The sequence below is a fragment of the Henckelia pumila genome, chromosome 2, assembly GCF_033568475.1.
Source record: "Henckelia pumila isolate YLH828 chromosome 2, ASM3356847v2, whole genome shotgun sequence".
Lineage (NCBI taxonomy): Eukaryota > Viridiplantae > Streptophyta > Magnoliopsida > Lamiales > Gesneriaceae > Henckelia > Henckelia pumila.
In genome coordinates, this window is record NC_133121.1 from 68,700,072 (window position 1) to 68,772,160 (window position 72,089).

General features: G+C 36.8%; 1 protein-coding gene and 1 non-coding gene across 2 annotated transcripts; both read left to right on the top strand.

The window, feature by feature from the left end:
- Positions 1 to 14,279: 14,279 nt before the first annotated feature.
- LOC140885440 (cytochrome P450 76T24-like) lies at positions 14,280 to 55,115 on the top strand. Its single transcript, XM_073292398.1, has 2 exons — positions 14,280 to 15,156; positions 54,460 to 55,115. The coding sequence occupies exons 1-2, from the start codon at positions 14,353 to 14,355 to the stop codon at positions 55,066 to 55,068; spliced, it is 1,413 nt and encodes a 470-aa protein (XP_073148499.1). The 5' UTR covers positions 14,280 to 14,352; the 3' UTR covers positions 55,069 to 55,115.
- Positions 55,116 to 55,129: 14 nt separating this feature from the next.
- Positions 55,130 to 55,280, top strand: LOC140885649 (U4 spliceosomal RNA). The gene has a single exon (XR_012151069.1). It is a non-coding gene; the product is annotated as a U4 spliceosomal RNA (small nuclear RNA).
- Positions 55,281 to 72,089: the final 16,809 nt, after the last annotated feature.

A 72,089-nucleotide genomic window follows, 5' to 3' on the forward strand; every position in this document is an offset into this window, starting at 1 on the left:
TTGTCAAGAAGGCATTGGAATGCTTGAAGATCACTTTGAAGGATGTTAAAATATTATTGAAGTCCAAAGAAGACAAGAAAGTGGAGAAAATGTCAAATAGAGCACAAAAATAGGTGACACAGCCTGAGACTCATGCGCGCCCGCACCTTGTTTTACGAGCGCCCGGGCGTCCTTGCAGTTTTGAAGTTTGGCGGACAGAACCTTATGCGCGCCCGCGCCTGCCTGACACGCGCCTGCACCTGATTCGAGTGCTTTCAAGATTTCTGGACAGAGTCTTATGCGTGCCCGCACCTGGCCACGCGCGCCCGCGCCTGCACTCTCTCTCACACAGTTCGGCATTTTATGTGTGTGCGAGACTTTTTGATATTTTTGGCATGATTTTCTTATTTTGAGTCTTTTATTCCTACTAGGAAACTTTTAGGAAGATATTATTATATCTTTAGATATATTTTGAATTATTTCGCGATATCTTTTATTATTTGTAGTTGTATTATAAATACAACAAAAATATTCATTATTTTGAATAATATATAGAATTCAGTTTTTATACACAAAAATTCTCTCTAGAATTTTTATTGAAGCTTTGTGCTTTGTTCAAAAATCAAACTTATCAAAGTTATTCAACATTATGGAGTTTGTCGATTGATTATCCTCGTGGGTTGTCAGAAACAGGTTTTTTGAAGGTCCTGTTGTGATCAATTGTTTTTTTTCTCGTGATTTTTTGTTGCTAGTTTCAAGTAAACTAGGGGTGAATAATCCAAAATTTTACTTGTTTTCAAGATTGAGAAAATTTTTTGATTTCTTTTGTTATTGGATTGAGGGTACGATTTTAATATAATCGTGTTTTCCTTCCATACATTAAGAATTCATATCATTTGGAATCAAAGCCATGGTTTTGAATCAAGTAAGTATCTATCTTCATCTATATCTGTTCTTCGTATTTTTGTTCTTCATCTTTCGTTCTTCATCTGAGTCTATTCTTTTCCGAATTTCTAATTCGTTTCTGTGTCAATCTTGTCGCCCAAGTTTTTGTGTCTTGTGCTACAAGTTATCTCAAAAAAAAGGAGAAAATAAAAAAAAAGTCAAAAAAAAATAGTGAAAAAATTGGTCAAAAAAATATATATATATATTGAAGGACCGAAAAAGCTTAAAAAAAAATATATTGAACAAGCAAGATAACTTGTGGTCAATTACTTTTCTCTTGTTCATCCTTGGCTGCAAGTCAAAAATTCAATTCCATAACTTTCTTCTTCTTGTTTTTGTCAATCTTCGAGAGTCAATCTTCAAGTGTCTACAAGTTGTGAACTTCAAACTTTGGTTCATTCCCACACAAAGCAAAAATCCTACACAAATTTTGAGTGAAAAAAAAGAGTGGTTGAGTGAATTCTTTGGAGTGATTTGTGAGAATTGCGTGAGGTAAATTTTTATTACTAACCGTTTCTTGCAAGTACAATGACTTCAAATAAAGAAGGAGAGGATAGTTCTAGCCAAGGGTTTTCCAAGACCCAAATAGATGATTTGTCTAAGATGTTGAGGAAAGAAATGAGGGCTGAATTGGAGATGGTGCATGAGAGGATAAGTAAACTTGAAGTTGGTGGTAGTGAGGATGATGAGAGTTTTGGTGAGAATTGGGGTAGAAATAGGCGAGATCAAGAGGGTGGAAGAAATAGAAGGGAAGCGAGGCATGGAAGATACATTGAAGGGGGAAGGGAAGATGGAAATATTAGTGGGATTAAGATGAAAATTCCTTCGTTTCATGGGAAGTCTGATCCGGAGGGTTATTTAGAGTGGGAGATGAGAGTGGAGTCCATATTTGACTGTCACAACTACAATGATGCGAAAAAAATAAAATTGGCGGTTGTTGAGTTTGTGAATTATGCTCTTATTTGGTGGGATCAGTTTGTTATTTCTAGGAGGAGAAATCGAGAGCATCCTATTGAGACATGGGAGGAGATGAAGCAAATTTTGAGAAAGAGATTTGTGTCGAATTACTACTATCGCGACATGTTTAGGCGGCTACAAAACATGAAGCAAGGTCCAAAGAGTGTTGAAGATTATTTCAAAGAGTTGGAAGTTACTATGATCCGGGCTAATATTGAAGAGGATCGTGAAGCAACTATGGCTCGTTTCTTATGTGGTTTGAATAGGGATATTCAAGACCAAGTGGAGCTTAGATATTGCATGGATCTTGAGGAGATGGTGTAAATTGCCATGAAGGTGGAACAACAACTCAAAAGAAGGGGCATGGGTCAAAATTCTACTGTTGGAGGTTATTCTACTCCTTGGCGTCCAAACGTTGGCAAACGAGAGGATGTCAAGCCAGTGTCCAAGCCAAAAATTGACACCAAGCAAGAAACACCAAAGCAAGGAGTGCAAGGTAAATCTGATACTCCTATTAATCGTTCTAGAGATATCAAATGTTTTAGATGTCAAGGTGTTGGTCATATTGCTAGTCAGTGTCCAAATAAAATAATTATGATTGTGAATGCTTGTGGTGAGTTTGAGTTGGAGAGTGAGGAGGAGAATTATGATGATATGCCTGCGTTGGAGGATCCCGATGATGAGGGATATGATGCGGTGGTTGGAGAGTTGTTAGTGACTAGGAAGGTGTTGAATGTGAAACAAAAGGAGGAGGAAGAAAATCAAAGAGAAAATTTATTTCATACTAGATGCTTTGTGAAAAATAAAGTGTGTAGTGTCATTATTGATGGGGGGGAGTTGTACTAATGTGGCAAGTAGTGAGCTTGTTGAAAAATTGAGTTTGCCTACATTAAAGCATCCTCAACCATATAGATTGCAGTGGTTTAATGATAGTTCGGAGGTGAGTGTGACTACGCAAGTTGTGGTACCTTTTTCCATTGGTAAGTACGAGGATGAAGTGTTGTGTGATGTGGTGCCTATGCAAGCTTGTCATATTTTTTTGGGTAGGCCGTGGCAATTTGATAGGAAGGTGATACATGACGGTTTTAAAAATCGTTACTCTTTTACCTTGAAAAAGGAGCCTATTGTATTGTTACCTATGAATCCAAAGCAAGTGTTGGAGGACCATTTGAAAAAAAAAAAAAGAAGAGGCCGAAAAAAAGAGTGAACAAAAAAGTGAGATGGCCTTAGAAAAAAAGATTGAGAGAAAAAAATATGAAAAAAAATTGAGAGGAAAGAGACCGATAAAAAAATATGTATGACCCAAAAAAGTGAGTTGCGAGAGATTTTACATGTGCATACTCCACCTGTGTTGATTTTCTATAAGGAAATTCTCCTTAACACAAGTGATATAGCCGGAAATATTTCGAGCAATGTTGTTTCTCTCTTGCAGGAATTTGAAGAATTATTTCCGGAGGATCTAACTCAAGGATTACCACCTTTGAGGAGAATTGAACATCAAATTGATCTTGTGCCCGGAAGTGCATTGCCAAATCGTCCAACTTATAGGAGTAATTCGGAGGAAACAAAAGAGCTACAAAGACAGGTAAGTGAACTTCTCGATAAGGGGTTTGTGCATGAATCAATGTCTCCTTGTGTTGTACCTGTTTTATTGGTTCCTAAGAAAGACAGTTCATGGAGAATGTGTGTTGATTGTAGAGCCATTAACAATATTACCATCAATTATAGGCATCCTATTCCTAGACTAGATGATATGTTGGATGAATTGCATGATTCTAGCATATTTAGTAAAATTGATCTTAAAAGTGGTTACCATCAAATTCGGATGAGAGAAGGTGATGAATGGAAAACTGCTTTTAAAACTAAGTATGGATTGTATGAGTAGTTGGTTATGCCATTTGGATTAACTAATGCACCTAGTACTTTTATGAGGTTGATGAATCATGTTTTGCGTGCTTATATTGGAAAATTTGTTGTGATATAATTTGATGATATCTTTGTGTATAGCAAAAATTTGGAGTTCTTATGTGATGAGCTTCCGAAAAAAAGATGCACCTTCTTGATATGAGTAGTACATATGAAATCTTTTAAGCCCTCCTCAACTATGTAGTCTCATACCTACACAATCTCAGAATCCCCTCTTATTCCGGCACGGGATTGGTTCATTCATGTCTCCCTCCGGCTAGAAGCCTACCAGGAGCCGCTTATTGTCCGTGCAACCTCTTGGCACCGGCGATCACTCCCTGCCTCCTCAGCCCCGGGTGTCACATGCCCACCAGCTTCCGCTTGGTTCGTCCCCGAACCATACCGTAGTAAGAGAGGTCGGCTCTGATACCAAAAATGTAGTGATCCTGCATGGAATCACCTACTAACTGGAAACTGATAGCATGCATTAAACTTAATACAGCAAAATAACTTAACAGAGTAAAACGTGCGGAAACATAACCATAAATTACACATCAGCTTAGTAAAGTGGAACTTGGCTACTACCTTTAGATGTAGCGATCCATCTGGTAATTCTAAAGTCCAATTAAGCCTCAGAATTGGTTAATTACTAACCCTTAATCATGTTTAACATATTATTATATTAAAATAGAATCTGGGTTACTACACTTATCGTGATTTTTTGTTGCTAGTTTCAAGTAAACTAGAGGTGAATAATCCAAAATTTTACTTGTTTTCAAGATTGGGCAAATTTCTTGATTTCTTTTGTTATTGGATTAAGGGTACGATTTAATATAATCGTGTTTTCCTTCCATACATTAAGAATTCATATCACAACACCAAAGTAATACCGATGATGTTTGAATCTTTAGATCCAAACAGTCAAAATCTTCTACAAAGGCTTTCTGTCTCTAAAGCGGTCGAGAGATCAGCTTTAGAAACCTCGAGTGATACTTGAAACATCTGACATTATTTTTGTAAGAGAGGGTTACGTTGATTGAGCATTCAATAAATTAGCTTTATTAAGTGCTCAAAATTACTGAGAATACAAGCTTGTAAGCGAGAGTTCTTGGATAAAATAGATAAATCAATTATCGTGTTATCTTGTTAGGTGCATTCTATATTTATAGTGTCTCTTGCATAAGTCCGTTCAACGTTCGACTGTAGGCCTCATAAATGCAAGAGTTTTTTTGTTGTCGTCTTCTTTGATAAATAAGAAACATTATTTAATGCGCAATTTGTAATGATTCCAAATAAGAAATACAACGGTCATATAAAGCTTTGCACCTACCCTTAGCAGTGTACATTTCAGGTAACTATCTGATTTTTTAATTCTTGATGGTTTCGCATTGCCTGTCAACCTATTTCTTTGATAAAAAATCTAAATTATTTTGAAGCGCTACTGTGCTTTGTCAATCGCTACTGCACTAAAATCTCTCACCTAGCGCTACTGCGCTCAAAATAGCACTATAGCGCTTCATCTTCTTTTTCTCTTCCTATGTGTTTTTGCTTTTGCTGTTATTTTTTCTCACATTCAATCTTATTTTTCTCTTTTTTCTCACCAACTTAATAATAGCCCTACATGCACAGAAAAAACAAAACAACGCATAAATCTTCTTGAAAGAAATCAATTTGAAACTAAAATCATAAACAAATTAAGTGCATAAAATGCACTTATCAATAATGTTCAAATCTCTTGGTTTTCCCCCAGTATCACTTGCAAAAACTATCCGTCCAGAATGTACACTTGTCAAGGAATTCTTCCCAAGATTATTCTAACAACAGAAACTAAAAGCTGTATCTCTGACGAAGTCAGACGATAACTCATCGCATCTCTTGGTACAAACCCAGCACCAAGAATAATCTAAAGAAAACTCAAATAAAATCTGAATATCCTCTTGGTAGTTATAATCATTGCTATGATTGTGCATATATCGAGACTGAGATAAGTCTTCCCTATAATGCCAAATTGGAACATAACAATCATTCCAGAGTACACCGGCATAAGGTCGCACTTACTATACCATCTCGGAACACGAAAGTCATCAGCACCTTGGCATAACTCATTCTTGAGTCTTTGATGAATTCTATCATTAGTGAGCAACATTCCTATCCGGATCAAAATCATTGGTCAAGAAATTAGACTATAACAAATTATCTTGGATATCGGATCTCTAAATCTTCATGAGATACTTCCAATATCATTATACCTTTATTATGACTGTTGCAAAATACTAGACTAAGGTAGTCTCCCCCTGAATAATCATCTGAAGAAAGGAAAGCTTCCAGACCTCCTCTGAAGCACGAAAAGGATTCCAGAGTAATACAAACATAGAGTCGCGCTCCCTTGCTGTTTAGTCATCTATCCACACAGTCCACAACACTTAGTATAATTCCTAATTATGCCCCTGATGATACACATCATCCCTGGCAAACACTTAGCTTACTAGAATATTTTATGAAAACATCTAGACTATTCATTTGAAACATGCATAATTCAAACTCAGTTACACACATGCCAAACAATATACTGTAATCGAATAACTGATCAACCAATCAAGATATTCCCAAAGATTTCAATTACTTGAACCACTAATCTGTGTTCTAATACAATCTTTATTACAATCCAATGTAATACTTAACTTAATCAAAATATTACACTGAAAGATGTACAATAAACCCTAAAATCTTTTAATATATCTGATTCAACTAATTAAAACTAAAATACTGTTTACAATGAAACTCAATACAGTATTTAAAACCCAATACAACTGAAATCTTACAATCTGACTATATGCGGAAATTTTTCATTCCGTCTACTGATCTTGAACGTGAAGTTTCCCGAAAGCATAAGCATGTCAGCAGACCTCTTCCTCGGAAGATCTAAAAGATCTCACGAATCTGCCTGGTCCTTACAATATTGTTGGGTTCCTTATCTGGTAGATGAGACAAGGTCCTTCTTACAATCTCTCCAACTACTAGTGGAGAATATTCCGGGGTGGCTTCCTTAATCAAAGCTGAATCGATGACTACATGTCACACATTCCATTCAACCCTGAGAAGAGCCTGACGTTGAAAGCTGGATCTTCTCTTCCAGCTCCATCCTGCTGGGATCCACATAATATGAACCTCTGCTGCCAACTTTGGAAATGATGATCTTGGAAAAGCCTAAATACCTTGCTATTCCAATTCCTGATACTGCTATCGTCATTGAATTCATCTTGTAATCCTACAAAGGATAACCTAAAATCAATACTACGTCCCAAAGAATTTTTTGCATGCTCTGATACCATAAATATAGTGACCCGCATAATGATCACCTACTAATCAGAAGCTTAAGCATGAAATTAATCAAATAATAATCTTAATCAGAGTAAATTGCGGAACTTAAATAAACCAATACAAGAAAAGTAAAATCTAGTGGTTAACCCTGCAATCCTGCCTTGGTCACCACCTAATATCCTCATCCTCAAGAGAACTACCTGCAAATTGCCCCTTTGAATGGGGTATCCAGACAACAAAAAATAACCTGAAGTGATCATAAGATGCTCAGTACGAGAGTATGAGTATACGATATTATACGTGCATGTATGCAAGTGAACTGGGTACCAAGACACTCAGGTCAAAAAACAAGCTCATAGACCGGGCCCAGGGTATATAGCACGCTGCGCCGTCACCTCAGGAGGTGGCTCATATACCCAGTGGATAATGGTGACCTTATACTAGTACAAGTGTCCAACCATAATTGTGACCTGACACAAGACTTACGTATCCAACTATCCATAAACTTGTAGGGTGAGTGCCCTACTACAGGATATCTCTAGGATAAAGGATCAATATGCTCATGTATGCAACATACAATCATGACATGCTGTATCATATAAATCATGCAATAACATAATACATGAAAACACATAATACATGCATACTCAATCTGGATATCTCGAATTATACTTTCTTACCTTACTAAGGCAGACCCTAGAAGCTCCCCTCTAGGTCCAAGCCTACCATGCAGTACTACAATACATAATATCTATGTATTATCTAGCATTCCAAACATCACCTATAATGCTCTAAAAGCCTTAATAAAACTATAACATACTCCCTAATTTCTATAAGGAGCCAGAACCATACCTTCGTCCGTCGTCAGCCCGTTAATGTCGCATGCCCCAGAGCCTGGGCACAACCTTGCTACGACCCCTGGACACCTCTCTAGGGATTCGCTGCTACTACGGACACTGTTCGTAATATAAAAACTACTACCTACTCCAACTCTTAAAATAAGAGTACCCAAAAGCTCTTAAAATCGAGCTAACATGGGCCAAGGAGAGGTTTTTAACGATTTCAAATGTGGCAATCTTGACCCCTATTTATAGGCCTCGACCGGACGGTCCGATCTCCGTTTCGGATGTTCCGATCTTTGCATGGTTTCCACGTTGCATGCAGGTCAAGTTCGGACGATCTGATCCCTCGTGGGATCGTCCGATCTCTTACGTCCGATACACCTGTAGAATTCTTTTTGACATCTGTCCTGGGAGAGTTCGGACCGTCCGATCCCTTGATCGGATCATCCGATCTCACCCTCCTCCGAACTCCAAACGTGCCTCCAAACTGTCCTGGTTAGGAACCTCCGAACCCAGTTCGGATTCTCCGATCTACCCGAGCCCAATAAGCCCATTAACCATTTTTCGGGCATTCTGGACCCAAATCCTTGGTCCGTTTGATCATATTAAATTTTCTTAATCATGTTTTATTAATTTAAAACATGATTAGCAAATTAATATTGTAAACTAGAACTAGTCTACTACATACGTACTCTCGCAATCCTTTTATTTTAACAGATCAAATGGTCATCCTCAAGAAGAACAACCCAGATCGATCTAGTTCTCATGCCTTCTGCCAGATCAAGTTCAAATCATACTTGGCTAAAATATATTCGGCCAAGATCGAATATTTTCTCTTTACCCAGATCATGCTCGAACGTCTTCAGCCATATCAGATCAAAGAACCGGATGAAACCATTCATGATCAGTTGTCGGTATTTTTCAAAAGGTTGTTGAGCTAGAAGACAACGTCATTTAATGATTATTTGAACGTTGTAAAGATTTGTGAGCTAATTTATGAGATATGTTGGCGGCTCATTCTCTGAAGATGTTGGCGGCTCACTTGCTACTTTTGAACAATATATATATGTGATGATTCAAGATTCAAGTAATAAGAGTAAACAACATACAAAACCACGAACTCAAGATTGCATATCAACTCATCCGAAAATCCAAAAATCCTTCACTCTATACTCTAACTCAGATTACCAGATCAAAGTTTCAAAGCTCTGAGTTAGATAGTATATCAAAATCGATTGAGTTCAAAGCAATTCATATCACATCAGATCGATCTATTTCAAAGCTATTTGTAGCTTCCTAGATCCAGTTTTCGAAGCACATTATTGTGACTTTCTTCCGTAACTCGAACAGAGTTTGATCTATTTCGAGAAAGTGTAGCTAGGAGTTCCTTTCAAGGGTTGACTGGATAGGATTTGTACAAAGCGTTGTATAAATCAAATTTTTTTAGTGGAATCCTTTTGAAAACAAAACAAATGGTGACGTAGAAAATTGAACTCCGTACATCCATAAAAATTCTCTGTCCCTTTACGTACTGCATTGATTTTATTTGATCTGCAACTAAGCTTTTTAATTTGTGATTTGGTTAAATTAAAATTAATGATATTGGTACATTGCTACACACACACACACACATATATATATATATATGTATATATTATTAAGATTTTCAAATATATATTGACCTTAAAAACTAATTATAATTAAACAAAGTGCAAATTTTTAACTAAAAATCGATATATTATTATATATGTAATATTAATTATATATATATTTTATTAATATAAATTTAATCAAATAACTGATTGAAAAAAAATTGACTTGAAAATTGTAGTTTTTTCAAACTAAGCAAATCGATCACTTACATAAATTAGGATTGACATAAATATTTTTGAAAATAAATTTGAATTTGCGAATTTTTTTTTCAAATGAAGCAAATTGTATATTGCAATATTATTATTATTTTTGAATTTATAAAATTTTCAAAGGAAAACAACATAAATTGATCCATTGTCATTATATATAGGGTAAGTTATTACTTTTTTTTTACTTTATTAACACAAATATTTTTAGAAAAATTTGAATTGTGCTTTAGGTAAACAAATCAAATCCGTATATTGTAATGTTGTTATATCTATATATATATATATATATATATATATATATATATAGTTCTTTTATGGTGCCTTAAAACTATGTTCAACTCCGTGCCCACCATGTATAAGTCAACTCACCAATTGTGCTGGTCAACTCAAGTATGTACATGGTTGACACGGAGTTGGGCATAGTTGTTGGGCACCAAAAAAGAACTCATATATATATATATGAGAGAGATGATATTGTGAGCAACCACCGTGAGCATCCATGTGAGCGTCTGCTGACGTGGCATCATGCACATCCAATAAGTGAGTGCCACGTCAGCAGGTGCTCACATAAGTGCTCACGGTGGTTGCTCATCATAACATTTTTCATATATATATATTACATATATGTGTGTATAATTTATTATATCTTTTGGATATATAAGGTAAGTTTACCAAATTTTTACAGGAGCGCATTTCAGGAAATTGATCAATTATTACGTGCACTGTCTTAAGAAAATAAAATAAAATGTATTGTCATAAAAAATAATATTAGATAAATATATTTATTATCAAATTTGAATTTGTGATATGAATTAATTTATATATATATATATATATATATATATATATATATATATTGTACGAAGAGATTTATATAATATTTTTAAATGTATATGGACTTTAAAAATTAATTGTAATTAAATAAAGTGATGACAAAGAATCAAATTTTGAACTACAAATTGATATATTATTACATATATGTGAAATTATTTATTATATATTTTTATTAGCATACATTTAATCAAATTATGAAAATCTTATTCAATTACGTTTCAAAATTTGAAATTTTTTTTAGCATGTGTTTTGTATATATAGTAAATTAAAAATTACATATGTTTAGTATACATTTAATCAATTATTACGTCCACTTTATATATAATATATCGATATATATTTTAAACTAATAATAAAAAAAACACCACACAACACTTGTATTTATATTTATTTTAAAATGATTATTACACAGTATTATATTTATTTATTTATTTAACAATAAAGAGTGTGAACCCATATTTCTTTTATTAACACAAACTAGCCTCATAAGAAACATTTATAAAAGTTTTATCTGCAAATTTTTTGTAAAATTTTTTTAAAGTTGTTTTAAGAATAAACATGTATTGTTTGGACAAACTTTACTATGAGAAAGTTATTTTTATTTAGAGAAAACTTGTAATTTTTATTCATTATAATCATCAACTACAAGTCTAACCAACCACGAGAAAAACTCGTCGTTCATCCAAAGAAAAGATAATTGGGCTTGAGAAGCAAAATAAGCAATATGATGCGCTGAAAAATTAAGCGGTTGATGTTTGGAAATGAAAATATGTTTGGAAAACTATTTCAAAAATCATAATAACTTTATAGCTAATAATAATTAAGAATGTCAACAGGCGGCTTTCGGAAAAAAAATTAAAAATGTGTTTGGACCGTGTTTAACCAACGGCTTTTTATTATAAAAAAACATCAACTCAATTTTTCTATAAAAACTATATTTAGAGACCAATTTTTTTCAAAAAAAATTCAAAACATTTTACAAAAATCTTATACAATTACGTGATTTAAATTTTTTCTACTTATAAAAAACAAAAAATATTTTTAAAGTATTTATCTAGTATTTTTAAAGTAGTTATCAAAACGAAGGCGTTTCAAACGCACAAAATTTTGTTTGTGGAGAGAAGCAAATTTTGAAATAATTTTTGGAGTTAAACACGTTGTTAATTATTGTTTGGGTCCCAATCTCTCGAGTTATTGGTTTGATCGACATATTTGGTTCTTGTATCGAAGGATTTGTGATCGTTTTACAAATAATATGGCTTTACCCTAAAAAAAAAAAAAACATAACGATGACCAAATTATTTGGTTTTGAATCCAAATAATAGAGACAAAAATTGCATGTGTTGTATCAATACTACTAGTATTCCGCTGCACACGTTGCATACTTGTCAGTCCATTTTTTAACGAAAACAAAAAAAATAAAAATAAATTTTAAAATTTTAAAAATACAAAAAAATATATATTGTTTTCGTAAATAAATAGTTACAAAAACAAAATAGATATATTAATTTTATAGAGTGAGTGACATTTTCGTAGATAAAAAAACATCAAAAAGACATAAAGTGAGTGTCATTTCGGTAAATCATAAAACATCTAATTGCTAAAAAAACGGAGGCTATATATATAAAATTATTATTTGTCTTATAATTTTTGTTTTATTGGAAATTAAGTTAGGATATAATGATAATTTCCTCTCATATTTAACCAATTAGCTAATTGAAAGTTAGTTAATTAAAGGGTCTCCACAATAATAATATAGTAAGATGACCCAATATATTTTATTTTATTTTTAAAACAATTGAGGATATAAGAAATTTATTTTATTCGGACAAACTACAAGAAAATTTAAATAAAACATGAGCATAGTATTACATGACATTCATAGATACCACTCCATCAATTGGGGATTATTTTCTTTGAAGTAAAACAATTTTTATACCTCGTATAAATAGTATTTCAGCAGAATGGAACCGTGTCATTCCGAGCATAGTATTAAGCTTTTATCATTTTATATAAAGTTATAGTGAATGATAACGATGCAATTTCATTATTTTAAATCATACAATAATCCAAACCATATAATTAATTATTACATCCTATTATCTAAAGTTACATATAACAGATGATAACGATACAATTTTAATTTTTTAAATCATACAAAATTAATCCGAACCATACGTATTGATTATGACTCTCTCAATAAGAACAATTACCTATAATTCGAACGAGAGGTGCATATACATGCTTTGTAAAGAATCCATTAATTTAGAGTACCATTTCAATATTTTACGTAGAATTTTCACATAAACTACAGAACAGCTTTGCCAATATATACTTGGATTAATATAGTACTGTCATATATATATATATATATATATATATATATATATATATATATAGTTTTGATATGGTGAACAACTACCATATGCACTTATGTGTGCATCCACTTATGTGCTGTTCACCTATTGGATATAAAAGATGTCACCTCAGCAGTGATCACATAATTAGACATGATGGTTAAGTATCACCTCATTCTAACATTTTATATATATATATATATATATATAGGAATGCAATTGGTACTTGTTTAATGATTTTATATAGTTGACTATAGAAAAGATTTGACATTCCGAGCTCAATTCATCAATAAGTTGTCGGGAAAATAATGGAGCTAGCTAGCAAGCATTCATATATATTCAATGTTTTTAGGAAAAATTGTTTTTTTGGTTTTTTTATGTTTGTCATTTTACGATTTCGGTCCTCTATATTTTCAGATTTCAGTTTTAGTCTGTTATATATTTTTTTTTTTGACAATTTTAGTCCTTTTTTCGATGAGACGCTGATGTGGCACCAATGCGTGCTAATGTCGAGCTGACGTGTATAGTGTCACGCAAGTATTTTCGAACAAAAATGACTGAAATTGCCAAAAATGGAACTTGCAGGACTAAAACTGAAATATAAAAATATAGAAGATCGAAATCACAAAGTGACAAACATACATGAATAAAATTGTCGTTTTCTCTTTTTTTTTTTATCTCTATATTTCTCTCTTTTCAGATTTTTCAACTTTTATATTGTCAAATTGAAAATTTTTCCACTATTTGTTGCGTGTATGCTTGTGTGTGTGTTTTTTTTTTGGGTACCATTTCAGTTATTTTCTCGATGTGGTGTTGATGTTACACTAATGTTATGTTAACATGATGCTAATCTGTGTAATGTCACAACTACATTCTCAATATTATAAACAAAAAAAAGAGAAACACTAAAATTGCCAATAATTGAAAAGAAATACTGAAACTGCAATTGGACAACGAATATGACCAAAATTGTGCCGTTTACCCCTACAGCAAGCCTACTATGGGGATGTCCACACTGAGGGATCCAATCCTTGTCCAAGTGGACGACAACTTATAACCACACAAATAGATTTATATATTATTTCATTAAATAAAAAAAATTACTTAAATTATATGCATTGGACATTTTTAGGACTCTAATTTGGTCAATCCATCAAACCTCTTCTATAAATGACAGTTCTCATTTCATTCATGTAAAAAAAGAAAAAAAAATTGTCCATGGAACTCGTGATCACATTCTTGTTTCTCTTCATAAGTATTATCATGTTATGCACATGTTTTTATGTACTATCACCTCCAACATCATTAAAGACGAATCTAGAAAACGTCGGCTATAGCTATAGGCCGACGATGAAGCTACCATCGGGGCCTCAACCGTACCCAATCATCGGAAACATGTTCGACCTAGGACAAAACCCTCATCGGTCCATCGCCAACCTCTCAAAAATTTATGGTCCATTGATGACTCTCAAACTCGGTAGCATCACCATAATAGTCATATCTTCCCCTCAACTAGCCAAAGAAGCGCTACAAAAACATGACCAATCTTTCTACGGCCGAGCGACTCCGGCCGTGTCCCAAGTACACGGTCACGACAAGGTGTCGATGATATGGCTGCCGACGACTGATATCCGGTGGCGGGTTCTCCGTCGAATATGTAAAAACCATATGTTCTCGCAACAAAAGCTTGATGAAACCCAAGTCCTCCGCCAAGAAAGTTTGAGAAAGTTGCGTGACTACATGAAAGATTGTTGCGATTTTGGTCGAGTTGTTGATGTCTCTAGCATGGCTTGTTCTATATCACTCAACCTTATTACATCCTCTTTATTCTCACGTGATCTTTCTCAGTTCGATTCCGGACCGAATGTGTTTATGGATATTGTCAAGGCTTTGATCCAAGGCGTTTCCACAGCCAATATTGCTGACTACTTCCCTGTATTTAAATTCGTGGATCCTCAGGGGATTAAACGTCGAGCAAAAGCATATGTGGGGAAAATGTTTGCCATATTAGACGATATAATTAGCCAAAGATCAGAAGCAAGAAGGCAAGATTCTGCATTGATCACAAATGATATACTCGACGTTCTTCTGGATTTCAGCCAAAGGAGTAGTGAATCAGAATTGCCTCAGAATCAGATTAAACATTTGCTTATGGTGAGATATTATATTTCATCCATATCAATTACTTAATAGCTCGCTACTCATAGATTCTGATCCATATTTATTAATATAAGAAATTGTCACCCTTAAATACACGCATAGGTACTACCATGCATGAGAATATACATGATCTCGTTTCTTTCTCACATATAAATTTGAGATTTGGTCGCTCACACGAAACTTGATATCATATAAAGTTTTAAGGGTAATGCTACATGTACATTGAAGGTTACACGTTGGGTTAAATATTGCACTTGGAATTACATAATTATCCTGCACTTTATTTGGAAAAAATCTTTCAAAAATGCATGTAGGATAATCATGTAATTTCAAGTGCAATGTGTAACCCAACGTGTAATCCTCAATGTACATGTAGCATTACCCAAGTTTTAATATTAAAATATAATTTTCAAAATCTTTGTGTTGTTGTATATGTGTTCTATCAATTATTTTTAAATATTTTATTAAAATAAATTTAGTCTTAAAAATTAATTATACTTGTCTTTACGAATTAGTCGTTATAAAATAAAGTTGATAAATTATTCTATGTGAATGAAAAATAAATGTGTAGTAATAAAATGATTGTGGGTTTCACAAATGTTTGGTTTGTGTGATATTTGATTGTGATGTGTGAGAGATTTGAATGGTGGGATATTTTATTTATGACGTGGAATGATGTGTCCACAAATATTTGATGGAAATATTTTTGTTATTGTTGTTGCCCTTAGATATTTTATAATTTTAATCATTTACTGGCGTGTTGCTTATGTAGCTAGCCTTGATATGACACTGATTCAAAATATACCGATATGTTTCCCACGTTGTGCACTGTCATATCAGTGTGTTGATATGATGCTAACTTGACAGTAATTTCGAAAAAACAGAGGAATAAAATTGTAGGGACAAATATATATTGGACATTGCAATTTTCTTAATTCCAAATACCAAATGTGTTCTGTTGGGATCGATTGTTTGTAGAGGGGGGAGGGGGTGAATATACACTTCTTAAAATATTTTTTTGCAAATTACCAAAACTTATGGTCGGTCGAGTAGATGTTAACCAAACTAGACCAAATATCTCAACGCTTGAAAATGATCAAACAACAAGTAGTGTGAAAATAATTTGAAACTTTTCGATGAGTTTTTTTTGTATTCAACTCAATAATACTATCAACAAGATAAATGAAGTCAGTAATAAAGCGCACGTGATATATGGAAGTTTGAAGACTAAATACTTCTACATCTCCATTTCTTCCACTTACAAAGGAATACACAAGAAGACTTTGGTTTATACTATACTCTTGTATACAATCAACTCCAACTTTAGGACTTATGCACCGCCTAAATCGGAATTCTTTGTTAACACAAGGATAAGATCTCAAATATTATCAACTCAACACTAAAGTAATACCGAGAATGTTTGAATCTTTAGATCCAAACAGTCAAAATCTTCTACAAAGGATTTTTGTCTCTAAAGCGGCCGAGAGATCAGCTTTAGAAACCTCGAGGTGATACTTGAAACATCTGACATTATTTTTGTAAGAGAGGGTTACGTTGATTGAGCAGTCAATAATGTGGCTTTATTAAGTGCTCAAAATTACTGAGAATACAATCTTGTAAGAAAGAGTTCTTGGATAAAATTGATAGATCAATTCTCGTGTTCTCTGGTTTGGTGCATTTAGGGGTGTCAAAAACCAACCCAACCCGCCAACCCGACACAATTCAACCCGAAAAATATCAGGTTCGGGTTGGGGGTTTTTGGGTTCGGGTTGAATCGGGTTGACCCGAAAGCCAACCCGAAAAAATTATTCGGGTTCGGGTTGGGTCGGGTTGGGTTGGGTTCGGGTCAACCCGATTTGACCCGAATATTTTTATTATTTCTTTTTTATATATATAATTAAAAAAGATTTGTTACAAATTCATATGTTGTTTATTTGCAAAATATTTATTTTATATTGATATAATATATTTTCTTGATTTAAAGTTAATTTTGTAAAATTTTTATTTTTTAAAATAATGTTTTTATTTTTTGTAGTAAATAAATTTTAAATTTTCTACAACTAAACTTTTAAATTTAAATTATATATAAGCTTAGATTTTGTTATCATATGATTAAATATAATATTATTATTATTATTTTGTGTTTTGAATTTTTATTTAATTATTTTGCTAAAAAAATAAATAATAATAATAAAAAATCGGGTTGTTCGGGTTGAGCGGGTTGGTTTGGGTTATACGGGTTCGTGTTCGGGTTGAACATTTTCGGGTTGATTCGGGTTCGGGTCGGGTTCTGGTTGAGGAATTTTTAAATATTTTTTTCTTCAACCCGACCCGAACCCACCCGACCCACCCGAATTGACACCCCTAGGTGCATTCTATATTTATAGTGTCTCTTGCATAAGTCCATTACCCGTTTGACTGTAGGCCTCATAAATGAAAGAGTTTTGTTGTTGTCGTCTTCTTTGATAAATAAGAAACTCTATTTAATGCGCGATTTGGAATGCTTCCAAATAAGAAAAATAACGGTCATAGAAAACTTTACACCTACCCTTAGCAGTGTACATTTCAGGTAACTATCTGATTTTTTAATTCTTGATGATTGTGCATTGCTTGTCAACCTATTTCTTTGATAAAATATCTGAATTATTTTGAAGTATGTGAATGTTGAATCGGAAGATATGTAAAGACCGTTATTCAAAAACTTGGCAAGATTATAATCGGTTGAGGTGAGCTATATATAGTATAACCGTGCGAATAGATCTTCTTGTCCGGGCAAGGCAATCTTCCTGACTGGGTGAGGCACTGTGAAAGAGTGCATCCGGTTGAGATCTTTAAATGCTTGAGTTCAGTTGAGATGGACGCTCAATTACTTGTTATTACACTTAAAGGCAACTATTTTATAACAAAGAAATAGTATTTTTTATTACCAAAACTAAGTGATATAACAATTTCTCGCTTTTTGGTGATTACAAAACTTGAGCCTCTGAAAAATAAATATGATGTAGAAGTAAAAGAAATGAACTTAATTGAAAGAATGAATTCATTGTTACATGATGTTAGTGGAAAAGAAAAAAAAAAAACCAATTACACCTACAAAGAAAAGGTAACCAAAAAAAAAATATTGGTTGTCGCCTGAGCCAGCTGGTACCAAATACACTTTCTTTACCAGAACCTCTACTGCCGGATCAACCACCTCTTTGATTTCTTTTATCATATTCCTCTTTCTTTCTCCTGACCTCATATTTTCTTCTCCTTGATTCCTCTTGCCTTTATATATCATCTTCCCTCTTTTTGTCAGCACAACGTCTGTTATGATCAATAATTTCCTTAAGTTGGGTGTCGATGGCTGCTTGCATGTTGACCATTGGGGCATTTATCCTTTGTTCTATTTGTGTCAATTGACTAGACATGGTGACAACAGGATTATGGGAGTACTTCTTTTCATCCATCAAATCTTTCATTCTATCCGCAATGTCTATAGTCAGGCTATTAACCTTTTCCATAATAGGCTTGCGGATGTCAGATTTGGAGAGAATAGAGGCATCCAAGAGAGTGTTCATCGATGCTATCAATGTCTCTACATGCTGCAGATGACTGAATACTTCTTAAATGGTATTTTTGGCAGTCCTTTGAGCATTAGCTATGACATGGGCTGTTTGATTATTTCCAGAGTCATCATCATCATCATCATCATCATCATCATCGTCATCGCCTGAACTAGCTTTCTTATCATCCTCTTCCATATTATCTGCATTGCTATTTCCTTCTTCTCCAGGAATGATAGGAGAAGCATCTCGTGTCTGTTTTTTGTCACCCGGAGGTGGAGAAGCAGGCGAGGTAACTTCCATTTTTCTTTGAAGAGGGGGATGTTGTACCCGGTTCTTCAAAGATAGTTTCGGGCAATGAAGACCTCATCCATTGAGGTGAGTGGGATCTCCGAGAGAATGAATTCCAACTCTATTTTAGTGCTGTATGGACCTATAGCAGTAGTTGAAGGACGAGGAATATTGGATACAGTTACCTCAGGCTAAGCACCAGATGGATTGGTGCCAGTAGTAACAATATCATTAGCAGTTTAGGGGAGCTTAAGCGATCGAGGGATTTGCCTCATCAGTGGGTGAGGACACCTTTGGAGTTTCTTTAGTGTTATCGGTCGATACGGGCTCTGTAATGACCCAAACCGGATCACCTACTAGTTAACATTTAGGCATGCAATTAGTTAAACATAAGTAAGCAGTAAAGCAACAAAAACAGAAAACGAGTTTATCCAAAACAAATCGGCGAAATAAAATCGGCACTAAAACCAAAGAGGTAAATGCAATTCAACCAATTCGAAAGAAAATGTATCAAACCCTCAAACAAGAAATAAAAACACTCTGCAACCACTGATCCTGATCTCAGCCTTGTCTCGATTTTTTGACCTCGTCCAAATTGAGACATGCCCCGTCAAATAGACTGAGATGCTTAGAATGTAAAGTACGAGTATGCAAATCGATATGATGCATGAAAATGACTGGGTTCTGGTCAACTTACAAGTCACGCTCAGACTAGGTGCCAATGAGTGTATAGTATTATCTGGGTCAAATACATTGGGTAACTCCCCACACTCGTCGAAGATCACTGTATACGTAGCATCAATCCCCATCATCATGGCATCTCCCGATGTCCGAGAATATAACAAAGGCATAAGGTTGAGCGACCCGACTCGAAATACTATCTCGAAGTAGATACGGCTCAATATTAATATGCACATGCAACATAATAATAAAGTAATAAAACATGGATCATGGAAATTAAAATGCAATATCAGTCAGTAGTTATGTACCTCTCTAATATATTCCTAACAACACAAATCTAGGGTCCAAGCCTACAAGCTGTGAGGACCTTGATTCTAATCATCTAAACAAAATAAATCATTTAAATAATCCACAGAGAGTTCGGACAAAAGGTAAGAATTTTTTTTTAAAGGCATGCATGGACCCCGTGCACCCTCGGTGCCCGGGTCCGTGCATTAATCTGTAGCCAAGGGTTTGAAGGACACAAAATACACGGACCACCAAAAATGTACTAAAAACCCAACTCTCTGTTTTGGGCATGGACTCCGTGAACCCTCCGTGCCCGGGTCCGTGCCTAGCTTTTCAAAGACAAGATTTTCCAACCTCAGATCGAACCCATCCGGACCCATGCATGGACCAATGTATGGGATCCGTGCATGAACAATTATCGAACCAATCCAAAATGCGAAGGTACATGAACCCCCATACGGATGTGGCACGGGGTCGGTGCCTTGCTATACCAGCAAAATAAAAGACAGGTACCAGAACGCACAACTCCATTCCAACTCCAATATACATAATTCAACATGCATAATCTCATACAACTCGTATCAAAACAGTACATGATATTTTAAGGTTGTACAATAATCGAACTAGTAGAACATGCATCAATTCTAAGTTCTACAAATCAAAATACAATGAGTACAACGAGTTCGAAAACAAAGTTAGAATTCTATACCAAGTCCTCACTTCTAGCATTCCCAACTCAATCTAGCCATGCTCCCTCTGACTCGAACATGCCCCACATGTTGCCAAGCACACATACAAAGACAAGACATCAGCCGAATAATCCGATAAGAATAAAATTCCCAGTAAAAGAGACATAACAAGTAATCCACGTAATATATTGAATCCTGATATACGTAGCAACGAGACAAACAATTCAATTAGTATAACAACAACTCAATTCAAAATGCAATAAAATGCAAAGCATGTCTCCGGGGTTCGAGATTGTCTAAAATCGAAAAATCAAAGGGAATTTTGTTACTTCAATTTGGGATCCCGAGGCCAAGATATCACCACAACTAACCAACTCTCCCGATTGAGGTGAATGCGACATATCTCGCTCCTCTAGACTTTGGAGCATCTATAAGGAGTATTCAGACTTTGGGAGACGTCAACAACCCATGCACTCGCTTATAGTCCCCTAAACATCTAATTCGATGTGTAATCAAGTAATTCGGCTCAAGATGAATGCATATGAAAAATCAAAATGCATTCAAATAATTCAACTAATGCACGAAATCAAACAAAACAAGTAATCATGCATGTATGTGATTTAGGGACTCGAGATTCACTCTGAACTCGAGAATTCGTCCCTTTTCGATTCGATGTCGTCTATTAACTTTTATTTGATTCGATGCAACTTAAATATGGACAAGCTAAAAGAAAGAGAATTCTAATTAGAATCCATACAATCGTAATTCAACGATTAAGTCAACTCATTACCAATTCTCGATCAACTCTTCGACGCTTCTAATTCTGCGAACTCTGAACTCAATATTCTTCTGTACAATCAGTACGGAGATAAAAAAAAAACCCAATAACAACCAGTCAACCCCAAATCAAATCCGAAATTAAATCAAACTCCCCAATTTCTGAAAATCTCAAACCGACAGCATAACGGCTATATATTCGACTAACTGAAAATACAAACATCAATATAACAATTCCAACAACTCACAACAACAAGAGTCCATCCAATTCAATGCAATTCCAACAAATCCCAAAACCCAAATTATCGAATTAATCCTAAATATTCATAACAAATCCGAACGACGTTATTTTTTTGATTCAATTTCAAATATACGATCTATGCTAGCTTAAGAACAACATATCCGAAAATCATATAATTCTTACAACCCTTAAAAATCGAGACATGTTGAAACATAAGAAAACTTATTGTAGAACGGAGCTATCGCAGCTGTGATCGCGAATATACCTTCAGATTGAAATTCTAATGGACGGATCGAGCACGAAATGAAATCAGAAATCTCAAAGGGGCGTTAATGGCGTTTAGGCATGATGGAGAAGAAGAGGAAGAAGAAATCTTGCCACCTACACGCCTCTCACTCCTTTAAATATCAAAGAATAAGTCAAATAGGGAAAATTGCACTTCGGTCCCCAAGTTCTTAAAAAATTACAATTTGGTCCCTAATCAAATACCAATTAAATCCTCAAATTTCCTAATCTTCGATTATCAGTTTAATATCTTACAATCTCGGTTAAGGTAATTTTGGGGTATTACAATTCTCCCCCTCTAAGAACTGATTTCGTCCTCGAAATCGAATACGGTTCAATCACATAAGAAAGAGATAGGATCAAAGACTGCAATAAGAATACACTTCTCAGAAAATTTTTTGGAAATCACTACTTATCGGAATCTGTGAGGACCTTGGTTCTAATCATCTAATCAAGGAATAAACTATCAAGCATCCACAAAAAGTCAAGGCTTAAAGCCAAGAAATTTTTTTTAAAAAAGGGCTTCGCTCGAGCGGTAAGAAACTCCCACTCGAGCTGGCAAAGTTCTTCCCGAGAACCACCAAGGCAGCTCGCTCGAGCGGCAACATCATGCGCTCGAGCGAGACTTACCCTGCCTCAAGAGTAAAAATTGACTCGCTCGAGCGGCACAATCATGCGCTCGAGCGAGACCGGTTCTGGGCCAAAATTCCAGATTTAATCTCACATCCAAAGTTCAACTCAAAAACTCAAGTCTCAAACCACAACATGCATAAAACATCGATCTAGCATCATACAATACAAAGTATGTCTAAAGTTATCCGAATATACAAAAGCATAGAACATGCATCGGTTCTAGTTTACAATCCAAAATACATAATAAGTTCGAATATACAACTCGATTATAAAACAACAAGTCCTCATTTCTATCCACTCGACCACCTATCCATGCGATTTCTGACTTGGTCCTGCCCCATATGTCTCCAAGTACACATACAAAGACAAGACAATTGCCGGATAATCCGGTGAGAATAATATTCTCAGTAAAAGAGACAGAACATGCAATATCAAACATATATCAAATCATGATATATATAACAACCATATAATTTAAGAAGAACTATAAATGAGATGCATGCCCTTTTAAAATCGAGATTATCAATTCGGATAATCAAAAGGTAATTCGGTTATCTGATTCTTCTGTTGGGATCCCGAGGGTAAAATATCACAACAATCGCACCGAATCTCTCCTCGAGATGGATGATGTATATTTCAATAATCTAGACTCCGGAGCAACTATAGAGAGTTGATCGGCCATTGTAGTAATTCCCCTACAAATGCCACTCGACTATAATCCCCAGAACGTCTAATTCAAAATGAAACAAATCAATTGCCTCAATATGAATGCATATAAAATCATAATACATTCAATAATATAAATCAAGAAATTCACTTAAACATGCAAGTATGTGATTCTTTGGAATACTCGAATCAAGTCGGATTCGAGTAACTCGTCCCATTCAAGCCGAAGTCGTCTTATAAATTTCTCGATAAATGCAAGTGCTCCAAACCTGGACAATCAACGATAATCCCATATCAAAACTCTTCCAAATCCAAAACAATCGTCAATAAAGAATCTATACTATACCGACTTCAACTCTAAAACGATCCAAAATCCGCAACCTCGAACTCAAGTGCCTTCAAACCAATCTGTAAGGAGCGATAACTGATCAATAAATATTTTCAAACTCAAAGGAACCCGGTTCAAGTAATTCAACTCATACAATAATCCAAAACTCCGAACTGGCGACATAACGACTAAAAAAACTAAATAACCGGAAATCACAACATAGCAATACAATTCAACCAACTCATAAGAAGTCCCATCTCAATCAAAACAATTCAAAACCATCAATCTCCAAATCCCCATTTTCGAAAATCACTAGAAAATTCATAATAAATCCAACCGTCGTTCTTTTTCCGATCCGTCTTCAAAATAACGATAAGAACTAGCTCAAGAACATCATACTCAAAAAGAATTGAATTCCAACGACATCCAAAAAATGAAATATAACTGATCGGAGAAATACTTACGATAGAACAAAGCTCTCGTTACCGGGATCGCAAAACTAACTTCGGATTTAAATTCTACTGGACGGATCGTGCAAAAACCGGGAACAAAAATCTTGAAGATCTCGTTCTTGAGCTTCAATGGAGGGGAATCACGTTTGGGAAGAAAAGAAATAATGAAGGAAGCCTAGTCATGCTTCTACATATAATAAGACTAAGTCAAAGTATAATATTTGCATTTTAGTCCCCAAAAAATTCGAAACTTACAAAATAGTCCCTGATAAATTTCAAAACGGCCCTCGAATTCTATAATTTCCGATTATCTCAAATAAACTCGATTAAGATAAATTTGGGACGTTACAAAATATGTCTCTCAAACCGCTTCTTTAAACCCTATCGGCTCAAGTGCACTGTCACAACTGAATTGGGTTGTTCCGGAGCTGTTTATCTGTTCGGTTAAAAATCGGAATCGGTCGAAGCAACTCAACATCTCAATACGTTCAATCTCGTTGGTCGAAGAAAACAAGAAGGATCTGGTGTTATCCCGCAACAAAAGATGGAAAACACATCGTGAATACCAGAAGAGACGGAACAAAGACAAGTCTATAGGCAAGATCGCCTATCATCTCCAGACTCTAGTGAGAATCGATCAATCCCAGAGACGACTTCTCTCTCTTCTCATATCTGACAAAGCCTCTGAAAAGGCTAAATATTCAGAAAAAATATTCGGTCTCCTTGATCAAAATACAAAGATCTGCATCGGATATTTGAATACATCGTCTATCTATTCCAAGTCGTCTTCACTCTTGACATAAAATATTCATCTGTCTATCTAAACCTCGAAACATATCTGGTCCCAATTCAGAGAACCCAGAAAATCATCTCAATACAATCGAGATTTTCATCTCTTCGCGTACAATGCTTCAAAAGGTGCCATCAATATACTCGTCTGATTGCTATCGTTGTACAAAATCTCCATAAGACTCGAGAATTCTTCCAACTAGTGCTAAAGTCGAGCACTACAATTCAAGGCATAACCTCTAAAGTCTGAATCGCCCGCTTTGGCTGTCCGTTGTTTTGAGGATTAAATTTGTAATCAGATGTAATCGAATAACAAAGACCTCTTGAAAACTGAGTCCAAATTCGAAGAGTGAATCAAGGATCTTGGTCTGAAACGATATAATTCGACAGACCAAACAATCTGACCACGTCTCGGACAAAAATGTGGCCATCTGATCGTGTTTGAATGTCATTTTGCACGGAATGCAATAGCAGATTCCATCAATATGTCAATCATACTCAGGTAGCATCTCAATCTCAGACTGATCGTAGCTTCGGGATAGCATCCATCGAAAAGTAAACCCATTTACATTTTGAACAGATAAATGTACAACAAACAATCGGTCCTTCTCTCTCTGCTGTCTCCTGCCGACAGTACAAAACATTTGGACAAAATCTCATAACACTGCTCTTTTTTGAATCCACCAAGACTGGTTTAACATATCGATATACTACTTTCGACCATCTATAAAAATGCTGAAATGACTGATATGCGCCTCTCACAAGATTCGCTGTCTCAATTCAAAAACATCGAGCACAACAGTACAATTACTCACAAATACGGCATCAACCCTGACCTGAAACTCAGACGGTTTCCAGTTCTGACTTCTCTTCATCGAACTCTAAAAATCGAATCAGATTTCGAAGCGTTCTTGATCTTCTCAATCAACTCTGGTTTGGCTCAAACGAAAGAGTTCTGATAGACTTCTTATCTGCTTCAAATTCTAAGTCAGGCATGCAGTAATCATTGCTTCAAAAGAAAATATCGATAGTAGATAAAATAGAGAACAAATCTTCAGCTCAAAACATCAGCTGTTGCATCCAAATTCCTCGGATAGAATGGATTTCACAGTCAAAAATCCGTTATCATATCTAATCATTTCTTTTGTCTAATAATCAATACAGACGATGAAACAAATACTTCAATTCCCAAGATCAGAAAAGATTTCAGAAATTTCCTCATAAAGAAAATGACGCGAGATCTTCCAATCAATAAGATCACAGCGAGCTCAAATCCAGAACCATACATTGAGTCTCGAGCGTCTTCAGCTGCCTCAATGCCTAAGCTATTGCATGATTTCTCTGAAATAATATCCCAAATCTCGATAAGAAAAAGTAATGCACTGAAGATCATCAGTATGAAAGGAATAAAGAATACTGAAAAGCTGATTAATCTCTTCTTCAGGTCAATAAGAAACGGTCTCATACGATTCATACAGAAGGAACATTTTGCTGAGTAATCGGCGTCACAACGATAAGAATCTCTCGAAGAATCAGCTATAGAACTCATAAAACCCAAGATCTTCAACTTCAGGTACAAATATCTGTCTAGATCAATTCATACCAGCTTCAGTCTTGAGGTCATCAATAAAAATTCTATCAACAGATAATATGATCGAGGAAAGACAACTCGATCCAATCAGAGTTCAGACGTCGATAGAATAGCATACAACTACTCGGCACACAAAATCTGTATGACAATCCTTGAATGCTCTGCATGATCAGTATGATTCTCGTTCCAAAAGGACAAGAAGATCATCGATAATAATAGTTTTGAATTCAACTAAATACCTCTGAAAGATTCGGTTCCTAACATTCATAAATACTACATGAGCATTTGTCAATTCAAACAGCATGTCAAAATTAAAAACGGCCATACCTCGTCCTGAATGCGTTCTAAGGAACATTTTCCTCTCAATTCTGAACTGATGTTGTCTGATCTCAAGTCGATGCTGAATCTAACCTCGTGAATCGGAGGCAAATCGGGAATCTCATGCGAAACAATTTCAGCAAACTCTAAAACTCGGGTACATCAACCAATAAGGGCTGAATTCCATGACAACAACAGTAAATATCGAGAATCCTTCTTCACCTCTCTACAACAAACGGTCATTCGACAAAACAAAAATCAAAGAATCCTTGAATCGAGAATTCTTACCGAAAGATTTCCACTCATCTATCAATTCAGATCTGAATCTGAAAACTCTCTGAAAACCTCTCACAGTAGCCCTGTACTTAGTTAAGCAGCTATACAGACAAAATAATCAAAATTTGATAACTTAAGTACTAAACAGCCCAGTTCAATCTTATTCCCCTCAAATCGAAGTTCAAAATTTCGGACTAACCTCGAAGAAAACCATTCCTCCTCTCAAAAGCGAAGAATAGCAACAACAGTAATCAAAAGCTCAGCAGGCAGAGTTGCATCATAACAAATTCCTCAATAAGAAAGTAAGGAACCCACCAGTATCTATCAATATAAGAGCAAAAAACCAAAATCGAACTGTTACCTGCTAAGTCACCTTCAAGTGCAACCTGAGTCTTAAAATCCTCGTGAAGAGGATGGACTAAGGCCTGTTGCCTCGGAGGTTGATTCAAATTATGATTACCTCCCATAAGATTATGCTGAGGTGGCTGAAATGAGTGAACATTTTGAGATAGCTCAGAACCACGCTGAGGACAAATCCTGGCAAAATGTCCCGTCTGATGAAAAATATGGAAACTACCAAAAGTTCCTCTACATAAAACACTGGAATGACGACCTCCACACTTGCTGCAAGTCGCACCTGAAGTTCCCGAACTCTGTCTTGAGCCAAATTGTTTCGATCCGCTGGAGCTAGAAGAACTACTCCCAGACTTCTTGAATTGCTTTCCCTTCGGTTGTAGATGATGATCGAACAAATACTACCACAAAAAAAATCAATTCAAATATGTCTATCAATTAAGCTCGAAATAATCGCAAGTGCACGATTCAAGTAATAATATAGTGTACTGAGTACGAGTATCGTCCTCAAGGACTACTGAAACTAATTTGTCTTTTCAATTTCTCACCACACAAAGTATCGAAAAGTTGAATTGTGATTTATCTAACATCTAAAATTAAAACTCAATGTAAGTAAACTTAAATTTCTTGCAACCAAACAAACAAATCACACGTTGATAAATAACAATTCAAAAGGATTTTTGTTGGAATTTCCGGTTCACCTTTCCCCTAATTGAACTGGACGATTGAAACTCAATTTATCTTTATAAATTTGACAGAATTTCCTGTAACATTGACACTCTCTCTCGAGGTTATGCCAAACTAATCAAATCAATGAAGTAATTAAATCTCTTTAATTATTTATCATGACCGATTGCTTTGCGTTCTATGAATTCTACAATTTCAACCTGGTGGTCTACGGCTATCAACATGTACTAAATACCATATCTCTATGCATATTTTAAGTCCACGGATTCTATCATTCGTCCTAATTAGGAATCTATCTCTCGATAGAAATTCACAATTTACGAATCTATGTTAAAGGTAGCTAAACATCAACATAGAAAGAAAAACATGATGAACTCAATTATAAACATAAATCAAATCTCAATACGTCCAATGATTCAATCACACTAAAGTGTTTCGGGGTTAGGATCCCCTCGATTCCAACAAAATAAATACTTAGATACTGAAATTCATTACAAAAATTCAATCTTCAAAAAGGGTTTAATCATAACAATTCAGAAAAGGAAGAAAAGAAAAACTCCCAACGGAGAATAGAATTCTTCAAGCGTTCAGCCGCCGGTAGCCCTCTGATGTGCGTCAAAAAGTAACCCTCAAAACTAATTAAATAATTGTATTTATATTATCACACAATCCTTCCCCAAATAAACTCTAAAAATAAATAAATAACTTAAATCTGCGCGTCGCGCCCGAGCGGTAGAAAATTACCGCGCGGGCGCCTCGAAACTCTGCCACCTACTGTTTCCAAAAATCGTGACCGCGCCCATGCGGTAGAAAATGACCACCCGTGCGCCTCTCTTTAATCAAGCTACTGTCTTTCTCAACCATGACTGCGCCCGCGCGGTAGAAAATAACAGCATGCGCGCGCCTTGCTTTTTCCAGAAATGTGACTTTCTTCTTATGCTCTCCTCACGGCCTCCATTGTGCATCGCCTTCTCACTGAGTATCAGCATTTCTTGGTGAATCCCTGCCATATAAATAAATAAACCAGAGGAGTGACAACAAAAACAAAAAAACAATAAACGAAACAAGAATGAAAAAAAACAGACACAACGTAAACAAAACGAATGCAAAACAAACGCAAAACAAAGCAACATAACACACAAAAACGACTCCTATCAACCTCCCCAAACTAACCTTTTGCTTGCCCTCAAGCAAAATAGGTGAGAACTAGAATGAAAACACAAAAACAAGTAAGAACGATTCATGAGAAATCAAAGCCTCAGAGAAGTTCACTTTCAAAACAAAATCAACACCGCTCTCAACTTTTCATAATCCACCTTCAATTTAACGTGAACGTGTGTGTGTGACATGTTATTCCAGTTTCATGCAACTCAAACAAAATCCATTCCAAATCTTCTTAGCGACCTATTTACAATTCAGTGAAAGTTTCACTCTCAAGTATCCATTCCTTCTAACGACTCTAGACACACCCACCTCCCTTGAGATAGTGAATTACACACCTCCGAATTTTACACCCGGTATTGCTTTAGCCCCAATAATTACCCGCTAACTTAGCTATAACTGGCTAGGATACGAATTTTTTCTTAATCCCCTCGTCTATAGCCCGGATGGAGCATCAACCCCATTTTATCCGCATACTTAGCCTTGAATTTAATCTTTTAGGATTTCAATCCTTTCAAGGCCCGGATGGAGTTGTAAAAAAAATGTTTTCTTTCTTTTTTTTTTCTAGGTGCGCCCAAGATCATAAGTGTCATGCTAGAGGCTCGTCAAAATTCATAGAACACAATTAAGATCCACAAAACACCTATTGCCGTTCAATGGTCAAACAGACAGAAATTTCATCAAAGCTTTCGTTACAATCCATTGGTCTAACACGAGTGCTTAAAATATTCACGGGTCAACCTACAGTTTCTCATGTCAAGTCAAGAGAAATTTTTTTTCAAAATTCACAACTTCATCTCATCATCGGCTCCCAATCATCGCCTCACTCAACACACATGCAAACAATTATGCACTGTAAGCAACAAAAACATTATGCATGATTACACAAAAGACACACACCCTCCCCAAACTAAAGATGAGCATTGTCCCCAATGCTACTTAACACCACCAAATCTAAAAACAAACAAAAAGCAAATAAAAACAAAAAGCACTAAAAACTCCCCTGGTACTAATCAGACTCCTCCTCATCCATGTCTTCGGGCATATCCCGAACCGGTGGAGCATATTGGAATTGGAACGGTGGAGGATATGGCGGTGGTACTGGATAAGCGGCCAGGTCCATCCCAGCATTTGCGAGCAGTCCTCGCATCATGGCGTTGGTGGATTCATTGTAGGCGGCGTTCACCTCTTGACATTTTTCCATGTGTTGCACCCAAGCCGAAATCTCGCTTAATGTGTCATTCGTGGTGCGGCGAGCAGGGGGTGGCTTAAGCACACTCCTTGATGATTGACCGGGTCCAGAGCTGGCCTGGCTAGGAGGTTGAAACTCTCGGAGGTGGAATGAATGTTTTGCTTTCAATATTGTGTTATCCACTGCCTGCATTGGGTGCAACCATTCTTCGTCGTCCCTGTATGGGACACCAGCTTGCACACACAATAAATAAACAATGTTCGGAAAAAAAATTGAAATGTTGGACGTGCGAATGGACATGTACAACTCTCGGTTGATAATTTGTCCAACATTAAGCAGCCATTGCTTGTGCAGGGCATACAGCAGCACCGCCCTGCTCATTGTGACATCATGGGTGTGGGACACCGGCATCAACCTGTGAGTCAGAAAAGCATACCACAAGGCCGGTTCCAGCCGCAAATATTTTTCCTTAAAAGATATAAATTTGACCGAATCCTTCCACACGTTACCCTCATAACACAGGACATTCGAGATTTCATTATAATCCGGGTTAGCCTTAAATGCCTGAAATTGGCTATCATCTACATCCGGAGTTTTCAATAATTCATTAATAGCAGCGGGACTAAAGGAAACCATCTTACCCCGCACGAAAGCTGTGCTATCAGTACGCTCGGTGGCGTTGGCATAAAATTCACGGACCAGCGGGACTAACGCCGCGAGAGGTTGGCGGCAAAACTCGGCCCATCCTCGAGCCACGATGCCAAGGGAGGCGGTGAGTTTTTCAGAGAGATCGATCCCCCTCTCTGCAATTGGATTCCTTGCAGCCTTGGCCTCTTCATACCTCGCCTTGGCTTCTTTTGAAATAAATTTTTCCTCTATGATTTTGGATGGGTTGGCCCTAGAGGTAGCAATCTTCTGTTTCTTGGGCGCCATGTCAATAGAGATGAGAAATCAAGCGAAGAACCTGTGAAAATTAGAGAAGAGATATGGTAAGAGATTCAGATAGAGACGGCGGCGAGGGAAGCTTAGGGTTAGAGAGAAAAGAAAGAGGGGAAATAAATAAAGAAAGAAGGGAGTCGGGCTTTTAAAAATTCTGAGATTTCGCGAGGCGCCCGCGCGGTAGAAAATTGATGCGCGGGCGCACACCCCTTTTTTTTCAAAAATTTTAGACAGTGGCTTTGGGTGCGCGGGCGGCAGAAAACTGCCGCGCGAGCACACCCCCTCGTTTCCAAAAATTCTGAGACAGTGTGTTTTGGTGCGCGGGCGGCAGAAAACTGCCGCGCGAGCGCACCCCCTCGTTTTTGAAAAATTTTCAGAGACAGTACTCCACTCGAGAAATAACAGTAATTAACTTAAAAAGTTCTAACACTTACTAAAATGAACAAAAATGCAAATAAATAACAAGGAAAGTAGAATGTAGTTCTCAATTTATAGTCGAGAGCTTGACTTTTCATCCTCCCCAAACTAGTCTTGGTCAGTCAATGTGGTGATGACTGGCGTGGAATCCACATCACCTCCCACATAGTGTTTTAACCTTTGAGCATTGACCGTGAACGACTCGTTGCGGGCATCTTTTATCTCTATACCCCCGATGGGTACACCCTGGTGATTTTATAGGGCCCAGACCATCTAGACTTCAGTTTTCCGGGAAATAGTCTTAACCGGGAGTTAAACAGCAACACAACATCTCCTTCCTTGAAGTCCCGCTGTCGAATGCGCTTGTCATGTATTCTCCTGGTTTGTTCTTGTACGAAACCGCCATGTCATATGCACTGTCGCGGAATTCCTCCAGTTGATTAAGCTCTAGCAATATTTTTTCACCTGCAGCAGCAAATTCATAGTTTAGAGTCTTAATAGCCCAATATGCTTTATGCTCTAATTCAACAGGTAAATGGCATGCCTTTCCAAACAACAATCTATAAGGGGAGGTGCCTATAGGTGTTTTAAATGCTGTCCTATAGGCCCATAAGGCATCATCCAGTCGAAGTGCCCAATCCTTCCGATTAGTATTCACACTTTTCTCCAAAATCTGTTTGATTTCTCGATTGGATACTTCTACTTGACCACTGGTCTGGGGATGATATGGGGTAGAGACTTTATGCTTGACACCATATTTCTTTAAGAGTTTGTCAAAAATTTTATTGCAAAAGTGGGTGCCACCATCACTAATTATTGCACGGGGTGTACCAAACCGATTAAAAATGTTTTTTTTCAAAAATTTCAGTACAACCTGTGCATCATTTGTTGAAAAAGCTTCGGCCTCTACCCGTTTTGAAACATAATCGACTGCGACCAAAATGTATTTTTTTGTCAAAAAAGTGGAAATGGTCCCATAAAGTCGATTCCCCAAACATCAAATATCTCACACTCAATGATATTATGTAACGGCATTTCATTTCGGTTCGAGATATTACCTGTCCGCTGACATCTATCACAAGCTAAGACAAACAAGCGCGCATCCTTAAAAAGGTTGGGCCAATAGAACCCACATTCAAGTACCTTTGCTGCAGTTTTGATTGGCCCAGCATGGCCACCTACCTCACGATCATGACAATGACTGAGAATGCTTTGGATTTCTCCTTCCGCCACACATCTCCGAATCATTGAGTCAGCACATATTTTAAACAGAAATGGTTCCTCCCAAAAGTAGTGCTTGACATTCGATAAAAAAATTTTCTTCTGATGGAAGGATAGATTGTGTGGGAGTGTGCTTGTGACCAGAAAATTAGCAAAATGTGCATACCATGGTGAACTCTCTATGGCGAAAAATTTTTCATCAGGGAACCAATCATCTATGTCCTATAGTTCGTTTTGTGCATCATCCGGAATGCATTCTAATCTAGACAGATGATCAGCTACTACGTTTTCAACACCTTTCTTATCCCTAATCTCTAAATCTTGCAAAAGTAAGATCCACCTAATCAGTCTAGGTTTTGCATCTTTCTTTGCCAACAAGTGCTTAATAGCAGAGTGATCTATGTAAATTGTGATTTTTGAAAGTACAAGGTACGAATGAAATTTGTCCAGTGCAAATACTACAGCTAACAACTCCTTTTCAGTGGTGGCATAATTCAGCTGAGCTTCATTAAGAGTCTTACTAGCGTAGTAGATAGTTCGGAATACCTTGTCTATTCGTTGGCCGAGTACCGCACCAACAGCATAGTCACTGGCATCGCACATTACCTCAAATGGAAGATCCCAGTTTGGCGATGTCAGTACTGGCGCAGTCACCAGTCTTTCTCTCAACACCTCGAAGGCCTGCAAACAATTCGAATCAAAGTCAAAAGGGGCATCTTTCATGAGCAAGGAAGACAGAGGTTTAGCAATTTTTGAGAAGTCTTTAATAAATCGCCGATAAAAATCAACATGTCCTAAAAAACTTCTAACTCCCTTTACTGTCGTGGGTGGAGGTAAATTTTGAATGACGTGCACCTTTGCCCTGTCCACCTCGATCCCTTGTTCAGAAATTCTGTGACCCAACATTATACCTTCTGTCACCATGAAATGGCACTTCTCCCAGTTAAGCACCAAATTGGTTTCCTCGTATCTCATCAACACAGAATTCAAGTTATGCAGACATGCATCAAAAGATTGACCGAAAATAGAAAAATCATCCATGAAAATTTTTAAAAAATTTTCGACCATATCATGAAAAATAGCAGTCATGCATCTCTGAAAAGTAGCAGGAGCGTTACATAATCCGAAAGGCATACGTCTGTAAGCAAACGTACCATATGGGCATGTAAAAGTTGTTTTATCTTGGTCTTCAGGTGCAATCGCTATTTGATTGTATCCTGAATACCCGTCTAAAAAGCAGTAAAACTCATACCCAGCCAATCTCTCTAGCATTTGATCAATGAAAGGGAGGGGAAAATGATCCTTACGGGTTGCGTCATTTAATTTTCTATAATCTATGCACACACGCCAACCCGTAACTGTCCGAGTAGGTATCAATTCATTATTCTCATTTTTTACGACAGTTATCCCCCCTTTCTTTGGCACACATTGCACTGGACTTACCCATGGACTATCAGAAATAGGATAAATAATACTTGCGTCCAACAGTTTGATCGTTTCAGCTTTTACAACTTCCTGCATCTTCGGGTTTAGTCTCCTCTGTGGTTGGACTAATGGGTTGATGCTCTCTTCCATTAAGATCTTGTGCATGCATATGGACGGATTTATTCCTTTGATATCTGCCACTTTCAAAGCAAATACACTCTTGTGATTCTTGAGCACATCCATTAATCTGGCCTCCATCTCACCTGTCAAAGAAGACGAAATTATGACAGGTAAATTATCATTCTCACCTAAAAATACATATTTGAGATGGGTAGGCAATGGTTTCAATTCCAAAGTGGGTGGTTCCTCAATTCTTGGTTTCTGAAGGACTAAATCCTTTCGGTCGCCAAGATCTTCAAGTCTAAGCTTTCCACCTCTTCTCCATGACTTGTTGTCATTCAAATATGCAGTCATCTCTTCAATTTCATCACTGAAATCGTCCACATGCTCCGATATAAGTGCAGTTTATAATGGTTCCTGAAAAGTATCCTGCACATAACCAAATAATAGTGAATCCACTACATCTAGTTGAAAACATTCTTCATTATTCTGAGAAAATTTTAAAGCATTAAAAACATCAAACGAAATTTTCTCTTCTCCCACTCTCAAAAGCAACTCTCCCTTCTGGACATCTATTAGTGTCTTTCCTGTTGCCAGGAAAGGTCTACCCAAGATGAGTGGCATGTCCAAATCATCTTCCATATCTAACACCACGAAGTCCACGGGGAAGATGAATTTGCCCACTTTTACAAGTACGCCCTCGATTATACCCCGTGGATATTTGATGGACCTGTCCGCCAGTTGTAACGACATTCTAGTGGACTTTGGTTCTCCCAAGTTCAATTTCCTAAACACAGAGTAAGGCATTAGATTTATACTCGCACCCAAATCACACAAAGCCTTATGAAATTGAACATCATTAATTACACAGGGTATAGAGAAACTCCCTGGATCCTTTTGCTTTAGTGGGATTTTATTCTGAACCAGCGCTGAGCAGTTTTCCGTCAGACTTATCATTGCATGATCCTCCAATTTCCTCTTGTTAGAGAGGATCTCTTTCAAGAATTTCGCATAACTTGGCATTTGCATCTGTGCATCAGCGAAGGGTATATTGATATTCAATTTTTTAAACACTTCTAAGAATTTACCAAACTGAGATTCTAGCTTGGCCTTCTTAAGAGCTGCAGGAAAAGGTGGTGGTGCAACAATTTTTGATTGTGAAGTGGGTGGGGGTGTTAAGATAGACGACTTACCTGAAGTTTTTTCTGATGTAACTGTTTCTGGCTCTTTCTCGCTTTTTTGTTCAGGCTCGACCGTCTTTCCACTCCTTAATTCAATTGCTTTCACCTGTTCTTTCGGATTCTTCTCAGTGTCACTTGGAAAAGTACCCTGATCTCTGCTGGAAATTGATTTGGCCAATTGCCCTATTTGATTCTCCAGATTCTTTATCGATGCATCTTGATTCTGCATGCGGGTCTCAGTAGATGATATAAATTTCTGCATCATCTGCTCCAAGCTTGACTTCTCCTCTTGAGGCGGCCTGCTGTAGTTCTGATTTCCATACGGCTTATTCTGTCCACCCCATGAAAAATTCGGATGCTGTCTCCACCCTGGATTGTATGAGTTCGAATATGGGTCATTCCTAGGGCGATTCTGATTCCCCATGTGGCTTGCCATAACTCCCTCTGGCTGAGAGAATGTTTGACAATCTTTCGTGAAATGCTCTGCACCGCAATTTTCACACCATACTTCTTGCACTCGCATCGCCGAATGTCCTACACTCAGTTCCTCGATCCTTTTGTTCATGAACTCAAGTTGAGCAGCCACAGAGGTGAATGCATCAACTTGATGAAGTCCAGATGATTTCCGAGCTGCACTTCTTTCAGATTGAGGATGATAGCTACTGGTTGCCAACTCCTCAATTAATTCGTAGCCATCCTCTGAAGACTTTCGTAGTAGATTCCCACCTGCAGCTGCATCTAACATGGTACGATTTGAATGAGAAAGTCCATAGTAAAAAGTTTGTACCACTAGACCGTCTGGTAATTGGTGGTGTGGACATCTCCTCAGCAGATCCTTATAGCATTCCCATGCTTCATAAAACGTCTTCTGTTCACCTTGGGAAAAAGTTGTGATATCGGATCTCAGCTTCATTGACTTCGATGGTGGAAAGTATTTGGTGAGGAAAGCTTTCGCCAAGTCATCCCAAGTTATGATGGAACCTGCAGGTAAATTTGTTAGCCATGCTTTTGCCTTGTCTCGAAGTGAAAAAGGGAATAAACGTAAACGAATTGCGTCGTCTGAAACTCCCTGAATCTTGAATGTATCACAAATTTCCAGAAAATTTGTGAGATGAACATAGGGTTGATCGATAACACTTCCACCAAATTGAAGCGTGTTCTGAACCATTTGAAGAATCGCCGGCTTTATCTCAAAGTGATTCGCTGCTACAGTTGGCCGGATTATGCTTGGTCGAGCACCTTCAATATTTGGCAGAGCTAGATCCATCATGGATCTGTAAACTGGTTGTTCGTGTTCGTGCTCTTCTTCCATTTCTTGTTGTTGCCTTCTTCTTCTGTGAAAGGTTCTGTCGATCTCTGGATCAAAAGGCAATAGTCCCTCAGGTGAGTGTTGCATGTAATGCAAGAAAATCCTGCAGTGCACAGATGGAAAGAGTGATTAAAATTGTAATAGAGAAAAATTAAATCAGACAAATTAAAATCTATTTAGTCCCCGGCAACGGCGCCAAAAACTTGATCGAAGAAATACTACCACAAAAAAAATCAATTCAAATATGTCTATCAATTAAGCTCGAAATAATCGCAAGTGCACGATTCAAGTAATAATATAGTGTACTGAGTACGAGTATCGTCCTCAGGGACTACTGAAACTAATTTGTCTTTTCAATTTCTCACCACACAAAGTATCAAAAAGTTGAATTGTGATTTATCTAACATCTAAAATTAAAACTCAATGTAAGTAAACTTAAATTTCTTGCAACCAAACAAACAAATCACACGTTGATAAATAACAATTCAAAAGGATTTTTGTTGGAATTTCCGGTTCACCTTTCCCCTAATTGAACTGGACGATTGAAACTCAATTTATCTTTATAAATTTGACAGAATTTCCTGTAACATTGACACTCTCTCTCGAGGTTATGCCAAACTAATCAAATCAATGAAGTAATTAAATCTCTTTAATTATTTATCATGACCGATTGCTTTGCGTTCTATGAATTCTACAATTTCAACCTGGTGGTCTACGGCTATCAACATGTACTAAATACCATATCTCTATGCATATTTTAAGTCCACGGATTCTATCATTCGTCCTAATTAGGAATCTATCTCTCGATAGCAATTCACAATTTACGAATCTATGTTAAAGGTAGCTAAACATCAACATAGAAAGAAAAACATGATGAACTCAATTATAAACATAAATCAAATCTCAATACGTCCAATGATTCAATCACACTAAAGTGTTTCGGGGTTAGGATCCCCTCGATTCCAACAAAATAAATACTTAGATACTGAAATTCATTACAAAAATTCAATCTTCAAAAAGGGTTTAATCATAACAATTCAGAAAAGGAAGAAAAGAAAAACTCCCAACGGAGAATAGAATTCTTCAAGCGTTCAGCCGCCGGTAGCCCTCTGATGTGCGTCAAAAAGTAACCCTCAAAACTAATTAAATAATTGTATTTATATTATCACACAATCCTTCCCCAAATAAACTCTAAAAATAAATAAATAACTTAAATCTGCGCGTCGCGCCCGAGCGGTAGAAAATTACCGCGCAGGCGCCTCGAAACTCTGCCACCTACTGTTTCCAAAAATCGTGACCGCGCCCGCGCGGTAGAAAATGACCGCCCGTGCGCCTCGCTTTAATCAAGCTACTGTCTTTCTCAACCGTGACTGCGCCCGCGCGGTAGAAAATAACAGCCCGCGCACGCCTTGCTTTTTCCAGAAATGTGACTTTCTTCTTATGCTCTCCTCACGGCCTCCATTGTGCATCGCCTTCTCACCGAGTATCAGCATTTCATGGTGAATCCCTGGCATATAAATAAATAAACCAGAGGAGTGACAAAAAAAACAAAAAAAAAAAAAACGAAACAAGAATGAAAAAAAAACAGACACAACGTAAACAAAACGAATGCAAAACAAACGCAAAACAAAGCAAAATAACACACAAAAACGACTCCTATCAGATGATCTCTAAAGTTACTCCCTCTATATCCGATCGAATAATGAAACGGAATCTGTTGAAGAAATTTGGATTTAAATAGACTCCAAGAGATGATCTTACCTTGATTCTCCAATGCTTTCTTTTTCAAAATCCACCAACTTTTTGCAATACCTTGTAGTTGATACATCACTAACCGGATTCGACGGTCATCAGTGTATCCCAAAGAATCAAATAACTGATCGATTTCCTCTAACCAGCCTTCACATCCAACGGCATTTTTAGTACTCTTCATAGTAGGTGGGTTAAAAGACTGAAACCTCATCAGTAACGATTCCATCGATGTCGGAGTGACATCCATCAATTCAGTGGCAGTACAATTCTATTCAATTAGGGTTTGCTGCTGAATGTTTCCAGTTCAATATTCATCGAGGAAACATATCTCATATTCAATCAAACCAGGACACAAATATCTCAATTTCATTAATTTTGTGTCCATAATCTCTATTCAAAAAATTTCATTCCATCTCAGGAATATTCAAATCCGCATTTCTAATATAACATGCTTTATTATTAAAAAAATAGTCTTGCTTCGTAATTTAAATCACAAAATCGTGTAATTCAAATAATTCAAATAATTTCCAAATAATAAAGCATGCTAGCATTAAATTCAAATAATCAATAAAGAATTCAATCACATGCGAGAAGAATTAAATCAAGCAGACTCGATCTACCCCGCTCACTTATAATACAGTCCAAGAACTTATCACTCTGATACCACTTAATGTGAGCACCTTGATTTTAATCATCTAATCAAAATAAATCATTTAAATAATCCACAGAGAGTCCGGAAAAAAGGTAAGAAATATTTTTTTTTAAAGGCATGCACGGACCCCATGCACCCTCCGTGCCTGGGTCCGTGCATTAATCTATAGCCAAGGGTTCGAAGGCCACAAAATACACGAACCCCATACACACCTCCATGCATAGGTTCGTGCACCAAAAATGCACTAAAAACCCAACTCTCTATTTTGGGCACGGACTCCGTGCACCCTCCATGCCCGGGTCCGTGCTTAGATTTTCAAAGACAAGATTTTCCAACCTCGGACCGAACCCATCCGGACCCATGCACGGACCAATGCACGGGTCCGTGCATGAACAATTATCGAACCAATCCAAAATGCGAAGGTACACGGACCCCCACACGGATGTGGCACGGGGTCCGTGCCCTGCTACACCAGCAAAATAAAAGACAGGTAGCAGAACGCACAACTCCATTCTAACTCAAATATACATAATTCAACATGCATAATCCCATACAACTCGTATCAAAAGAGTACAGTATAGTTCTAAGGTTGTACAATAATCGAACTAGTAGAACATGCATCAATTCTAAGTTCTACAAATAAAAATAAAATGAGTACAACGAGTTCGAATACAAAGTTCGACTTCTAAACCAAGTCCTCACTTCTAGCATTCCCAACTCGATCTAGTCATGTTGAATCTGACTTGAACATGCCCCACATGTTGCCAAGCACACATACAAAGACAAGACAACAGTCGGATAATCCGGTTAGAATAACATTCCCAGTAAAAGAGACATAACAAGTAATCCACGTAATATATCGAATCCTGATATACATAGCAACGAGACAAGAAACTCAAGTAGTATATCAACAACTCAATTCGAAATGCAATAAAATGCAATGCATGTCTCCAGGGTTCGAGATTGTCTAAAATCGGACAATCAAAGGGAATTTTGTTACTTAGATTTGGGATCCCGAGGCTAAGATATCACCACAACTCACCGACTCTCCCGATCAAGATGAATGCGGCATATCTCGCTCCTCCTTTGGAGAATCTATAAGGAGAATTCAGACTTTGGGAGACGTCAGCATCCCATGTTCTCGCTTATAGTCCCCTAAACGTCTAATTCGATGTGTAATCAAGTAATTTGGCTCAAGATAAATGCATATGAAAAATCTAAACACATTCAAATAATTCAACTAATGCATGAAATCAAACAAAACAAGTAATCGTGCATGTATGTGATTTAGGGACTCGAGATTCACTCTAAACTTGAGTATTCGTCCCTTTTCAATTCGATGTCATCTATTACCTTTTCTTTGATTCGATGAAGCTTCAATCTGGACAAGCTACAAGAACAAGAATTCTAATCAGAATCCATATAATCGTAATTCAACGATTAAAGTCAAATCATTACCAATTCTCAATCAACTCTTCGACGCTTCTAATTCTGTGAACTCTGAACTCAATCTTCTTCAGTCCAATCTGTACGGAGATAAAAAGAACTCAATAACAACCAATCAACCCCAAATCAAATCCGAAATTTAATCAAACTCTCCAATTTCTGAAAATCTCAAACCGACGGCATAACGGCTATATATTCGACTAACCGGAAATACAAACATCAATATAACAATTCCAAAAACTCACAAAAACAAGAGTCCATCAAATTAAATCCAATTCCAACAATTCTCAAAACCCAAATTATCGAATTAAGCCTAAAAATTCATAACAAATCCGAACAAAGTTATTTTTCCGATCCTATTTCAAATATACGATCTATGCTAGCTCAAGAAAAACATATCCGAAAATCATCAAATTCTAACAACCCCTCAAAATCGAGACATGTTGAAACGTAAGAAAACTTAATGTAGAACGGAGCTCTTGCAGCCGTGATCGCGAATATACCTTCAGATTGAAATTCTAACGGACGGATCGAGCACAAAGTGAAATCAAAAATCTCAAAGGGGGGTTAATGGCGTTTAGGCGTGATGGAGAAGAAGAGGAAGAAGAAAGCTTGCCACCTACAGGCCTCTCACTCCTTTAAATATCAAAGAATAAGTCAAATTGGGAAAATTTCACTTTGGTCCCCGAATTCTTCAAAAATTTCAATTCGGTCCCTAATCAAATACCAATTAAATCCACAAATTTCCTAATCTCCGATTATCAGCCTTAATCTCTTAAAATCTCGATTAAGCTAATTTTGGGACATTACACAAGCCAATATTTATCATATCACTAAAAATGATCTAAAGTCTTAACTAAGCTAGTAGATATTCCCAAATTCTAATAGGGATCTCGGACTATACCTACGTCCGTCGTTAGTCCTTCGATGTCAAATGCCCCAACAATTGGGCACGGCCCCGCTACTACTCCAAAAGTACCTCGCTGTTGCCCGACCGTCGATCAGATTCATGGAAATGTCCAAAGAACACCAAGTTAGAGAGGAAAGATTTGTGAATTTGCAAGATTTCTTAATCTCGGATGGCCTATTTATTGGCATAGTTCAGACCTTCCGAAGTGTGCAGGCATTCCACATTCCAATTTTCTTTGATCAGAAGATCCTACTCTTCGGACGTTCCGATCTTATTCATGTAACAACGTGTCTTGTGCATCTTGACACTTAAGTAGGAGCCTGAGTTCGGACATTACAATCCCTAGTTCGGATCTTCTGAACTCCCAAGTGCCCATGTGTGGTTGACACCTCATATAGTGTATGGCCTAACACTGATCTCCCTTAGCTTCCGAACTCAACAATGGTCACTTTGGTGCTTCCGAACAAGATTTTGGACCTTCCGAACTCTTCGGTGGTTCTTAAATATTATTATCTGAATTTTGACTCAATTAAACACTTGGTTAATTTGGATAATGATCCCTTAATCATGCTTTTCCATTTAATCTTCTAAAATGGGTTGCAAGTTACTAGAGGTATTGCGACTGGTTCCTTGACATGAGCTTCTTTAGTCTATTCTTCAAAATTTTCTGAAGAACCATCGTCGTCTTTAAGGCCTAAGAAGATGGCTTCATCCTTATTAAAGGTCGGTTCCTCTTCTTCACCTTCTTCAACTGTCCCCATGGATTCAAACTTGGAATGAGCTTCTTGAAATAAATATCCATATACCCGTCTGTGGGATATTTGTCCATTTCAAAAGCCACTATTATTTCATTCACCTATTGAGCAGCTATGTTGGCACCGTGCTCCAATCATTGAAGCACATCGAATTCATGTGAAGTTGTTTGACTTGTCTTGTAAAATTTCTCACTGCGCTTGAATATGATGAGCCTTAAAGGGTTTCACATAGCTGGTAATCTACCAAAGTGCGCCTGCCTAAAGCAACTTCATTGTCATCTATATCAGTGCATAAGAACATATTGTTCTCATTTTTGGCGATCTTTCCCAGATATTTTTCATTCATAATTTGATAGAAATGGCTCTCTATTTGGTAGAGAACCCATTGATCGAACTCCCTAAGCCTCAGGTTTACAGCTCTTAGTACTTGAGATAGGGTGAGGTTGATCTCAAGTTCTTCTGCAGAGAGAAGCTTGAGGGAGGAACCATCTTTCCCTTCCCGTTATCCTTAGGGTCCAAATCAGGAACCATGGCAGTAAATGAGGGCGCAATACCTTCTTTGATAACCATACCACTTGCCGGTCGAGTGATGGTAATAGTTGGAATAGAGGGAGCAGTGGATTTCTTCTCAATCAGTGGTGGTTGAGAGACTTTCTCCGATTGATATGCAGAAGAAACAACAGGTTCCAATTGACCGGTGTTTGTTATGCCTGTTGAGAAACCTCAGAGAGTGGTTGCAGTTTCTTTTTCTTGGGTTCTGCCACCTTGTACTTTTTTTGCATCCTTAGTCTTTTGGACTTTCTCATTGGCAGGTGAGGGAGAGCGAAAAACTTGGTAAAGAGGAGCATTATATAGTCCCTCTTCAGAGTCAGAGTGGTACACCGTTTTTCTCTTAATCAGTTCCTTGTTTGTTGCCTTCTTGGTGTCTTGAACTTCTTTCTCAGTTTCAAGATCAAGATTGAGATCTGTGAGATCTCAGTAGAGGCATCATTGGCTTTCAGAAACTTATGGATGTTAGCAGCATTGATCCACTTAGTATAGATGCATGGTAACACTAAAATTAACTCCAAGAAAACCTAAGATATGGAAAATTTGTAGTGCATAGCCTTCTGACTGACCCTTTCCACGGGTCATCTCACACAGTGTCCCATACAAAATATTTGACCAGTTCACCAAGATTGTAGAATAAATAGCAGCCATATATTTGAATTTCTCCTATGTAATCCTCTCATACGAGCCTGACCAGGCTAGATGATTTTTGGCCACAATGTTAGCCAACAGGCGAAAGTAAATCTTCAAGTTAATCTTGTGACCTGAAATATTGAGTGGATGTCCATCCAAAATGAACTCAGTAGCCCATTTTCTAGCATTCCCATCTGTAAGATCAGAAAATTTTGTCAAACCTATTGCAGGCAACTCGAAGGTTTTTGCAAAGTACTTTTGATCAAAGGTGTAGTTGTTCCATTGATGGTGAATCACACCTTGCCATGATTCGGATGAGTAGAAGCAAAGAATTGCTTGACCATGTGCAGATTTAATACAGAACCATGGGCCAAAAACTTCTTCGATCCTGATGCTTCTATCTTGGTGAAGATGGTCGTGATTCATGGTGAGTTCTGAGAACGATTGAACAAACAGGTGAAAGAACCAAAGGTTTGAAAGAAGAGAATATGCAGAAAGCTTGAGAGTAAATATGAGAGCGTAAAAAGAACAAAATCAAAGAGATGACTATATATGATTCGGCGGGATAAGCACAACCAGATGCGCGTATGTACGGTTGTGGTTTTAATTGGAAAATTTTGGAAAAGAGCGCCCAGCCGGTTATTAAATAACCGCATGCTTAATGAAATTAATCACCTGATTTAAATATAAACAAAAATTTTGCAGGTAATTAATGAATCATTTAAACGATTTTCCCTCTAATCATGATTAACTATATTAATGAAGGTGACCTATGTCAGCGGGTGGATAAAGTCAAGCCTTTACATAGCGTCTGTTAGGATCGAATATGTGTGTAGAGAGGGGGGGGGGGGGGGAATACACATTTAAAATATTTCAAAATATTTTCCAAAAATTCTCGCAAGAAGTCTTAATAATGTTAATTATCAAGACTATTTTCGTTATACTCAAAAGCAGTTTGGACAACTAGAATTGTGCGGATAAACAGTCCAAGTTCCTTTGTGATATATATATATATATATATGATGAAAATAACTTGTGCAGATGAAGTAAATGAAACAATATTTTATGGAAGTTCGAAGCAAACTGCTTCTACGTCTCCCCTTCTTTCATTTAGAAAGAAATTCACTAGAAGACTTTGGTTTATACACTCATTTGTATACAACCCACTTCAATCATATGACTTATCCTTTTCCTAGATATAAACTCCTAGTACACCACACAAAATAAGACAAAAAGTCTTATCAGCAACGAATGAAACAAATTGGGGTTTTAATGAATCCGTAGATTCAATCTGTTGAGCAACTCTTATTTCAACACTTCTATGAATTAGCAGTTGAGAGTTGTCCTATGCCCTTGATAATCCTTTGAGATGATCTGATGATTGGCTTGTATACGTGGGCTTGGTGAGCAAGTGAGATATGTAAATTCAAAGTTTTTCGAGAGATAGATTTCTTGTGTTCTTTTTGTATTTATTCACTAACTCTTTTCTGAAACTTTCTCTCTAATATATATAGTCATTTTTTTTGTAATGTTCTTCTTGATGACTTAGATTTTCTCTCTGAACTATCTTGTTATAGTTTTGAGAGTCTTTAAATGTCTTCATAAATATGAGACGAGATCCAAGAAGGACGAGAATTAATACTTGCGGCTATTTAATATAGTCAATAAATTCTCTCTTGGAAATCTTCAAATATAACGAAGAGTCTTCTTGAGCAGAGGAAAATCCTTTAAGCTTTGAGCAGTCCAAATAGTCATTTGAGTAGTTCAGGCATTTCGAAGATTATTTTGAGCAATTCAGGTAGTTTGAAGATTATTTTGAGCAGTTCAAGATCTTTTACCTATTTTAAAAAACTTGGCAGTTCAATTTGTAATCACCAAATCTAAGGGTCCAACAGAGTCACTCGACCGGTTGGATAGTGACTCTATGTACCGGGCGACAATTGTATTATCTCACCTGACACAATGGTTTCTTCATTATGGAAGAAATAATTACCCCTAAGAACAAGCATTATGAAAATTATACCAAACCAAGAATATTTCGAAATTCAGAAAACTTAGCATCTGGTAGAGATTTGGTGAAGATTTCTGCTGCTTGTTGATCGGTCGATATGCATTCCAACTTGATTTCCTTCTTTATGACATGATCCCTTATGAAGCGATGTATAATATCGATATGATTTGTTCTTTAATACATCAAGGGATTGTAAGTAATAATAATATCAATTGTGTTGTCACGGAAGATAGGAGCTTCACTCGACACCGGATCCCATAATCTCTGAAGAGTTGTTGAATTCACATTATTTGAGCACAACAAATTCCACATGCAATGTATTCTGATTCAGCGATTGATGTAGCTATGGAGGTCTGCTTCTTGCTAAACCAAGAGATCAATATGTCCCCGAGAAATCAACATGATCCATTGATAATTTTCATGTCTATCTTGCAACTTGCATAATATGCATCTGATTATCCAATGAGGTTAAAACTTGAGCCTTTTGGATACCAAAGACCAAAATTAATAGTGTCCTTAAGGTATTTAAGAGTACTTTTAGCTGTAGTATAGTTGGATCATTTGGGTACAACTTGCAATCTAGCACATAGGCAAGCTGCAAACACGATGTCTGATCGACTAGCAGTTAAATATAACAAAAATCCTATAATACCACTATACATTGTTGCCTCGAATGGTGTTCCCACTTCATCTTTATCAAGATTAAGTGATGCACTCATGGGGGTTGTTGCTGTAGAGCAGTTCTCCATGCCAAATTTCTTGATGAGCTCATTGGTATACTTGGAATGGTTAATGAAAATCCCCTTTTTGAGTTCCTTGATTATAGTACAAGGAAGAAATTTAGATCTCCCATCATACTCATTTCAAACTTTTCCTGAATTATCTTAGAGAATTTCTCACATAATTTGGGGTTAATTGACCCAAAAATGATATCATCAACATATATTTGCACAGGCAAAATATGATCCCTTTTTGTGAATTTGAACAAGGTCTTATTGACGATTCATAGTACAAAATCATGGTCGAGTAAAAATGTCAAAAGAGTATCATATCATGCAAGAGGTGCTTGCTTTAAGCCATATAAAACTTTATTTAGTTTGAAAACATAACTAGGATGAGTTGGATTGACAAAACCTAGAGGTTGTTAAACATAAAATTCTTCTTGCAGCAAGCCATTGAGAAATGTTGTCTTCACATCCATTTGATAAACTTTAAAGTCTTTGAAAGCAGCATATGCAAGAAAGATTTGGATGACTTCAAGTTTTGCAACTGGTGCAAATGGCTCTTCAAAAACAATTCCTTCTTCTTGGTGATATCCTTGAGCCACCAGCCGAGCTTTGTTTCTCACCATTGTTCCATTCCCATCCAGCCATGTTTCTAAACACCCATCTAGTCCCTATAATGTTTTATCTTTCGGGCGAGCTACTAAATGCCAAACTTTTTGGAGCTTAAACTGGTTGAGTTCTTCTTTCATAGCTTCTATCCAGCTGACATCTTCTAATGCTTCATCAATCTTATAGGTTGTAGCTGTGAGATAAATTCTGCATGTAAGAACACATCAAGTGTTTGTCTCCTAGTTCTAAGAGGAGTAGTATGTTTATATACCACCAGATCAGGTAGATAAATCTTATTCGACTAGAGACAAGGTCCATAAAGATCTGGATCTTTTTGAGTTTGAGCTTCTGCATCAGGAATGATGACACCTTCATCTCTCGGGACAACATTCTCCTTGACTGGTTTCAATGGATCTCGCCTGATAAGATTTACTTTATTGAAGGGAGGTTCCTCGGAGTGTCTCTTGATCTCAATATCACTGGCACTTTCATATATGATATTTGTATTCTCCAATCTATGACTTAAGTCAGCTACGTTCACTTGTTCTTGCGATGCACATATAACAGATTCATCAAAAACAACATGAACAGTTAGGGACTTATTCTTAAAGACTCTATAAGATTGACTGACCAATGAATAGCCAATAAACATTCCTTCACCAGCTTTATCATCGAAGGCAAATAAGTGATATTTCCCATTGTTATGGATAAAATACTTGCAACCAAAGATTTTGAAGTAAGAAATGTCTGGTTTCATGCCATTCTAGATCTCATAAGGAGTTTTGTTATGTCTCTTGTTAATCATAGTTCTCTTTTAAGTGTAACAAGCTATATTGACTGCTTTTTCCCAAAGTCATTGAGAAGTATTAGAATCAGCAATCATTGTTCTAGCGGCTTCTTTCAAAGTTCGATTCCTTCTTTCAGGAACACCCTTTTGTTGAGGATACCTAGAGAACTCATGTTCGATTCCCTAGTCATCTAGATAGGATCTAAGGTTTTTTATTGTAAATTCAGTACACCTTTCACTCCTTATCCTATCTATCATATAGGATTTCTCATTTTGCAAAAGTTTTAAAATTATGATCAGGTGAGATACTTTTTGATCTTGGAAAGATAGAAAAATTACCCATGTATAATGAGAGTAATCATCCACTATTACTAGGGTATATCTCATTCTCGATATTATATTCACTAGTATAGGACCAAAAATATCCATATGAAGTAAATCCAAGCATTTGGAAGAGGAAGTACATCCTCTATTTTTTATATTTGATCTCACCTTCTTGCCTAGCTAGCATGTGGAGAAAATTTTGTTTTTGACAAATATCCCTTGGTCAGTCCGGTCACCAAATCATGTTTACTAAAGTTTGCAATATATTTGAAATTCAAATGGTTCAATCGTTTGTTGGAAAACGCGGCTCTCAGATCAATCACGATTGATACCCGGTGCAGCGGAAGTTTAAAAATTTTATCATGGAACAATTCCATGGTGTGGGTATCAACCGTTTAACGATTAAATTATTGTGTGTGTAAAATTCAAATAACAATTAATTAAATTTTACCTTCAATCTCGCAACGAGATTACTGGACACCAACAGATTTTATCTGCTCTTGTTGTCTCTCCCTGGAACCGATGAACTCCTTCAATCAGGTCCACGAACAGAGGTTTAATCCCTCTGATAGATTGCACTAGAAAATCTATCAGAAGTTTTTCTGCGAAGAGAATAAACGAATCTGATTCGTTATTCCTTACTGCGATTCAAAATCACAGACCGGAAAATCTCGGGCAGAGTATGGGGAGGGTTCGGCCGAAACAATCTTTGAGAGAAACTAGGGTTTTCGATTTTTGCTCTCAAAAATTATGACCTGTTGTGTGTAATTTCTGTACTGCAATAACTTATTTATAATGCAGGCCACTAACACCTTAGGGCCCATTAGTCATAAGTCAGGGCCCGACAAGCAAAGCCCGCATGTTCAGAAATTAATATAAAATTCATCGTGACTCCGATTGATAAACCGATTTTACCAATGTGCACAGAAACCATTTCTGCACATTTTAAAGTCAAGATAAATTTTCCTGAATCCGAATTCAGTGGTTTCCAAAAATGTCCATCCCTATGTCATTTTAGGAAATCCTACTCCCTTACTCTTATTTAAGAAGTCCAACTCCTTAGTTCATTAAATTTAACTCTTTAAATTTAACTATCTCAACGGGGATTAAAACTCCATTACACTGTGTGACCCTCAATGGTTCAGGGATACAGCTAGCCGTGGGCTCACAACTCCTTGTGACTCGGAACAACACTTTCCGACTTGCCCAACGAATCATGGTAAAGCGCCTAGCAACATCGCCCCATGATTCCCTAGGTATCACTGATAGTGCCTACAAGAACCAGTAGATTTTGGTTAGCGTACAGTACGGTCCCTTCATCCATATATCCCGATCGAATCAACAACCATTGGTATATCGAGAGTCGCTCAAGATTCGATAACTATGCAATACATCTTGAAGATCAAATTAGTGACATCGCATGTGCTACTAAGAAACCATTTCTTAAATCACATCAAGTACTCTGGCCAGAGATTCGTCACACTAATATCTCCTCAGATCGCATAGGATATCCACACTCGCAAGTATGTGGTGAATCCTTGACAACAATGCATCGACTCCTATATGTGTCGTAACTGTACCCAATCTCGACACCTGATGACCCCCATAGAGTCGGTAAACGAGTCAAAGCACAGCACTAGCATATAGAGTCTCCATGATGTTTCAAGTCGTAAGGACTAATGGTGTACAACCAAAACCGCGGACTTTATCCACTCGATAAGTGATAACCACTTGGAAAGTCCGGATAGGGTAGTTCGATTATTCATCCTATGAATATCCATTTGCATGCTTCGAACATCTCTATGTTCCCTACCAATGAAACGTGGTACTCCGCATCGCAAATGCTAGTCTCAAACTCGAGCGATCCTTATCCTTATTATCGGACGGCTCAATCGACTAGGAACAGTTTAGAATATACAGTGACTATAAGATGTATTTCATGATAGACATCTCCATGTTCTACCACATCTTACATACACTATGGTATATTCAAGGTCTTTATCAAAACAACAATAGTATATCACAATATAACAATATGAAGTAATATAAAGTCATTGCCATAAAAGTGTAAATAATATTAAACAAAAGATTGTTTATACAAAGAGTCATCAAAGCTCATAGCCACACAGTTGGCTCACTGGGCACCCACTCTTACATCGTTTATGCCATAACCAATGGTTATCACTCTGAGCAACAAAACATGTGGGGGAGGAATTTGATCATCTTGCCAATTTATCTTATAAGTGTTTTTTTTCTCTTAATAATTAAACATAACATCACATTTACTAGATTTAACAGTGCATGTGTGTTGCTGAAATTCAACAATGTAACCATTATCACAAAGTTGACTAACATTAATCATGATGTAGCACATATTTTCAACTAGTAAGACATATTTAATGATAACATTACCGTGGTTAATCTTACCCCTACCCACGGTTTTAACTTTGGAGCTTTCACCGAAAGTGATTCTTGGTCCTTTGCTTTCAACTATCTCAGTCAAAAGTTATTTGTTTCTAGTCATGTGAAGTCAACAACCGCTATCCAGATACCATGTGGACTTCTCGACCGGTTTGGACTTGTGTACATGTAATAAAAGCAAATGAATTTTTGTACCCATATCTTGTTGGGTCCAGATTGGACTAGCCCTTTTGGGACCCATACTTGAATTACCCTTACGGGCATACCCGTGTGTCCAGAAACTTATGCGATCGAGGGACCCTGTGTGTGCTAACATGTTCTCGAGATCCAACCATGTGTTTTTTAGGCCTTTGATATTTGGTATTCAGTATGTATCATTCTTGAATATGCCTGCAATTAAAGTACTATCTTGGTTTCACCTTTTGAGCTCCTTGGCCGGATTGAAAAGGCTTACTCCTAGACTGGTTGAGACAGGACTGGTTCCTCTTTCCATTGTCATGTGGTCTTGCCCTAAGCCAGGTCTTTTCAGGTTCGGAGTCCTGAGGATCCACGTAACCCAATCCTCTATTCTTATCCTTATTTTCATAAAAAACTTTCTGAATTGCATTGATCTCTTGTCTATCATGTTCATATATCGTACTGGACCAGACAAATTTTATTGTACTAATATTTTTCTTGTCGAGATTCGATGGAGTACTTGTCTTAGTAGAGATGCAATCATGTGAATCAAAGCCTAAACCTGAATTTTCACTTGCTTTCTTTTGATTCTCATGCATCTTACTCAATGAAAAGGAAGACTGGTTCCAAGTGTTGATTGTTTTAAGAAACTTTTTATTCTCATTCATAGTAGCTTGGAATATTCTTCTCATTTTGTCATTCTCAGTGACTAGCAGACTTAGTTTCACCATAAGATTATTAAGTTCATTTTGCTGCATGCAGCTTGATTCACTTGACTTATCTATCAGGCTTACTTTCTTTGCCTTCACATCCTCGAATGACTTTGAGAGTTTCTGGTACTCTTTAGTCATTTCGTAAAGTGCGGTGACTCGCTCATCTAGTGCAAATTCTGAGAAACCAAAGTCAAATACCTCATTACTTCTTCCTCATCTTGTTCTGAGTTGGCCATCAAGCATTGCACTTTCCCCTCTTTGCAGTCACTAGAGGAGCTTTCTAAGATTGTTGACTCGGAGTCCGATTCTACCAATTTGCTATTGCTATCCTCAGCAACAAGTACTTATTGATCTCTTTTCTTCTTGAAGGATCTTTTCTCATCCTTCGACCATTTCTTCTCGACCAGTTTCTTGTCATTGTTTTTTGGCTAGTTGCAATATGTAATAAAATGGACTTCCTTGCCACATTTAAAATACGCAGGACCATCACCTATATGGTCATTTTTGTTATATGTTCTGTTAAATTTTGATTTATTTTTACGCATAAATTTACCAAACCTCTTAACAAATAGTGACATAGTCTCATTGCTCAATTGTTCAGCAGCTTGAGGCTTGAGGATTCTTCGACCGGTTGACATGGGACGGTCGCGATGAGTGCCTTGGGTGGCTGGGAGGTTGAGGGCTCTTATTATATTTGAATGCTCAATTCAAACTCATAGGACTTGATATTAACAAACAGGTCATACAACTCCAGTTTTCTTAGATATTTTGATTATCTAATGGCCATTGTTTTGATATCCCATTCCCTGAGCAAAGATATCATAACCTTCATAGAAATTTCTCGAATAGCATAGGTTTTACCAAGAGTAATAAGTTCACAGATGATACTACTAAATTGTTCGTCGAATTCAGCCATGGTTTCCCCTGGATTCATTTGGGCACTATCGAATTTCTGGATGACTACAATAAGATTGTTTTCATTTGTATGGTCATTTCCCTCGCACAATTGGGTGAGTTTTTCCCAGATATTTTGGCTATGGTGCAGATCTTAATTTTGTTAAACAAGGTCTTGTCCAAGTTCTTATAGAGTATTTCCTTGGCCACGTTGTATAGATTTGATTTATTTTTGTCCTCAGTAGTTCACTCCGACCGGTGCTTTCCCACCATCTGAGATTCACCGCTGGTTATAGCAACGACAATGTTAGCTTTAAGAATATTCATGGGACCATCTTTGATTACATACCACATGTCATCGTCTTGGGCAGAAAGATGTGTCTGCATACGTATTTTCCAATCATAATATTCTTCCTCAAAAAACATAAGGATCTTTTTGTAAGAATTCATGTTTGAGTATAAAAATGTCAGAGGTCGAGATAAAATCCTCTATGATACCACTTTTTGGGATCGGTTGTATGTGTAGTAGGGGTTGAATACACACTTCTTAAAATATTTTTCTGAAAATGACCAAAACTTGCGGTCGGTCAAGTAGGTGTTAGTCAAACTACACCAAATATCTCAACGCTTGAAAATGATCGAACAAGTAGTTAGGAAATAGTTTGAAAATTTTCAGTGAGTTTTTTTATACTCAACACAATAATACAATCAACAGATAACTAAATTCAATAATAAAAAACACAAGATATATGGATGTTCGAAGGCAAAATCCTTCTAGGTTTTCCCTTCATCCACTTAGGAAGGAATGTACTAGAAGAATTTGGTTTATACAACTATTGTATACAACTCACTATAACTTTAGGACTTATGCACTGAATAAATCTGAACTCCTAGTTAACACAAAGATAAGACCTCAAATCTTATGAACTCAACAATAAAGTAATACCAAGGATGTTTGAATCTTTTGATCCAAACAGACAAACTCTTCTATGAAGTCTTTTTGTATCTGAAGCAGCCGATTGAGATTGAGAAACCCTGAGTGATCCTTGAATGATCGGATATAATTCTTGTAAGCGAGGGTTGATTAAGAATTCGATAATGTGTCTTTCTTTAGTGCTCAAAATTACTAAGAATACAAGCTTGTAAGCGAGAATTCTTGGATAAAATAGATCAATTCTTGTGTTCTTTTGCTTGGTACATTCTCCATTTATAGCGTCTCTTGAATAAGTCCGTTCAACGTTCCACTGTAGACCTCATAAATGCAAGAGTTTTGTTGTCTTCGTCTTCCTTGGTAGATAGTACACTCTATTTAATGCGCGATTTGGACGGCTTCCAAATAAGGAAAACAAGGGCCATTGATAGCTTCTACACATACCCTTGGCTTGTGCATTTCTGGTAACTATCTGATTTCTTGATTCTTGATGGTTGTGCATTGATTTTCAACCGATTTCTCTGATAAAGTATCTGAATTATTTTGAAGTACATGAATCATGAATGAAGATATCTAACGATCGTTATTCAAAAATTTGTAATATTATAATCGATCGAGGTGAGTTATCTATAGTATGACCGGAAAAGTAGAATTTTTTGTCTGGGTAAGGCAATATTCTTGACCGGGTAAGGCATTGTGAAAGACTGCATCCGGTTGATAGCTTTAGCTATTTGAGTCCAGTTAAGATGGAAGGTCGAGTACCTGTTATTACAGTTAAAGACAGCTATTCTATTACAATGAATATTACTTTTTATCACATAAATAAGTGATCTAACATGTTCAAATTCATTTTTTAATTAAAAAAAATAAGAAATGCGATGAATTTAAAAGTTATATATATATGTGAATTTTTTTTAAAAATTATAAGTGAGATAAAAATTCGTTAAATAAGAAATGCTATTTGAAATATTTTAAAATGAGTAATAAATGAAGGATATTATTGTCGATTTTGTGTTATGAAATGTAAAATAGACTGCGCAAATATGCAATTAAAGAACGGTGGAATAAAATTAGTCATGAGGTAAACCAAAAGTAGTTGGTTGATTACTGTTTTAAATGGTATGATCTCTAATATTTCACACTGTATTTCAGGATTTGATACTTGCAGGAACTGAAGCAACCGCAATAACAGTTGAATGGATAATGGCAGAACTCATTCGCAACCCAGAGAAAATGGCTAAAGCAAGAAATGAGCTTCAGACCTTGATTGGCAGCGACAAACAAGTCCAGGAATCAGATATATCGCGCCTTCCCTACTTGAATGCCGTCGTCAAAGAGTCGATCAGGCTTCACCCCGTCGGCCCTCTACTGATACCTCACAAAGCTGAGGTCGATTTAGAAATGTGTGGATACTTAATACCTAAGAATGCAAACGTGATGGTGAATGTATGGGCTATTGGAAGAGATCCTAGAATATGGCATAATCCTGAAAGGTTCGAGCCCGAAAGATTTTTGGACGGTAAAATAGATTTTAAGGGCCATGATTTTGAGCTAATTCCTTTCGGCTCGGGCCGGAGAATTTGCCCTGGATTGCCGTTGGCTAATCGAACGGTGCATCTCGTTGTTGCGAACATGATACACAACTTCAATTGGAAACTCCAAGGGGAAAAGAAGCCTCAAGAACTGGACATGAATGACAAGTTTGCTTTCTCTTTGCATAAGGCACTGCCTCTCCAAGCCATTCCTATCCGGTTGTCATGAGTATAATGCTTAGTTTTATCTATATACATACCATACTCACTTTAATTATTGTGTGTTTTTTATCTTTGCGCTTGGGGCAATGACGCAGCTAGTGAGGTTCTAACCGAGGCGCGTCTATTGCTGGTTGAAAACAATTATTGTGTGTTTTATAATAAATTAATTACATAGTAGCTTGGTTTATATATACAAGCCTCTAACACACATTTGCATGTGTTTTTATAATAAATATTTACATCATGTGCCGCATGTATTACTAAATTTTTACTTTGTAAGTACTTAGTTTTGCCTTTGTATATTGTCTACATAAACAATGAGACATATAGTCTTGATAGATTATCTTTGATTCATTTTGTTTAGGAAGCATGGTGTGATCTTTTTTTTTTAAAAAAATATATAATTCATTTTTAGTTGGAATATATATTTATATATGTAAGAAAATGGGAGAGAGTTTAACAATAACGGATTCATCCGTGAGGAGAGTCCAGAATTAATGTCGGCAAAGCGACATTGAGATAGTGGTTGTGTCCACACACACGAACAACACCAGCTTGAACTCGTTCTCGAATGAAATAATAGTATAGTGCAACATGTTTAATGTGAGAGTGAAAAACATGACTTACACAAAGTTGAGTTGCTCCAACGATGTCACAATAAATTATCGGTGTATGAGGAATGTGAATGCCAAGTTAAGTGAAAAGTGAACATATTCAAATTCGTTCTATAGTGGTTGTAGCAACTGAACAATATTTTGCTTTGGTGGAATTAGATAGAGCAACCGTTCATTGTTTCTTAGAACTTCATGAAATAAGATCTTTTTGAAAAAAATACATCTCCCTTAATTTTTTAAAAATAGCTTATAAACTGTCAAACAGCTTATTTTGACAGCTTATAAGCTGTTTTTAAAAATTTTTGCCAAACAAAATTTGAGAGCTAAAAAGCTCTAAAACAGCTTATAAGCTTAAGTAAATATTAATAATGGGTGTTGACTTTCCACTACATAAATAATCAGGATATTAAGATAGATCCCACAAATCAAAAAATGGTTCATTTAAATTTCAATTAAAAACTCCTAAATCCTATGAGTTGATGAAAAAAAAAAAAAAGCTGGAATGAGCTAAACCTCAACTCAAATTTAGAGAATGAAAAAAAGAGAAAAAAAAATTTTCATCTTGCAAACAAAGCTGAGAAAGATAACGAAAAAATCATACCCCTAATTTTCTAAATCTGCTTTCTGATTTTTTGGGCACAAGCTTCACAAAGCATGTAAACTCTTAACACTATTGTAATCACAGGCGGTTGTACCAAGAAGAAACAAAAATTGTATATTACATATATATATATATATATATTACTATAAAATCTATTTGTTTATTATATGATTTTCTGAAAACGAAAAATAAATCACGAAAATTCTTTTTTTCTCTTCAATTTTGACCAACTCTTTTTAAATTGTTCAGATTTTCTTGACTTCTTCAGGCATTGGAATTGGAGAAATAAGCTACACAAGAACCTTCAATGGATCTGCTTTCTCACCTTTCACGATTACTTTACTACTCCTGCAATATGCTATCAGCTCCTCCACACCGTTGGAAACCAAACAAAAATTCATAAAAGCCCCGAAAATCAGAATCATAAATAGAAAAAAAAAAAAAAAAAATTCATCACTCCATATTCATCACAATAATCCAAATAATCATCGCAATGCTAGAAATAGAACTATTTTGCATCATGATCCAAAAATTCCCAAAAAGTAGCTCACTAACAATAACGCAAATTTGAAATGTACCTTGACTTTGCCCAATTTTCCTTTTGTCCAATTGCACCACTTGCAAGTCAACTAACTCCATCATCAGAGTGATGTAAGGCTTAATTTAAAATACTTGCATGATAAAGTCATCAAAGAAAAAGTTCAAGAATGATTAATGAATGAAAAAAAAAAGCAACACATGATTTAGATGCAACTTTTTCATGTGTCGGTCATAAAAATTACATGTAGTGACTTGTTAGAGTAGATGCCCTGTAAGCCAACTGTTGCTTAGAGATTTTATTGACTCACGTGTAATAAACAATCTTTATTTTAATATAATTACTCTTTTATTCAATTTTGACATTTACTTTATCTGCAAACACATGCAAGCTGCATAGATAAAGACCTTGAATATAATATAGTAAATAAATATGAGGTTGTGCATGTGATGACAATCATGAAACACATATTTCAATTACTGTATATTCTAAATTAAGTTCCTAGTCGATTGAGCCGTCCAAAATAAAGATAAGGATCGCTCGAGCTCGAGACTAGAATCTGTGATGTTGTGTACCACGTTTCATTGGTATGGACATAGAGATGTTCAATCATACAGATTGGTGCTCATACGATGAGTTCACTGAACTACCCTCCCTCGAATTTCCCAAGTGGTTATTATTCATCGAGTGGATAAATCCGTAGTTATGGTTGTACACCATTAGTCCTTACGATCCAAGACAACACTGAGGCTCTAAATGCTAGGATTGTGTTTTGACTCGTTTACCGAGTCCAAGAGGGTCATCGGGTGGCGAGATTGGGTACAGTTACGATACATGTAGGAGCCAGTGCATTGTAGTCGGGAATTCACCGCTCACCTATGGGTGTGGATATCCTATATGATCTTATGAGATAGTAGTGCATGAAATCTCTAGCCAGAGTATGAAATGTACATTAGGGTAAAGTGGTTTCCTAGTTGCAAATGTGATGCCACTATGTATTCTTTTAGATGTATCACATCGTTATCGAACTTCACATGCAACCCTCGATGAACCAATGGTTGCAGATTCGATCGGGATATATGAGATGAAGGGACCGTATTGTACGATAACCATAATCGACTGGTTCTTGAAGGCACTATCAGTGATACCTAGGGAATCATGGGGCGATGCTACTAGACGCTCTTACCATGATTCGATGGGTCCAATCAGAAATGAATTATGACATTCTTATGATCAAGGAGTTGATGCATAGAATGAGGCTAATAAGGGTAAGCTCGTATAAAGGACAATGTTCTGAATCACAAAGAGTTGTGAATCCACGGCTAGTTGTATCCCTGTACCATTGAGGGTCACACAAGCACTAGTTTTCCTATTCCCTTTGAGATAATAAACAAATTTGATTGGATCAAATGATAAGCTTATAAATGAATTTATAATGGCTTATAGAATTTTTTGAGAGCACAACTGCTAAAAACAGTTAAGGGAGTGCGCCTGCTTAATTTGAGTGGAAGTGTTCCAAAATTAGCAGCTGTCTTATTTATGCTTTATTGGTTTCAAAAATTTAAAGTGTGCATCATAATAACGATTAAGTTCAAATCGTCACATCGGTGATATTGGATCATCGATCGGGATTATGATAATATTAATACGATGGGTGCATGAATCATAAGCTAGTAGGAGTACAAGCTCATCATGATAAATTATTAAAGTAGTGGACTTTAATAAATTAATAATATTCTAGTTAGACTAGATTAATAAATCCAATTAAGTTGTATTAATAAATAGTATTAATTTATACAAGGAAATAATATTGATACCATAATATATAATTTGCACACAAGGAAAAAATATATATATATATATGTATTGAGAATATCATTCACGAAAGGGAATGATATTTTTCGAAATATTTATTATATATTTAGTAATTAAATTTGTTGAGAATATCATTCACGAAAGGGAATGATATTTTTCGAAATATTTATTATATATTTAGTAATTAAATTTGTTTAATTATGTTTACATGTATAATTAAGATATACATATATATATATATATATATATATATATATATATATATATTAATATATAGAGAGATATTAATTAGAAGCCTTCAATTCTCGAAACTAATTGCCAGACTTCCTTCATGCAATTTTCGAAATTGCATTCTCATTGTTCTAAGGATATCGGACAGGGATTTGAGTCGTCACTCCTTATTCATTTAATCTCAACGCAAATTTCTTCTTTTTATCTAGTGCGAGTTAGAAGAGGAATAGGCAAACTGGTCGTGGACATGATTCGGAGATTGCAGAAGGAGAGACTCAAGTTGATTCTTGGTAGGAAATTACAACAAGAGCTATATTCGCTAATCCCGGGATAGTTGGTGCCAAGTAAAATATTCACTAGGTATAATTTCGTAAACATCCTATGAATGTCAATTAAACTATACGAGTGTCCAAGAATGTTTTGAATGTCAAGACGAAAAATTTTAAACTTCTGCTGCATCTTGGACACGAGAATACGGTACTTCAACAGTGCTATCAGAGTCATGTTCTTAATATCGTATGGTTAATTTCATGTTGAGTTTTTTTATTTCTAACCGCATAATAAAATTCACAAAATTGCATCACCTTAAAAATATTTTTTCCGATATTAAAAAAAAAAAAATTTACTGTTCACGGTGAACAGTAACCGAGTTACTCCTCCCCAAAAAAAAAAAAAAAGTAACCGAGTTACTGTTCACGCGTGTACAGTACCCGTGAACAGTAACTCTTTTATTGTTCACGACTGCCTAAACTGTTCGGGCACGCCCTGGAATGAGATTGGGCTGTCCAAAAGTGTTTTGGGCAGTCTCGATTATGGGCTCGGATGAGAAGTTTGGGTCCAAAGAGATTTTTATAATTTTTGAATTAAATTGGGTTAAATTGAAAATTTTGTGAAAATTTGACTTATTTATCCTAAAATTAATTTTGGTAAAATTATAAATATTTTCTTATGAAATAAATAATTAGAATGTGATTTTAATTATTTATAGTAAAAGAAGTTTTACAAGAAATTAATTATTATTGAATTAATTGGAAATTAAATAAAGGAGTTTATTTAATTTATTAATTCATTTAATAATTGTGGCGGTTAGTAATAAAATTACAAGATACATGATTTGTTGGTTTTTTATAATATTTGATATTTTCATGAAGGATGATCGAGAGCCGTGACCAATATGCTAGGTGTATGTTAGGATATTTTACTGTTTTTTATTATTTCTTTTATTTTGAATAAAAGTGGGCTTGGTTTATGGCCCGTTCCCATCCCATGAGATGTATCCTTTATGTGTCATGACTATTCAAATGTAATTATTAGAATTAGTGAGAGATCAAGATTGGAAGATGGTGGGCCAAATGAAAAAGATGAAGACATGTAAAATATTGGAAGCTCATGTAATAAGTTGCATTTGCATCCCTACATTTACCTAGGATTTGGACTTGGATCCATGTTTGGCTCACATGGATCAAATAGTATTGGTAATCGATCATCCTTGTTTATTTAATTATCATATTATGATATATGTGATATATAGTAATATGCATGTATGTATATTATTAGATAATATAGTTGCATGAATCTGGAAAACATACAAAATCATGACACACGATTTTTAAAATAAAATGATGAGACAATTTCAAAATTAAAATCCCTCATTTTGAATGAGATTCAAAATTTATATCAAGCCACAAAAGTAAAAATTAAAAGAGTTTAATTTATTCTTGCCTTCCATCAACGGTGGTTGCATGATGAACGCTACCCGCGGTCAGTGCTTGGCTCATATTATTGGGGAGGTTTGGACGCCGGAAAGCTATGACTTCCATTGACAGAGATGATGTGAATTGGGTGGAACTCCCATGACTTCGGCTCATATTATTGAGGGAACTCATGGCAACCGTCTACTACAATTCAATATTGATGGGTCGGCTTGACACTCGAAGATAAACGACGTCATATTATTGGGTTCTTATCAAAAGTGAGGCAAAACACGTGGAGGTTGCATGGGGATGCAATTGGACTCTACCTTTTAGAAATTATGATTTGCTGATATTATTCGGGATCATGATTGTCTAGATTGGACTCTACGTGCTCACTAAGAAAATGCGAATTCTCGTTTTTCACCAGAGGGTGGTGAAAATGTAAAAATAGTGGGAGGAAAATTTATAAAATAAAAGTCCATATTTTATATCTACAAATTATTTTAAAATAATTAGTAACTGTTATCTGTTTTTTCATTTTCAGCATGCTCAAAATGTCGACACGAATCCACTTTCTATCATTCTTGATCAAAACAAGTTAACCGGACATAACTATAATGATTGTCTAAGGAATTTAAAGATTATTTTGAATTCGGAGAGGATCGCGTATGTTCTTGAAAAGAAGCCCCCAAAGGAGGCAGCTGCTAACATCAGTGAGACTGAGCTAGCCAAGCTTGATAAATGGTGGAACCACGATCTTCAAGCTAAAAGCTACATCCTTGCTTCTATGTCAAATGAACTGCAAAGGCGGTACGAGGATGTTGCGAATGCTGCTGACGTTCACTATCATCTGAAAGAGTTGTATTGTAGTAGCCCGAACCCAGTTTTAGTGATTAACTGTTATTTAATCCAATAAACATGATTAAGGAGACTTCTAATGGATTAACGGAGCCCAGGATTAGACTCAGAATGATCAGAAATGGTCCGGAGGGTCAGGTAGAACGAAAGCAACGTTCTAGGAACGGATGCAACGTTTGTGCCATCAGAAATGCGTCACTGCTTACGTAATTGATGTGACATTGGCACCATCGGAAGCAATGATTCGTCAGGCAGAACGGACGCAACGTTGAGGAACGGACGTTCCGTTCGTGGTCTATAAATAGGGGTGCCGAGGCTCACATTTGAGCACACCTTTCATCTCTTCTCTCTCGATTCCTTAGCCTTCTAACTCAGATCTAGGGAATTCTAGGCGTCCCATCGAGAATCCGGAAGTGGCATAGCGATCCAGGCGTCATAGCGGAGCTGTGGCCTAGTTTTGAGGCAATCGACAGCAAAGGGCTAAAGAAGGACGAAGGTATAGCTTTTGCTTCCTAAAAATATTTAGGAGTATGCTTTAGCTTAGTTAAGGCTTTTAGAGCACTATAATGATAGTAGTATCATTTGGCAGTGTAGCGCGGATTGTAGGCGTGGACCTAGGGCTGATAGAACTTGCCTAGTATTTGAGGTACGAAAGTACTGTTTGAGATATCCTGACTGAGTATGCATATATTATGTGACTGCATGATTTATATGTCATTGATTTATGCTGCATACATTTGCATATTGAGCTATCTCGTTCGAGATATCTATAGTAGGGTTTTACCCTATCCGGTTAGTGGTTGGACTTCCATCGATTTGGGTCCGGCATATCCACTGGTATTTTGGTATGGGAGCCACCTCCTGAAGCGACGGCATAGCGTGCTACATACCAGGGCCCGGTCTGTCTCTGTTATCTGATCCTTGACCTCGAGTTTATAGGGAGTTCACTTTGCATGCATGTATACTCATACTCTCGTGCTGAGCGTTTTATTCTCACGTCTCGTACTCTGTGTTTCTCGACACCCTATTCTATGGGGCAGGTTTGCGATTGGACGAGACGGGTGGATCCAAGAGGGGCTAGGCAGTGGTTGATCAGCTGGAGCTTCGTTTAGGTTTTTATTCTGTTGTTTTGGGTTTATACAACTATTCGATTTGGTTGTATATTATTTTGGATATTTACAGATTCCTTTTCTTGGGATTGTATAAATGTTATGGTTTTCGCAGTTGAATTCTGATTTTTATTTAATTAAGTTAATTGCATGCCTAAGTTCTGTTTAGTAGGTGATCTGGGTCAGGGTCAGTACATGTATGGTGTACAAACTCGATTTGAGAGACATGCTACTATTAAGGAACTCATGACTACACGCTTGCGAGAAGGGGCCTCGGTCCATGAGCATGGTGTTAGGATGATTGGGCTCATTGAGAAATTGGTGGGACTCGACGTGGTTATGCCTGCTGAGCTCTTGACTGACATTCTCTTGCTGTCACTCCCTTCCTCATTCGATGGATTTGTGGTAAATTTCAATATGAACAAGCTAGAGGCCACCCTTGAGAGTTGGTCAATATTCTTACTACTTATGAAGCCAAATCAAGAAAGAATAGCATGTTCTGTTTGTGGGCTCGTCGTCCGGGATGAAAAAGGGAGCCCAAAGCAAGGGGAAGAAGCGTTCTGCCCCGCCAAAAAGGAACAAGCCCAATAAAAAGCCATACAAGAAGCCTTCTCAAGGGCCCGCAAAGCCCAAAAATAAAGAACAAGTTTGTTTCCACTGCAACAAGCCTGGACATTGGAGGCGTAACTGCACTGAATATCTAGCCCAGAAACGTTCTGGCCATGGTATGTTTTATATTGAAGTTAATATCTCAGTCAATTCTTCTTCTTGGGTATTGGATACCGGAAGTGGTTCTCATCTATGCAATGATTTGCAGGTGATGGCAAAAAGCAAGAGACTTAGAGAAGGAGAGACTTTTCTAAGACATGGAAATGAAGCAAGGGTTGCTGCCAAAGCCATAGGAGATATTACTTTAATATTAGACAATGATTTTAAGTTACTTTTGAGAGACGTTTTATATGTTCCTGATTTGATTAAAAACATTATTTCTATTTCTATGCGTGATAGAGATGATTATTCTTGTATTTTTGCTAAAGGAGTTTGCAATATTTACAAGAATGAATGTTTGATTGGAACTGGAGAATTACAAAACGATCTCTACAACTTAAAATTAAAGGATATTCCATTAAACAATGTCCAAACAATAACAACAACAAACAAAAGAAAACAAGATGGTCAAAATCCTGTACACATATGGCACGCTAGACTAGGTCATATTTTCCAAAGAAGAATGCACAAACTAGTGGGAGAGGCAATGTTTGAGTTGTCAAATATAAACTCTCTACCTACTTGTGAATCTTGTCTAAAAGGAAAAATGACCAAAACTCCCTTTAAAGGGAATGTGGAACGTGGACATGACCTTTTGGATTTGATCCACACGGATATATGTGGCCCGCTAAGTGTTAGCACTAAATATGGGCAATCATACTTCATTACCTTTACTGATGACTACTCGAGGTATGGGTATGTGTATTTGATGAAAAACAAGTCTGAAGCATTTGAAAAATCTAAAGAATTCAGATCTGAAGTAGAGAAACAATTAGGAAAAAGTATTAAAACACTTCGATCTGATCGAGGTAGAGAATACTTGAGTACTAAATTTTTGTACTATCTAAAGGAGAATAGGATTCTCTCACAGTGGACTCCGCCAGCAACGCCACAATTGAATGGTGTTTCTAAACGTCGCAATCAAACTTTGATGGACATGGTTCGATCAATGATGGGATTCACTGAATTACCTGCATCATTTTTGGGATTTGCACTTGAAACTGCATCAATGTTGTTGAATAATGTCCATAAAAAAGCAGTGGATGAAACACCATATGAGATATGGATGGGAAAACCTCCCAAATATTCTTACCTAAGAATATGGGAATGTCTTGCTTACGTGAAACAGACAGTGGGAGACAAATTGGATAGTAGATCTATTTTATGCTACTTTGTGGGATATCCAAAGAACTCAAGTGGATATTATTTCTATCATCCCAAAGAAACAAAGGTGTTTGTTACAAGAAATGCCACCTTCTTAGAGAAGGAGTTTCTATTAGATAGAAAGGGTGAGATGATAGAACTCGAGGAAATTCGAGACACACCCACGACTGTAGAAGTCGAACCTAATCCCCAACAGCCAGTAGTTGAATCACATGCACCTAGAAGGTCTGATAGAGTGATCAGACCGCCTGCAAGATATACACTTCATCATGAGCAAGACCATGATGAGCCTAATGATGGATGTGATCCAAGAAATTTCAAAGAAGCGATATCTGATGCTGAATCATCAAAATGGCTTGAAGCCATGCAGTCCGAGATGGACTCCATGTATTCAAACCAAGTATGGACTCTAGTAGATCCACCTGAGGGAATTGTTCCCATAGGATGCAAATGGATTTACAAGAGAAAACTTGGGGCGGATGGGAAGGTATTGACCTTCAAAGCGAGACTAGTGGCTAAAGGTTATACTCAAAGACAAGGAGTTGACTATGAGGAAACTTTTTCACCAGTTGCTATGCTCAAGTCCATTAGAATTTTATTAGCCATAGCTGTATGGTATGACTATGAAATATGGAAAATGGATGTGAAAACAGCATTCCTCAATGGAGACATTAAAGAGGAAATCTACATGTCTCAACCTGAGGGTTTCACATCAGTGGGAAGTGAGCATAAGGTATGCAAACTTCAGAGATCGATCTACGGTCTCAAGCAGGCATCTAGGAGTTGGAATCTCATATTTGATAGCACTATCAAAGAGTTTGGTTTTTTTAAGAATCCTGAGGAACCATGTGTGTACAAAAAGGTTAGTGGGAGTGCAGTAACATTCCTAGTGCTTTTATGTCGATGATATCCTACTCATTGGGAATGATGTAGGACTATTGCAATCGACTAAAGTATGGTTAGCAAGTAAATTCTCCACGAATTAAATGGGTAAAGCATCCTATGTATTGGGAATACAAATCTATAGAGATAGATCGAAGAGGATGTTGGGGCTCACCCAATCCACCTGTGAGACCTCGATTCTAATCATCTCATCTCGGGATAAACAATTATTAAGCAAACAAGAACAAATATTAAAAGCAAAGGAATTTTTTTTTGTGAATAGTGCTTCGCTCGATCGGTAAGATCTTACCGATCGAGCGGGCAAGTTTTCAGAAAAACAAAAACTTGGCTAAAACTCACTCGCTCGATCGGTAACATCTTACCGATTGATCGTTGACAGTTCTGAACTAAAAATACAGCAGAAAACTTTTCCAAACTCAATCCAAATCATGCATACACAATACATAATTCATCCAAACATCATACATAGATCCAAACAAGATATTTCTAAAGTTATCGTCCATTCCAAACTATTAGAACATGATTTCAATCTAAGTTTACAATCCAAAATATAAATAGAGTTCGAATTATAATTCAACTTCTAAAACACCAAGGCCTCACTCTATCAACTCGACCACCTATCCATGCGATCTCTGACTCGGTCCTGACCCACCTGTTGCCAAGCACACATACAAAGACAAGACAACATCCGGATAATCTGGTGATAATACAATTCCCAGTAAAAGAGACTAGCATGCAATATCAGATAAGCATCTCAAAACGAAATATATCAACTTCCAGATATTCAATATCAATCATGCAATTCCAAGAGAAATCAAAATGAAATGCTTTTGCTTTTGGGATCTCAAGGATGAGATCACGTAAACAACTCACCGACTCTCCCGATCGAGGTGGTGCTACGTATCTCCATCCTCTAGACTTTGGTGCGACTATAAGGAGTATGATAGCACTAGGCGACCCTCTACGCCTAGGCCACTCGCTTAAAAGTCCGCAAAACGTCTAACATCAAAGGGCCGTCCTGCCCGCTAAAATCAAGAATTCTTGGCTCAAGATGAATGAATGAAAAACATAACTCATTCAATAAATTCAAGTAAATCAATTAACATGCAAGTATGTGATTTCTCCGGAACACTCGAATCAAGTCGGATTCGAGTTACTCATTCCATTCCAATCTAAGTCGTCTTATACCTCTTTCAAACGTCGATGCTCCAACCTGGAAACAACAATAATACTTATTCAAGATTCAATCAAACTTCCTAGTCGATAATAAGAAAGTTGATACTATACCGGCTACAATCTTCAAAGAGATTCAACTCCTGAAATCTCACAACTCAACGGCCTTCGAACGAATCTGTACGGAGGCAAGAGAAGATAAACAACGACGATCAAACTCAATAGCCAAATATCATCAATTCAAACCGGCGGCATAACGGCTATATTTTAATAAACCAGAAACGCAGACATCATAATATCAATCCGATAAACTCAAATCAACCAATCTTCAAACAAAACAATCCAATTCCAACAAATAATAAAAACTCAACTTTCAAAAATCCCTTCAAAATTCATAACAAATCCGAACGACGCTCTATTTCAAAACCGACAGAGAATAAACGATTAGAACTCTGCCAAGAACAACATACTAGCAACTTAGTCGATTCTAAAGACATCCAAAAATATAAGTCTAGTTGATCGAAGAAAACTTACTATAGAACGAAGCTCTTGCAGCCGTGATCGTTAATCTGCCTTCAGAAATAAATTCTAACGGACGAATCGAGCTCGGACTGAAATCCAAATGCTTGAAGTCACGTTTGGGGAGTCTTCAATGGAGGGAGAGGCATTGGAGGTGATGAAGAAAGGAGAAAATCAAATCAAACATGCTTAAATATCTAACAAAGTCCAAAATTGCGTTTTAGTCCCTAAAAAATCTGAAATTTTCAAAAAGGACCCTGATCAAAATCAAGTCCGCTCTTGAACTCTAGAATCTCCGATTATCTCAAATAAAGTTAATTAAGATAAATTTGGGGCGTTACACCACCTATATTGATACCATATTAAAGAGATTCTCTATGGAAGAGTCCAAGAGAGGATACTTACCAATGTGTCATGGTGTAACTCTATCTAAAGCAATGTGCCCCAGGACTGATGAAGAGAAAGAGATGATGACACGCGTTCCCTACGCGTCAGCGATTGGTAGTATAATGTACGGTATGATATCAACACGGCTTGATGTAGCGTATGCTCTAAGTGTTGCAAGCATATATCAGGCAAACCCTGGTCCATTGAATTGGAAAGCCGTGAAAGATATTCTTAAGTACTTGATAAGGACTAAGAATTTGTTCATGGTTTTTGGGGGCGGAGAATTGAAATTGGAAGGCTATACTGACTCTAGCTTCCAATGCGACGTGGATGATTCAAAATCGGCATCTGGTTTTGTATTCGTGCTTAATGGTGCTGCTGTCTCTTGGAAGAGTTCCAAGCAAGACACGGTTGCGGATTCCACCACTGAAGCCGAATACATTGCAGCGTGTGTTGCAGCCAAAGAGGCAGTTTGGATGAAGAATTTTGTCCAAGAGTTGGGCGTTATTCCAAATAGAGTTGATCCAGTCCCGGTGTACTGCGACAACACTGGTGCCGTTGCACAAGCAAAGTAACCAAGGTCTCATCAGCGATCCAAAAATATACTGAGGAAATTCCACATCATCCAAGAGATAGTGGTAAGAGGAGACATATCAGTCGAGTGAGTCACCTCTAAAGATAACATTGTTGATCCACTTACAAAGCCCTTACCAGGACCATTGTTCGAGAAGCATCATGAAGCAATGGGATTGAAATTCATGAATAGTTGGATCTAGGGCAAGTGGGAGATTGTTAGAGTAGATGTCCTGCAAGCCAACTATTGGCTAGGGATTTTATTGATTTACGTGTAATAAACAATCTTTATTTTAATATAATTACTCTTTTACTCAATTCTGGCATTTACTTTATCTGCAAACCCATGCAAGCTGCATAGATAAAGACCTTGAATATACTATAGTAAATAAATATGAGGTTGTGCATGTGATGACAATCATGAAACACATATTTCAATTACTGTATATTCTAAATTAAGTTACTAGTCGATTGAGCCATCCAAAATAAGGATAAGGATCGCTCGAGCTCGAAACTAGAATCTGTGATGTTGTGTACCACGTTTCATTGGTATGGACATAGAGATGTTCAATCATACAGATTGGTGCTCATACGATGAGTTCACTGAACTACCCACCATCGGATTTCCCAAGTGGTTATTATTCATCGAGTGGATAAATCTATGGTTATGGTTGTACACCATTAGTCCTTACGACCCGAGAAAACACTAAGGCTCTACATGCTAGGATTGTGTTTTCACTCCTTTACCGACTCCAAGAGGGTCATCAGGTGGCGAGATTGGGTACAGTTACGACACATGTAGGAGCCAGTGCATTGTAATCTGGAATTCACCGCTCACCTACGGGTGTGGATATCCTATGTGATCTTTTGAGATAGTAGTGCATGGAATTTCTTGCCATAGTATGAAATGTACATTAGGGTAGAGTGGATCCCTAGTTGCACATGTGATGCCACTATGAATTATCTTAGATGTATCACATCGTTATAGAACTTCACATGCAACCCTCGATGAACCAATGGTTGCAGATTCGATCGGGATATATGAGAAGAAGGGACCGTATTGAACGATAACCATAATCAACTGGTTCTTGCAGGCACTATCAGTGATACCTAGGGAATCATGTGGCGATGCTACTAGACGCTCTTACCATGATTCAATGGGTCCAATCAGAAATGAATTCTGACATTCTTATGATCAAGGAGTTGATGCATAGAATGAGGCTAATAAGGGTAAGCTCGTATAAAGGACAATGTCCTGAATCACAAAGAGTTGTGAACTCACGGCTAGCTGTATCCCGGAACCAAAAAGGGTCACACAAGCACTAGTTTCCCTATTCCCGTTGAGATAATAAACTTATTTGAATGGATCAAATGATAAGCTTATAAATGAGTTTATAATGGCTTATAAAATTTTTTGAGAGCACAACTGCTAAAAACAATTAAGGGAGTGCGCCTGCTTAATTTGAGTGGAAGTGTTCCAAAATTAGCAGCTGTCTTATTTATGCTTTATTGGTTTCAAAAATTTAAAGTGTGCATCATAATAACGATTAAGTTCAAATCGTCACATCGGTGATATTGGATCATCGATCGGGATTATGATAATATTAATACAATGGGTGCATGAATCATGGGCTAGTAGGAGTACAAGCCCATCATGATAAATTATTAAAGTAGTGGACTTTAATAAATTAATAATGTAGTGACCCTTACCCGGATCACCTACTAAACAGAACTTAGGCATGCAATTAACTTAATTAAACAAATATCAGAATAAAACTGCGGAATCCAATAACATTATACAATCCCAAGTAAAGGAATCTGTAATTATCCGATAATATACAACCAAATCGAATAGCTGTATAAACCCAAACAACAGTAATAAAACCTAGACGAAGCTCCAGCTGGCCAACCACTGACTAGCCCCTCCTGGATCCACCCTCCTCGTCCAATCGCAAACCTGCCCCATGGAATAGGGTGTCCAGAAAATACAGAGTACGAGGCATGAGCATAAAACGCTCAGTGCGAGAGTATGAGTATACATGCATGCAAAGTGAACTCCCTATAGACTCGAGGTCAAGGATCAGATAACAGAGACAGACCGGGCCCTGGTATGTAGCACGCTGTGCCGTCGCTTCAGGAGGTGGCTCCCATACCGAGAAAATCGTGGATACTCCGGACCCAAATCGATGGAAGTCCATCCACTAACAGGATAGGGTACAACCCTACTAACAGACATCTCGAAGGAGATACAACAAGATGCAAATGAATGCAGCATAATATCATGGCATATAAATCATGCAGTCACATAATACATGCATACTCAGTCAGGATATCTCGAACAGTACTTTCGTACCTCAAAACAGTGCAAGCTCTACCAACTCTAGGTCCACGCCTATAGTCTGCTCTACACTGCCAAATGATACTACTATCATTAAAGTACTTTAAAAGCCTTAACTAAGCTATTGCATACTCCTAAATATTTATAGGAAGCAAAAGCTATACCTTCGTCCGTCGTTAGCCCTTTGATGTCGATGCCTCCAGAACTTGGGCACGACTCCGCTACGACTACCGAACGCCTCTCCGACCTCCGGACCAAGCCTAAGAAGACTAGAACAGCTCCAAAAGGACTAGAAAGGAAAGTAGAACTCGGAATTGGCAAATAAAAGTGAAGTCTCGGCCTTCTATTTATAGACAACGATCGGAACTTCCGATCCTTGATCGGAACGTCCGAACCTCGATCGGAACGTCCGATCCTGTCATCGGAGCTTCCGAAGATCCTGATATGCCACGTGTCAAAATATCACTTGATGACTCCGGATAGGGGTGATCGGAGCTTCCGGTCCTGATCGGAGCTTCCGATCCAACCACACGTCATGCCTGACGTAATAACATCGGTGCCTCCGATCGCTCATCGGAGCTTCCGATCCTGTTCGGAGCTTCCGATCGTGCCTTCGGAGCTTCCGATCCGTCCGATACCTAATTCAATTAATTAGCATTAATCCTTTAATTACTCAATTAGGGCACGGGCTACTACAAATAATATTCTAGTTAGACTAGATTAATAAAGCCCATTAAGTTGTATTAATAAATGGTATTAATTTATACAAGGAAATAATATTGATACCATAATATATAATTTGCACACAAGAAAAAAAATATATATGTATTGAGAATATCATTCACGAAAGGGAATGATATTTTTCGAAATATTTATTATATATTTAGTAATTAAATTTATTTAATTATGTTTACATGTATAATTAAGATATACATACATATATATATATATACATATATATATACACACATATATATATATATATATAGAGAGAGATATATATATATTAATTAGAAGCCTTCAATTCTCGAAACCAATTCTCAGACATCCTTCATGCAATTTTCGAAATTGCATTCTCATTGTTCTAAGGATATCGGCCACCCTAATAAATAGGGATTTGAGTCGTCACTTCTTGTTCATTCAATCTCAACGCAAATTTCTTCTATTTCTCTAGTGCGAGTTAGAAAAGGAATATGCAAACTGGTCGTGTACTTGATTCGGAGATTGAAGAAGGAGATACTCCACTTGATTGTTCGTAGGGAATTACAACAAGAGCTATATCCGCTAATCCCGGGATAGTTGGTGCCAAGTGAGATATTCACTAAAGGTATAATTTTGTAAACATCATATGAATGTCAATTAAACCATACGAGTGTCCAAGAATGTTTTGAATGTCAAGACGGAAAATTTTAAACTTTCGCTGCATCTTGGACACGAGAACACGGTACTCCAACATGACTTTACCTGGAAAATCTTATACATGAAAGCTTTAGAACTACCTAAAAAAGAAGAAAAGACTATAGGACACAGTCCAGCCATTAGCTCCTGCACACGGAATAACATAGGAAGGAGTCAAATTTTATATTCATGAGCTAAACATGTCTAAATTAACCGCAAAAAAAATACAAGATCAACATGAAATTTAAATGATTTAGGTAATCACCATTGGGTCAATCTTGGGTAGTCAACAAGGTTATCCATCACTAATAAATAAAGGTACTTATTTCATATAACATGTTTCCA

Excerpts from the sequence above, each read along its gene's own strand:
- LOC140885440 (XM_073292398.1), top strand. The coding sequence starts at position 14,353 with ATGAAGCTACCATCGGGGCCTCAACCGTACCCAATCATCGGAAACATG. Across the intron at positions 15,157-54,459 it reads AGATTAAACATTTGCTTATG|GATTTGATACTTGCAGGAAC; the intron begins GTGAGATATTAT and ends ACTGTATTTCAG.